The sequence below is a fragment of the Gadus morhua genome, chromosome 5, assembly GCF_902167405.1.
Source record: "Gadus morhua chromosome 5, gadMor3.0, whole genome shotgun sequence".
NCBI lineage: Eukaryota > Metazoa > Chordata > Actinopteri > Gadiformes > Gadidae > Gadus > Gadus morhua.
This window is the reverse complement of record NC_044052.1, coordinates 19581004-19653092: the sequence shown is the minus strand read 5'-3', so window position 1 is coordinate 19653092 and position 72089 is coordinate 19581004. Positions and strand designations below refer to the sequence as shown.

General features: G+C 43.2%; 1 protein-coding gene, 1 long non-coding RNA gene and 6 gene segments (V, D, J or C); all 8 read right to left on the bottom strand.

Moving 5' to 3' along the window:
* Nucleotides 1–592, bottom strand: part of LOC115543869 (immunoglobulin kappa constant-like) — a gene marked incomplete at its 5' end in the record, with an annotated part of 1067 nt that extends 475 nt beyond the window's left edge. The window contains 2 exon segments of the C gene segment in view: nt 1–34; nt 559–592. The exon segment at nt 1–34 is cut by the window's left edge and continues 475 nt beyond it. Coding sequence covers nt 1–34; nt 559–592 — 68 coding nt within the window.
* A 14721-nt stretch (nt 593–15313) lies between these two features.
* Nucleotides 15314–17541, bottom strand: LOC115543477 (immunoglobulin kappa light chain-like). The gene is made up of 4 exons (XM_030355866.1): nt 17414–17541; nt 16920–17220; nt 16532–16566; nt 15314–15843 (listed from the first exon to the last, which is right to left on the bottom strand). The coding sequence occupies exons 1-4, from the start codon at nt 17499–17501 to the stop codon at nt 15518–15520; spliced, it is 750 nt and encodes a 249-aa protein (XP_030211726.1). The 5' UTR covers nt 17502–17541; the 3' UTR covers nt 15314–15517.
* Nucleotides 17542–29266: 11725 nt separating this feature from the next.
* Nucleotides 29267–30987, bottom strand: LOC115543510 (uncharacterized). The gene is made up of 2 exons (XR_003976705.1): nt 30848–30987; nt 29267–29802 (listed from the first exon to the last, which is right to left on the bottom strand). It is a non-coding gene; the product is annotated as an uncharacterized LOC115543510 (long non-coding RNA).
* Nucleotides 30988–37169: 6182 nt separating this feature from the next.
* On the bottom strand, nt 37170–38884 carry LOC115543487 (immunoglobulin kappa constant-like). The segment is given in 2 exon segments: nt 37170–37701; nt 38286–38884. Coding segments are annotated over 2 exon segments (411 nt in total).
* A 2632-nt stretch (nt 38885–41516) lies between these two features.
* On the bottom strand, nt 41517–42618 carry LOC115543507 (immunoglobulin kappa constant-like; the record flags this gene model as incomplete). The annotated part of the segment is given in 2 exon segments: nt 41517–42061; nt 42588–42618. Coding segments are annotated over 2 exon segments (357 nt in total), but the record flags the coding sequence as incomplete, so codon positions are not given.
* Nucleotides 42619–45447: 2829 nt separating this feature from the next.
* LOC115543621 (immunoglobulin kappa constant-like) lies at nt 45448–46529 on the bottom strand (the record flags this gene model as incomplete). The annotated part of the segment is given in 2 exon segments: nt 45448–45979; nt 46499–46529. Coding segments are annotated over 2 exon segments (357 nt in total), but the record flags the coding sequence as incomplete, so codon positions are not given.
* A 3131-nt stretch (nt 46530–49660) lies between these two features.
* Nucleotides 49661–50737, bottom strand: LOC115543506 (immunoglobulin kappa constant-like; the record flags this gene model as incomplete). The annotated part of the segment is given in 2 exon segments: nt 49661–50182; nt 50707–50737. Coding segments are annotated over 2 exon segments (357 nt in total), but the record flags the coding sequence as incomplete, so codon positions are not given.
* Nucleotides 50738–63819: 13082 nt separating this feature from the next.
* LOC115543486 (immunoglobulin kappa constant-like) lies at nt 63820–65631 on the bottom strand. The segment is given in 2 exon segments: nt 63820–64367; nt 64967–65631. Coding segments are annotated over 2 exon segments (411 nt in total).
* Between the last annotated feature and the right edge of the window lie 6458 nt (nt 65632–72089).

Sequence of the window (72089 nt, the reverse complement as noted above, 5' to 3'; positions counted from 1 at the left end):
GGGAGGACGCTCAGCGTGGGCTGCACCACTCCCACTGGAAGAGAGAGAGAGGAGTGGACAACAGGCTCAGTTAACATCAGCCTCATAGGAGCACAGAGGGAAGGGACAGCTTCCTGTTCACCAGCAGTTGGTGACATTAAAGAGGAAGGAAACCATTGTGTTTAAAACCTCTTCATTAAAACGGTAACAACATGTTTATATTTAAAATGATTGAACTTCAAAATTTAGCATTTTATTGGGTTAACATTAATCGACAAGTGTGAATTTCTTCAAACTTAAATGTGACTGATTTGCCAATTCAATAAATGAATAATGCCACAGCAATAATGAGGTCCTTCATGAAATACATCATATTGTAGAACGTATGTTACATATGCAGTGCATTTTAAAAGTCAGAACTCTCTACCACAATATATTTACACTTTGTCCTCAGCTTATCTTTAAAAAAACGACAAGAAATTAAAAATGTAGAAAATTCCAAAAGATAAGATTATCACCCTTAATTATATTTAGAGAAAGTTAAATATGCCAGGCAAAGAAAAGTGTCCTTGTACTTACAGTCAACGATGAGTTTGGTGCCTCCACCAAAAGTGTTCCACAGTGATACAAACTCATTAAGAGGCTGTACAAAAACCTCCCGCACACTAAAGACTCATCTCACTGACACACAAACACTGGCTTTTCACTAAAATGGATGAATTAGTCAATATTTGATTCATTGGAAATATTATAATTAATATTTAGTCATTTTATGAATGTATAGTAATTTAATGAAATACATTCATCATTCATTTATTGTCATAACATTTTTAAAGGCTCTTTTACAAAAGGTTTATTGTTTTAAAACATGTCTATTAATTTGACTTCATAAAAAACCTTCAAGCCAATGTTATAATCATGCATTTATTATAAACAAAACAATTTGTTTTTTATCTATTATTCTGGTTTTAGGTTATAATAATGTACCAAAATTGTTTTCAAACAAATTAGAAAGTTATAGGATTTTATACGAACCAAGGTTGAATAAAAAATTGTATATATCATACATTATAAATTCCAATCGTTTCCAGTAAATCTGAATTAGTAATTCAAAAGTGTGGACGTTAAAGAGATACAGCGGTCCTCCCAGAACGTCTGCAGTCAATCTCACCCCCGTCTGATGAGTGGAAACAGGTCATTTCCATATAGAGGAAGCTTTGCATGCTCAGCTGAAACTGGGGTTCTGAGAGGGTTTAAAGTCCTCTGAGTTCAACACTGCCGGACTCTGAGCTGTCACTCAACACCCCAGAAACCGTGGCAACCATGAATCACCTCACCCTCCTTTTCTGGACAGTGGTCTGTGGATCCTTAACAGGTTGGTTCATTCCACTCAGTCTAAATGTGGACCACCCTTCTCTGTTTGCTTGTGTTTTCTATTGGATAACTCAATGTTTGGTTTGTTTGTTTTCTACAGGAACCAGCAGTCAGGTGACTGTGACTCAGACACCAGTAGTGTCCTTTACTCCAGGATCCACAGTCACTCTGACCTGTAAAATAAACCCAGCGGTTTACAGAGACAGTGATGGAGATAATATGTTCTGGTACCAACAGAAACCTGGAGAAGCCCCCAAGCTCTTCATAAAATATACAACCCAACTTGTATCACCAACACCAGCTCGGTTTAGTGGCAGTGGAAGCAGCACTGACTTCTCTCTGACCATCAACGGCGCCCAGCGTGAAGATGCAGCAGTTTATCACTGTCAGAGCTACCACTACCTAAACAGTGTCGATGTGTTCACACAGTGATTGAGAGCCGTACAAAAACCTCCCTCAGTCACACTGCGTAGACACTGAGCTGTTACAGCAGGAACCTGCTGCAGCTGCTGAGGGGGAAGAGACTCTGACACAGAGCGCTGAGCACAGAGCTGGCTCTAACCAGGGGCCTCAACCAAGAGCCAGCATTAGATTCCTCAGCATTAGTAAAGATACAACTACTACCTCAACTAAAAGATACTACATGAAGTAAAAATGGAACTACCACATATTACATACAACAAAAACTTCAACATATTGAATACAACCACAACCTCAACTTCCACCACCCCTAGTTTGGGCCCCCCAGGCCCCAGAAGGTCGGGGATCTGGTCCTTCCATGGACGGCTGCTCCGTCTGCCCCTTCTCACCAGTCCCCAACCTGGGGGGGTCCCAGACTCATCCCTATCACTGGTTCCCCACATGGAGTCCATCAACAGATAGGCATTGGACCCCCTCAGAAACATGTCCAGACTGGGGCCGTCCCTCACTGCCCCCGTGGTAGAGACCCTCATCCACGCCTTCATCACCTCCCCTCTGGACGGAGGTCATGGAGTCTCACTGGGGGGTTCCCACAGAGCCCCCCCCCCCCCCCCCCTCATCCACCTCTACCCGCTCCCAGTCAGGTCCTGTAGCACCTCCTCCTCCTCCTCCTCCTCCACCTCCACCTCCTCCTCCTCCTCACCCCCCAGTCCCTCTAGCCTCCGCTCCTCTCACAGCTCCTCAGACCCTACTCCCCCTCCCAGAATCTCCGTCCCTCAGACCACGGGCTGCTTTACCCCCCCACCCCCCCACCCCGGGTTAGGGACTTCAGCTATGGAAAGAGCCTTTAGGATGGCTGCCCCCACTCTGTGGAACTCGAGATCCTCAACGCTGGCTTCATCTGCGTTTTTTAGAGCTGCCTGAAGACCCACTTACTTGGCCTGGACTTTGGAACATGATCTTTTCCTATTTATTTGTTTATTTATTGTTTAGATTGTTTCAAAATATAATATTTGACGTTGTTTTGTTCTTTGTCACCCACATTTAAAGCAGCTTGGGTCCTGATGAAAGGAACGACTTTCTTATTAGTAGCATTATGAATGGATTGAAGCCAGCTATTTATTAAATAAAACCGGAAGATAGTGGAGTTCATTGAACCAGTCTTTATCGTAATCGCGTTGTTCGGACACTAGATTGCGCCATTGAGCTGGTATGGAGAAATGCGCACATACTGCTTTCGCTGGAATCTCCAGAGACTCCTTGAAAACCTCAGCCCTACAATTCCACTGACTTTCTGCCACTCAAGAGACACAGGTGCAGATCAGCTAAAAATGCACATCATTTGAATAGCTACAGTTCACTGCTCACAGAATACGTTTAATGATACACATTTCCTTGCGACGTCGGTTTGGTCTGACTCATAGACGGACATTCTGAATATGTTACTGTTTCCCCCACTCATCCTGCTAGGGTTCTTATGTCTGCGTGGGAGAACCTGAATGTCTTTTGAGACTTACTTTTACATGTTTCTAAGTTGGTATCTGCAGAAACGTGGACATCTCTCTGAACTATTATTATATGAAGTGACAGAAGTCAGTCTGGCAGTGAGCAGCAGTGGCTCTATGACTGACACTGGTCCACTGAATACAGTGAACACACTTTACAACGACAACCCGAAACCAACACTTTGCTCATTCAGAGATACACACCGACTTCTTTCAAAATGGTGGGTCAATTTGTTTGATGAAGATGGCAGAGGTTTTTTATTTGCTCATTAGAAGCCACATTAAGTCGAAAATGCAGAAGATAAACGAAGTTAATGATGACAATGAAGAATTTATTCTTTAAATCTTTATTAAATGTTCAACATGTGACCAACACAAGCAAGGGGTAAAATCCAGATAGCATCATGTTAATGAATGAAAGACAAGTTATATTAATGTAAATCATCTAAATCTGCGGTGCCACCTGAGACAGAGAGACATAAAGCAGACGTGTCAGAGGAGATCTGTATCCTCCAGTACCTCCATGCTGGAGCCTCTCTACTCTGAACACTCTCCAGGATTCAGGGTTTGAGTGACAGGCTGCGTCTGGCCATTCTTACTGGCCTCACAGCTCACTGAGCCCGCCTTCCTCCACTGGTCTGCAGGGAGGGACAAGGTGCTGCTCCAGCTGTAGTGGCCATCTTTCCCCAGGACCCCCAGGCTATCTGACACCCCCCCAGACCTGCTGCTGCCCCCCACCTTCCAGCCAAGCTTCCAGTCTGAGGGGAAGCCCCCACTGGCCACACACACTAGTGTAGCACTGCCCTGCTCCAGCTCCACTCTGGAGGGAGGGAGGACGCTCAGCGTGGGCTGCACCACTCCCACTGGAAAAGAGAGAGAGGAGTGGACAACAGGCTCAGTTAACATCAGCCCTCATAGGAGCACAGAGGGAAGGGACAGCTTCCTGTTCACCAGCAGTTGGTGATATTAAAGAGGAAGGGAACCATTTTTCTTAAAAGTTCTTCATTAAACCAGTAATTACATGTTCCTATTTAACTTCAAAATTCAGCAATTTATTGGGTTAACATTTATCGACTTTGCACAAGTTTAAATTTCTTCTAACTTAAATGTGAAAATTAAATAATGCCACAGCAATAATTAAGTCTCTCATGAAATGCATTTTATTGCAGAACACATGCAACATATTCAGTGTAATTTAAAAGACAGAACTCTGTACCACAATATATTCACACTTTGTCCTCAGCTTTTTTTCCGAAAAAACTACAAGAAATTAAAACCATAGCAAAGTGAAAAATATAAAGATTTTCAAGCTTAAATAAATGGAAAGAAAGTTAAATATTCCAAGCAAAGAAAAGTGTCCTGGTACTTACAATCAACGATGAGCTGGGTGCCTCCACCAAAAGTCCACCACAGTGATACAAACGAATTAGTAGAATAAAAAAAATATATAACATTTTAAAACAATCTTTGGAGTCTCACAATCAAACAGAACAAATAAACGAGCCAAACCAGTCCACAAATTGAACTTGTGAGAGCTTTCAAAATGAAAGAATGGATGTAATAAACATGCATTTAATTCCAAAAAATTATATGTTTTTATTTATGATAACATTTTAGGTTCCGCTGTAATGAGTAACTTTTTTGTACACAATTTTGAAAATTAATGAATTTCATACAAACCAAGATCGAATTAACAAGAATTTTTTTTATAGATTCCAATTCCAATTGTTTACTCCAAATCAAATTTTATTCCAATGGTTCGAATGTAGAAGAGATACAGCGGTCCTCCCAGAATGTCTGCAGTCACTCTCACCCCCAGTCTGATGAGTGGAAACAGGTCATTTCCATATAGAGGAAGCTTTGCATGCTCAACTGAAACTGGGGTTCTGAGAGGGTTTAAAGTCCTCTGAGTTCAACACTGCAGGACTCAGAGCTGTCACTCAACACCCCAGAAACCGTGGCAACCATGAATCACCTCACCCTCCTTTTCTGGACAGTGGTCTGTGGATCCTTAACAGGTTGGTTCATTCCACTCAGTCTAAATGTGGACCACCCTTCTCTGTTTGCTTGTGTTTTCTATTGGATAACTCAATGTTTGGTTGGTTTGTTTTCTACAGGAACCAGCAGTCAGGTGACTGTGACTCAGACACCAGTAGTGTCCTTTACTCCAGGATTCAGAGTCACTCTGACCTGTAAAACCAACACAGAGGTGTTCAGCAATAGTAATGGTCAGTATCTACACTGGTACCAACAGAAACCTGGAGGAGCCCCCAAGCTTATCATAAAATTAGTAAACCAACTTGTATCACCAACACCTCGGTTTAGAGGCAGTGGAAGCATCACTGCCTTCTCTCTGACCATCAACGGCGCCCAGCGTGAAGATGCAGCAGTTTATTACTGTCAGAGTCTCCATAGTGGCCCTGTGTTCACACAGTGATTGAGAGCCGTACAAAAACCTCCCTCAGTCACACTGCGTAGACACTGAGCTGTTACAGCAGGAACCTGCTGCAGCTGCTGAGGGGGAAGAGACTCTGACACAGAGCGCTGAGCACAGAGCTGGCTCTAAGGGGCCTCAACCAAGTGCCAGCATTAGATCCCTGAGCATTATTAAACATACAAGTACTACCTCAACTACCACGTATCACATACAACTACCTCAACTACCACGTATTACATACAAGCACAACATCAACTACAATATATTACATACAACTACTACCTCAACTACCACACGTTACATACAACTACTACCTCAACTACAATATATAATATATAACTACTACCTCAACAACAAGATTTTACATACAAGTACAACATGAACTACATTGCTTTGCATCCAACCAGAACTTCAACATATTGAGTAGAACTACAACCTCAACTACAAACCCCCCCTGTGTTTTCACAAGCTGCCTGAAGACCCACTTACTGGGCCTGGACTTTGGAACATGATCTTTTCTTAGTTATTCGTTTATTTATTGTTTTGATTGTTTCAAAATATAATCTTTCACGTTGTTTTGTTCTTTGTCACCTACAGTTAAAGCAGCTTGCGTCCTAATGAAAGGAACGACTTTCTTCTTCTTATTATTGTTATGAATCAAGTCAAGCCAGCTATTTATTTAATAAAAGCTGAAGATAGTGGAGTTCATGGAATCAGTCTTTATTGCAATGCCGTTGGTTGGACACAAGATGACGCCATTGAGCTATAATGGAGAAATGCACACGTACTGCTTTCACTGGAACCTCCAGAGACTCCTTTGAAAACCTCAGCCCTATATTTCCACTGACTTTCTGCCACTCAAGAGACACAGGTGCACCTCAGCTAAAAATGGACATCATTTGAGTCGCTACAGTTCACTGCTCACATACTGCGTCTTTGGTTTAGTTGCTGTGATCATGACTGGACGCCTGGCCACACCACCGAACAGCGACTAGCTCACTCACCAGCACATCAACCTCAACACCCTGGTCACTCATTTTCTATGTTCCATTTACTCAAAATCTAACTGACTGCCCAACTAAGATATTACTACTGTTGGTTTAAGAAAAAAACAAATACTCTTGTTGAGCTGGTCAAAGAAAAGTATTTTATTGTATCTTCTTTTGACATTTTCTCTCCATTGTAATCTCTCCTTACTTGTCCTACCTACCTATCATCCCATTTAAGTTGATCAACAAAGTGTGGGTTCCCATTTTATCACAGTTTAGTACTGCTGTTCTTTAATAACGAGGCATATATCGTAAAAGCACATATTTTTCACATGGCAACCGTTATCATGTAACCATTTGTCATTATTTTAGTGACTTGAGTGAAGCAGTGTAATCGTGACTGTGCCTGCCTTAGGTTGTCCCAATGTTTAAGTTGGGATCTTACCCGTCATTGTCTAACCAGCCTTCCATACTCGCCTATTACAGGTTGCCGAATAGATGCAAAGGCTGCCATGTGCATTGAGGAAATAGAATAATTGTTATTTTCCTAGATTTTTCTACATTTGTACCAATGAGTGGAGTCTTCTGCTTAACCAAGCAACTGTCCTCACAGTATACAGCATCTGCCTTTATCCCTCCAGTAGGATTTAGTGATATGAGAGCCAAGTGTTCTTGATGAAGCCACCTCAGCATACACCTTTAGAAGATCAGTTCATGTGTCCATACAGCTGGTGAAGCAGCTGCAGAAGTGGCTCGTGAGTTACCCCCCTGGATAGACTTGGCTTGGCCAGTAGCTTAGCAGCAGGGAGCTTTGTGCAGGAATGAATCTTTATATTGAAGTGAGGAGTTGGATGTTGTTGGCTCAGAGGACAGATGGGGTTTTGGGATGGTTGGTGGTGTCATATCTGTCAAAGAAAGACACAAGCAATATGTTAGTGTTTTTGTGAGATAATTACCAACTAGCTAAATATAGGCCTAAGGGCACATGTTGCCTGCTTTTCTGTAGACACAATTAAATATGTTCCCCTCAACTGGCAAATGAGAAATACAAAACAAGGCAACTTACTGGTAGCTGGTGGTGGTGGTGGTGGTGGTGAGGTTCACCGGAGTCAGGAGAGACCATGGCAGCAGTGTAGCTTGATGCCCGTCGTCCTGCAGTCAGACGTAGGCTTGGTTTGCGGCCTTGGGCAGCTGTCATACCAAGAGGTGTGGGGGGACCCTCTGTCCGTTCCTCCCTCCCTCCTGACCAGGTGGTACGGCCAGGATGGACAGAGGCTCCCCGACACTGGTTTGCATTAAGATGTTGTAGTATAAGTTTATGTGAATATGAATACAGATGAATACAGAATAAATTAAAATATATGTCCTTTCCTTGCAAATCATGCTTGGTACACAAATATATATGAAATAAATGAATGACACTACATTGTCAAATGCTCAGAATCCAATATGAACTGTATTTTGTATTGTGTCAAGTGGCATGGAGGTGCAAAGCGGGAATTAATGACTATGTGCATGTGTGCAGGTATGTTTGTGTGTGTGTGTGTGCGCGTCTTCTCATGTCATAAGAAGTAGGTGTATCAGAATGGGAAGACATCTTCAATAAAAACAGCTGAAAACGAAGCGGTATGAAACTAAAACTGTGACTCTGAAGAAAGTTTAAATGATATCGAAATTCCGTTTAGATATTATGGAAGATTCAAGTGTGTAGATTTGTTAAATGGTTTGAACGAAGATAAACGGTTGAAAATTGATTTAGTTACCACTGTGGTGTGTAAGGGGGTGTGTGTGTGTGTGTGTGTGTGTGTGTGTGTGTGTGTGTGTGTGTGTGTGTGTGTGTGTGTGTGTGTGTGTGTGTGGGTGGGACGGCTGGTTTACCCTGTGTGCTTTGATTACTGATTCTCCACAGGTGTGAGCCTGTCTCAGCCCCAGAGTCCAATCAGCCTGACTCAGGCCAGGTGAGGCCTACACATTTCTGGGCACAATAATCTCCTCCTCTCTGAAATGGGAAGATAACATCACTGCTATTATTTAAAAAGCCCACCAGAGGCTCTTAGTCTTTTCCCTCCGCCAACTAAAGAAGTTTGTGGTGGCCTGTAAGGGGATGCAGCAGTTCTACCGAGCCACCTTTGAGAGCGTCCTTACGTTCTCAATCACAGTCTGGTACGGCAACTCTACTGTCCAGCAGAGGTACTGTCCAACCTGCTAACTCCCTCTTCAATCCCCTCCCATCAGGTAGGAGGTTGAGGGCCGTCCACACTGAAACCTCCCGCTTCCTCAACAGCACATACTGCAGAACCATTACATCTCTTAACAACTCTACATCCCTACACCAGTATATCAGGAATGCAGACGCACCCAGTGGCCCTGTATAGTATAATACGCACAGATTACTACTCTGTTTTTATATACTGGGAGTTTTCTTAACTATGTACTTATTTATTGGACCTTATGCAGATTTGCACATGACTTGATCCATGCCAATTTGCACATCACTTGCACCTATTAGCACCTGCCACTTTAATCAAACATACAGCACTTACCCTGGCCTGTCAGCCAGGTGTAAGAGAGCTATATGTCTTATGTGAGGGGATGTCCCATTTTCTTTAATCTGCCTATGTGTTGTATCTAAGGGTCTTTTGTGTGGGTCTTTGTTATGTACTGTAATGAGCTCACTAAAAAAAAGCCTAGCAACTTGTACAGAGTTGTAGGGCAATTAAGCATTGAATCTGAATCTGAATCAGTCTTTATTGCAATGGCGTTGGTTGGACACTAGAGGGCGAAATTGGGCAGGTATGGAGACATGCACACACACTGCTTTCAGTGGAATCTCCAGAGACTCTTCTGAAAGTCTCAGCCCTACATTTACTCTGACTTTCAGTCACTCAAGAGACACAGGTGCACATCTGCTAAACTAAACTGGACATCATTTGAATAGCCACAGCTCACTGCTCACAGAATACGTTTAAAGAAATACATATTTTAGCGTTTGTCGGTTTGGTCTTTGACTCAAAGACAGACATTATGAATATGTTACAGTTTTCCCCACTCAGCCTGCTAGGGTTCCTATGTCTTGGTGAGGGATACTGAATTTATTTTGAGGCGTCATTTTCTATCTTTCTGAGATTGTATCTGCAGAAACCTGGACATCTCTCTGAACTACAATTATGAAGTGACAGATAGTCAGACACGTGGGTCATTTCAGCAGCAGTGGCTCTATGACTGACACTGCTCCACTGACTACAGTGAACACACTTTACAAGGAAATGCACACAACCAACACTTTGCTCATTCAGAGATATACATCATAGCCAAATTTCCCCCGTGGGGAAATTTGTTTGATGAAGATGGCAGAGGTTTTATATGTTCATTGGAATCCACATTAATTTGGAAATACGAAAGATTAATGATAGCAAATGATGACAAGTAAGGATTTATTCTTTACATCTTTATTAAATGGTCAACATGTGACCAACACAAGCAAGGGGTAAAATCCAGAGAGCATCATGTTATTGATTAGAAGACATGTTATATTAATGTCAATTATCAAAAGCTTCAGGGCCACCTGAGACAGAGAGTCATTGAGCAGACGTGTCAGAAGAGATCTGTGTCCTCCAGTTCTTCCATGCAGGAGCCTCTCTACTCTGAACACTCTCCAGGATTCAGGGTTTGAGTGACAGGCTGCGTCTGGCCATTCTTACTGGCCTCACAGCTCACTGAGCCCGCCTTCCTCCACTGGTCTGCAGGGAGGGTCAAGGTGCTGCTCCAGCTGTAGTGGCCATCTTTCCCCAGGACCCCCAGGCTATCTGACACCCCCCCAGACCTGCTGCTGCCCCCCACCTTCCAGCCAAGCTTCCAGTCTGAGGGGAAGCCCCCACTGGCCACACACACTAGTGTAGCACTGCCCTGCTCCAGCTCCACTCTGGAGGGAGGGAGGACGCTCAGCGTGGGCTGCACCACTCCCACTGGAAGAGAGAGAGAGGAGTGGACAACAGGCTCAGTTAACATCAGCCTCATAGGAGCACAGAGGGAAGGGACAGCTTCTTGTTCACCAGCAGTTGGTGACATTAAAGAGGAAGGGAACCATTGTGTTTAAAATCTCTTCATTAAAACGGTAACATGTTTATATTTAAAATGATTGAACTTCAAAATGTAGCATTTTATTGGGTTAACATTCATCGACAAGTGTGAATTTCTTCAAACTTAAATGTGACTGATTTGCCAATTCAATAAATGAATAATGTCACAGCAATAATGAGGTCTTTCATGAAATACATTATATTGTAGAACATATGTAACATATGCAGTGTAATTTAAAAGACAGAACTCTGTACCACAATATATTTACACTTTGTCCTCAGCTTATCTTTAAAAAAAACGACAAGAAATTTAAAATATAGAAAGTTCCAAAAGATAAGATTATCACGCTTAATTTTATTTAGAGAAAGTTAAATATGCCAGGCAAAGAAAAGTGTCCTTGTACTTACAGTCAACGATGAGTTTGGTGCCTCCACCAAAAGTGTACCACAGTGATACAAACTCATCGAGAGGCTGTACAAAAACCTCCCGCACATTAAAGACTCATCTCACTGACACACAAACACTGGCTTCTCACTAGAATCTATGAATTAGTCAATATTTGATTCACTGGAAATATAATAAATAAAATATATTAATTGTATGAATGTATAGTAATTTAATGAAATATATTCATCATTCATTTATTTTCATAACATTTTTAAAGGCTCACTTACAAACGGTTTATTGTTTTAAAACCAGTCTATTAATTTGACTTAATAAAAAACCTTCAAGCCAATGTTATAATCGTGCATTTAATACATACAGAACAATATGTTTTTATCTATTATTCTGGGTTCAGGTAATAATGTAACGACAATTTCTTTCAAACAAATAGAAAGTTAAAGGATTTCATACCAACCAAGATTGGCTTCAACCAGATAAAAAGTTATGCATTATAAATTCCAATAGTTTCCATTAAATCTGAATTTGTATTCCAATATTTTGAATCTAGAACAGATACAGCGGTCCTCCCAGAATGTCTGCAGTCACTCTCACCCCCGGTCTGATGAGTGGAAACAGGTCATTTCCATATAGAGGAAGCTTTGCATGCTCGGCTGAAACTGGGGTTTTGAGAGGGTTTAAAGTCCTCTGAGTTCAACACTGCAGGACTCTGAGCTGTCACTCAACACCCCAGAAACCGTGGCAACCATGAATCACCTCACCCTCCTTTTCTGGACAGTGGTCTGTGGATCCTTAACAGGTTGGTTCATTCCACTCAGTCTAAATGTGGACCACCCTTCTCTGTTTGCTTGTGTTTTCTATTGGATAACTCAATGTTTGGTTTGTTTGTTTTCTACAGGAACCAGCAGTCAGGTGACTGTGACTCAGACACCAGTAGTGTCCTTTACTCCAGGATCCACAGTCACTCTGACCTGTAAAACAAACTCAGCGGTTTACAGTGGTAATCAACAGGGACGTGCACAGGGGGGTTGCTCAGGTTGCTTGGGCAACTGCCCATATGCCCTCCTCGACTCAGGTTGCCCTTCCGAGGAAAAAAAAGATATATATATATTTTTTAATCATTTAATGGATGCAGAATTTCATGTAGGCCTAGATAATAAAAATCGCCACTCGAAACATTTCATAAAGTAAGCGTAGCCTCATTCAATTCCGTTCGGGCACTGAGAGTGAAAGTTAGTAGGGGGAGGGCAAACTCTGCCGCGCGGCAACAGCCGCTTTTGCCGCCTCCCCTCTGCCGCCCTTCCCCCATTGAAATTAATGGAGGCGGCGAGTTGCCGCGCGGCGTGTGAAAGCTGCTTTACGTAGCTGCAGCGCTGAACGCGACCGGAACACGGGCACCTGTGAGACGACTGCCTTGATGTTCTCGGAAAAGGTGAATTTGAGATGTTTAACAAACAAATAATCATCATCACGTTTTATGAAATGAATTACAATCTTCATAAATCCAGGCTCAGTTTGCCACGTAACGTTTAGCCTAAATAATCAGACACTTAGCTAGCTTGCAGACAAGCAGCCCGTTATCACATACGTCTACACATTTTTTGGTAGGCAAACTAAGCTACATGTCTGCTGATAGTTAGTTTCTAACATTTCGTTTTAACAAGAAGAATAAATTATGGAAGTAATGCATCACATGAATTCTTTCATTCAAAATGGTTCATGCCTAAATCTTATCACTTTGGGTATTGATGTTATTGTTAAGTGAAGCCGAAATGCCCAGTAAAAAGAGGAGGATTCAGGAGAGAGAGAGACAACTAAAGGAGGCAGCAAAGAGGAGCACATCACTACAGGGTAGTGATGATGTGCTCCGAAATCCGAAATCAGTGTGGTCAAGAGCGGCTGTCTGACCTCCTCCTGCTGTCCATAGAGAAGGACATACCAATCGACAAAGAAGAGGTTCTGAAGGCTTCTCTTTTGAACCTTTGCATTTTTAAAATGTCAATTTGGAGAAACTTATCAGTGACTTGATAGGATGTTGTTTAATTATGTTTGTGTTCATGTTATGTTCTTCTTCTTCAAATCATGTTTTTCTGCATTATCGTTAGTAGTAGTTATTTCAGTGTTTTACTTATTTGTATTAATATATTATAAAGACCCTGTTATTCTCAGTCCTTCATATAGCCTGTGAGTTTTTTTTTTGGGGGGGGGGGGTTGCCTTTTTTTCAGGTCAGAGCAACTGCCCCTCAAAATTCCTGTGCACGTCCCTGGTAATCAACTACACTGGTACCAACAGAAACCCGGAGAAGCCCCAAAGCTCTTCATAAAATATGCAAACCAACGTTTATCACCAACACCAGCTCGGTTTAGTGGCAGTGGAAGCAGCACTGACTTCTCACTGACCATCACCGGCGCCCAGCGTGAAGATGCAGCAGTTTATCACTGTCAGAGTCTCCACTGGCCTGGCAGCGTTCGGATGTTCACACAGTGATTGAGAGCCGTACAAAAACCTCCCTCAGTCACACTGCGTAGACACTGAGCTGTTACAGCAGGAACCTGCTGCAGCTGCTGAGGGGGAAGAGACTCTGACACAGAGCGCTGAGCACAGAGCTGGCTCTAACCAGGGGCCTCAACCAAGAGCCAGCATTAGATTCCTCAGCATTATTAAACATACAAGTACAACTACCACGTTTAATATACCACTACTACCTCAACTACAACATATTACATACAACTACTACCTCAACTACCACCTATAATATACAAGTACTACCTCAACCACCACGTATTATATACAACTACTACCTCAACTACTACGTGTAACATACAACTACTACCGCAACTGCAACTTATTGGATAAAACTACTGCCTCAACAACAACAAATTACAAACAACGCAAGGAGGTGAACACAGACGTGACAGAGCTCTGTCCTGTGTGTGTGTGTGTGTGTGTGTGTGTGTGTGTGTGTGTGTGTGTGTGCGACTGGTTTATCCTGTGCCTTGATTACTGATTCACCACAGGTGTGCAGCCTGTCCCAGTGAGGCTGCTTCAACCAGCCATCGACCACACACACTCCACCCCCCCCAACACCAGGTAGGGAGCGGGGGGGGGGGGATCCCCAGCCGAAGTCCACCCCCCCACCAGACACGAAAAAACATATCCTAAATAATAAACTGGACTCTGACCAGGGTCACCAAACCGTACGTAGAACAATAATAAATACGATCCAAACTCCATTGTCCCCATAGCTCCCCGGTGTCTTTGTGCTGTCCAGTCAGAGGGCACACGTGAAATAATGAGATTTAATATTGGATTGACGTGATTTATCTATGAACTAAGGGTCAATCCTGATGAAACAAAAGCATGCTACTCGGGAATATTTTAATTATTGTTAAAGAGGTGAACAGAGTGGAGGTCATGGAATCAGTCTTTATTGCAATGGTGTTGGTTACACACTAGAGGGCGCAACTGAGCTGGTATGGAGACATGCACGGACACTTCTTTCACTGGAGTCTCAAGAGACTGTTCTGAAAACCTCAGCCCTATATTTACCCTGACTCTCTGTGACTCAAGAGACACAGATGCACATCAGCTAAAACTGGACATCATTTGAATAGCTACAGCTCACTGCTCACAGAATACGTTTAAAGAAACACATTTTTTAGCGTTGTCGGTTTGGTCTTTAACTCATAGACAGACATTATTAATATGTTACTGTTTCTACCACTCAGCATGCTAGGGTTCTTATTTCCTGTTGAGAGATACTGAATGTATTTTCAGACGTAATTTTACAAGTTTCTGAGTTTGTATCTGCAGAAATCTGGAGCATCTCTCAGAACTACTATTATATGAAGTGACATAAAGTCAGTCTGACACACATGGGTCATTTCAGCAGCAGTGGCTCTATGACTGACACTGGTCCACTGGATACAGTGAAAACACCTTCCAATGAAATCCCCACAAACAATACCATGCTCCTTCAGAGATACACACCATAGCCTTAATCCTTCTTTCAAAATGGTAGGGAAATATGTTGGATAAAGATGGCAGAGGTTTTATATGCTCATTAGAATCCACACTCATTTGGAAATACGAAAGATAAATGATAGCAAATGATGACAAGAAAGGATTTAATCTTAACATCTTTATTAAATGTTCAACATGTGACCAACACAAACAAGGGGTAAAATCCAGAGAGCATAATGTCAATGAATCAAACACGAGTTATATTAATGTAAATCATCAAAAGCTGCAGTGCCACCTGAGACAGAGACATAAAGCAGACGTGTCAGAGGAGATCTGTGTCCTCCAGTACCTCCATGCTGGAGCCTCTCTACTCTGAACACTCTCCAGGATTCAGGGTTTGAGTGACAGGCTGCGTCTGGCCATTCTTACTGGCCTCGCAGCTCACTGAGCCCGCCTTCCTCCACTGGTCTGCAGGGAGGGTCAAGGTGCTGCTCCAGCTGTAGTGGCCATCTTTCCCCAGGACCCCCAGGCTATCAGACACCCCCCCAGACCTGCTGCTGCCCCCCACCTTCCAGCCAAGCTTCCAGTCTGAGGGGAAGCCCCCACTGGCCACACACACTAGTGTAGCACTGCCCTGCTCCAGCTCCACTCTGGAGGGAGGGAGGACGCTCAGCGTGGGCTGCACCACTCCCACTGGAAGAGAGAGAGAGGAGTGGACAACAGGCTCAGTTAACATCAGCCCTCATAGGAGCACAGAGGGAAGGGACAGCTTCCTGTTCACCAGCAGTTGGTGATATTAAAGAGGATGGAAACCATTTGGTTTAATGACATTAGGAATCCAGTTTACACAAAAACATATATATGTGTATTTTTGTTGGAATGAATCAATCTTAATTTCTCTTTCTTTAAATCATATCACGCGTGGCTAATTGCACATGCAAAATATGAGAGAAAAGCAGGATTAGTAACTCAAAGCACATAAATACATTTTAATATGTTTCTAATATTTACTGATTTTGTAGAAGTTCCACTGAACTTCAATTAAACTACTTTGTCCATATTACAAAATACTTATTTTAAGAAATAAAATATGTTGCAGCAATAGTCAAAAATAATGAAAATAATATTTTGGAAAACGCATAATGCAATCGGACATGTGTATTTAACAAATTTTGTTAATTTAAGCCAAAATACGAAACTCTTTAAAAACAGTATATTCCAACTGTGTACTCAACTTATTTGTAGAAAAAATAACAATACATGAAAAGAAAAATAAATAAATTAAAACATTTTAAAATCATCATTGCTAATTTATTCTATAACATTGCTCAATATTTCATGTAAAGTTTCAAAATGTCAAGAAAGGTCTCCTTGTACTTACAGTCAATGATGAGTTTGGTGCCTCCACCAAAAGTCCACCACAGTGATACAAACTCATTAAGAGGCTGTACAAAAACCTCCCGCACACTAAAGACTCATCTCACTGACACACAAACACTTGTTTTTCACTAAAACCCATGAATGAGTTGATAATTGATTCACTAGAAATATTATTAAAATCCATTAATTGATTTCAAGGACATTGATCTAATTAAATATGTTTATTACAACCAAGGGTAGAGACCCCTGGTTAGAGCCAACTCTGTGCTCAGCGCTCTGTGTCAGAGTCTCTTCCCCCTCAGCAGCTGCAGCAGGTTCCTGCTGTAACAGCTCAGTGTCTACGCAGTGTGACTGAGGGAGGTTTTTGTACGGCTCTCAATCACTGTGTGAACACATTGCCAGTGTGGAGACCCAGACAGTGATACACTCCTGCATCCTCCCTCTGGACACCAGAGATGGTGAGAGTGTAGCTAGTCCCAGATCTACTGCCGCTGAACCGAGCTGAAGTCCCTGAAAAGAGGGTGACTGCACTGTATATCAGCAGTTTGGGAGCTTCTCCAGGTTTCTGGATGTACCAGCTGAGGTCAGCACCAATATCTGAGCTCCCCGTGGCACTGATGGACACAGTCCCCTCCAGACCGACGGTCTTGGATTTGTCCGGTTGTGTCAGAAATTTACTGCCAGACGACTCTGCAATAAGAAGTGGAGGATGAGCCTTTTGAACCGACTTAAGACAGTATTCAGTGTAACGTTAGCTTAGAGCAACTCAGGAGCAGAGAGGGGAGGAAATACAGCAGGATCAACACCGAATAGAGCCCAAACCAGGAGGGATCAGAGTAAAGTCATAAGAACATGAGCAGAGTGACGGAGCCTTAAGTCTCACCATGAGTAAGAAACGCCAACACTGCTAGCAAGGCTGTGGACGACCTCATCTTGCTCTGGGTGTGTTTGTGATGGCTGGCAGTGAGCATATTTAACGCTTGGCCCTCAGAGATACTCCAAGTAATGCAAAACAGCGAGCTTGTGGGCGGACGAGTATCTACTTTGAGAGACATGAAAGTGAGAGAGATGAGGTTGAGTGAGTTCATCACTTTTGAAAGAAAAATGTAAATCTTGCTAATGAATATATTTAGAAACTTCATGTTCTGCTAAATGGTATACTCATAAAAACATATTCAAATGTGAAATTAATAAATGTATGTCCTACGGTTCTGACCGTATTCATAGATTTTGATGAATGAAAAGATTATATACATTTGTTCCATCTGTCAAACATTAAAATTCATGTAAAGCCACTCATCTCAAGGGATGAGTGGTATATTACTAAAATCCTTGTATTAATCCAGGATCCACAGTCACTCTGACCTGTAAAACAAACCCAGCGGTTCATGGCAATACCTATTTATTCTGGTACCAACAGAAACCTGGAGAAGAACCCAAGCTCATCATAAAATTAGTAAACCAACTTGTATCACCAACACCAGCTCGGTTTAGTGGCAGTGGAAGCAGCACTGACTTCTCTCTGATCATCAACGGCGCCCAGCCTGAAGATGCAGCAGTTTATCACTGTCAGAGTCTCCACATTCCTAACAGTGTCGGTGTGTTCACACAGTGATTGAGAGCCGTACAAAAACCTCCCTCAGTCACACTGCGTAGACACTGAGCTGTTACAGCAGGAACCTGCTGCAGCTGCTGAGGGGGAAGAGACTCTGACACAGAGCGCTGAGCACAGAGCTGGCTCTAACCAGGGGCCTCAACCAAGAGCCAGCATTATATTCCGCAGCATTATTAAATATACAAGTACACAACTACAAAATATTATATACAACTACTACCCTGACTACAACATAGTAGCCTACATACAACTACTTCCTCAACTACAACATACAACTACTGCTTTGCTTGGCTCTTCCGACACAAACACACAGCTAGATGTTGTAAAGCCCTTCATTTCAGAGTTGTCACGACGATAAAAGCTGAGCAGGAGGTGAACGCAGACGTGACAGAGCTCTGCCCAGAGAGAGAGAGAGACAGAGACAGAGACAGAGACAGAGAGAGAGAGAGAGAGAGAGAGAGAGAGAGAGAGAGAGAGAGAGAGAGAGAGAGAGATCGATCTTCTTCTTCCATTAATTTCCGGCAGACTGTATGCCTTTGCGGCACATTGCTGCCATCCACAGGACAAAAATAAAACAAAGACAAAATTCCCAACCGCGATCCGTCCCTTTTTATCTGTCGAGTGGCCGCCATAAATTCCAGCACAGCTTTTACAATCCCACGCTGGTCCTCGATGGGACCCAGAAGGCTCCTCAGAGTAACGGGTGTTGTGCCCACCGCTAGATACAGCCGTTCCCTCTCCAGTGCGAGTCCTGCACACTCCATCAGGACATGTTCCACCGTTTGGTTGTTGCCACACTCCCCACACAGTCCATCCTCATGTTTCCCAATTTTGTGTAAGTCCCACGCTAGTCCACAATGCCCCAACCTCAGTCTGGTCATCATGACTGTATGCCTCCTTTCTTTCCCCAGAAAACACTGGCTCCTTGTGACTGACTTCTGCAAGCTGTAATAATGCCTCCCCTTCTTTTCCCGATCCCACTCCTCCTGCCACACAGCCATGATGTTCCTCTTTATGATTGACCTACACTCAGTTAACCCCAGCCTCACTATTACGTCCACCTTTTCCCTTCTTAAAGCCCTTTTCGCTGCTCCATCAGCTGGCTCATTCCCCTCTATCCCCACATGGGCTGGGACCCACAAGAACCCCACTGACTCTCCCGCCTGCTCACTCCTGTGCATCAGGGTAAGAAGCTCCACCATGAGGTCCGACCTGGCTCCAAGCCCTCCCTCCTTCAAGGTCATCAGCACTGATGCAGAGTCAGAACATATCACCACTGGGCCTGGCCTCACCTCCTCCACCCACTGCATGGCCCAGATTATAGCAAGCAGCTCTGTGGTATAAACTGAAACCCCCTCAGACAGTCGCTTATGCCTGCTCACATCCAAATCTGGGATGCAAAAAGCAAACCCAGACTTCCCAGTTCTTGGGTCTTGGGCCCCATCCGTGTAAATTTGAATGTACTGCCCCCAAGTGTTATTTAACCTTTCCCTTACAATGCCCCCAAATGTTGCAGTTCTCTCATACGCCAAAACACTCAGATCTATCTCTGGCACCGGTAGAATCCATGATGGTATTGCTGGCCAGTGAACTATAGGGGCCACCCCCTCCTCCCCAAACTCCATCCTCCCCATCTCCTCATTAACTTTAAAAATTAAACACTCCCTTTTCACTCTTGCTCCTCCCCAGTCCCATGCACCTTCCGAAGCCAGCTGCCTCACATTCTCCCCTTGATGTCCCCTTCATTTACAGATATACTGCATTTTCAGCTTAGACCTTCTGATACCCAATGGGGTCTCCCCCATCTCTACAAGCAAAGCTGCAATCGGGGTGGAACGGAAGGCCCCACAGACAACTCTCAGTGCCTTTGCCTGCGCTACATCAAGTCTCTCGAGAATTGTTTTTGCTGCCGTCCCATAACACAAACACCCATAATCTATCCTCCATCTGACCATTGCCCTGTAAATCATTATCTGTGTATCCTGGCCGGCACCCCACAAACTTCCTGATGGGGACCGCATGACATTTATAACTTTTTCACACTTGCTCACAATGCTATCTACATGCTTTTTAAAGGTCAATCTTTCATCAAAAACTACCCCCAATAATTTAAACTCTTTTAACCTCTCTACTGCTTGCCCATACATTAATAAACCTTGACACAGTTTTCTTATTGCCAAATACAACATATTTTGTTTTTTCCGTTGATATCTTAAAACCCCACCTGCTTCCCCAGTCCATTCTTTTATTTAATGCCTCCTGTATTTTCTCTGTTATGTGTTTGATGTTCCTGCCTCTTTTCCACACTGCTCCGTCGTCTGCAAACAATGAGAAACCAAACCCTGATCCAATGTCTTTAAAAATGTCGCTCACCATTACATTAAATAAAACCGGACTTATTCCACTTCCTTGTGGGGTCCCATTCTCAACGCATGTGCCATTCGCCATCGCCTCCCCTACCCTTACCTGAGTTACCCCGTTCTTTAAAAAGTCCTGTACCCAGTTCAGCATACGCCCTCGAATCCCTGCGTCGTACGGCTTAATGATGAGCCCCTCCTTCCACAACATGTCATAAGCCTTTTCGATATCCAACAACACTGACACTACTCCCTCTTGATTAACCATGGCTTTCTTTACATCCGAATCCAGGGAGATCACAGAATCCATGGTACTTCTTCCTCTGCCAAACCCACTTTGCATCAGCGTGACCCGCCCCTCCTTCTCCAGTTTGTATGCTAACCTATCCGTCACCATTCTTTCCATTATTGTACACATCACTGCTGTTGGTGCAATGGGTCTATATGACCCTGGATGCTCTGCCTCCTTCCCTGGCTTTAACATTGGGACCACCACTGCCTGCTTCCAGGCTAATGGAAGCCTTCTTTCCTTCCAAACAGTATTCATAAGTGCTAACATTTCTTCCACCACCAGATCACCTATTCTTTTAAATATCTCATAGCTTATGCCGTCCTTCCCTGGTGCTGTTTCCCCCCCTTTATTTATGGCTCTGCGCAGCTCTTCGATTGAAAAGTACAAATGAACACAATCAGCATTATCGTCATTCACCCCGAGTTTAAAAATATGTTGTCTTAGCGTCTCATTCCTCTTTCTAATACCTTCCTCCCCAATGTTTGCTCCCCTATGTACATCCTTAAACTTACTCTCACACATTGCTGCTTTCTCTATATCACTCTTTGCTATAACTCCCTTTTCCTCCAATACTGGCATTCTCCTTTTCCTGACCACTCCTGACATACGATGAACTGCTGCCCATACGTCTCCAACTGATGTATCCACGCCCAATTCTCCACAATAACCTCTCCAACACTCTTTTTTGTAACCTTAATTACTCTTCTCGCCTTAGCCCTCAGCCTTTTGTACTCTATTGCATTATTCTCTGTTGGGCACTTTCTCAATAGTCTATATGCACAGTTTCTATCCCTAAGTGCTTTATCACAAGCCCTATTCCACCATGGCACACTTACTCTAGTTTTAGGGTTTTTCTTTAAAGGGGTGCACTCATATGCACTACTTAATATCATTGCACATAAACTATTGTTCCACTCATCTATCGATCCCTCTCCATTCACACTATCAGTTAACTATATTTACCCACTTATTATTTCCCCACACCTTTACCACCACACACTCTAGAGAAGACTTAATGTGCACCCTCTGGTACTTCACATCAAACCTTACAAACGTTGCACACCCTCCTCCTGCTGTCCCACTTCGGTCCTGTCTAATACTTTCATACCCTGGCACGACAAAGTCCAAACAAGGTTTGAGCCAAGTTTCCTGAATACACAGTAAAGCTGGTTCATACTCTCCATTAAAAACATCCACAAATCTTTTAAACTCTTGGCCATTTGCGATCAGGCTCCTTGCGTTCCATTGCATTAAATAAAACATCAATAGATTAAGTATCCTCATATTCAGTCAAGTCCATTTCCCCTTCTTTGCCGTTTCCCTCACTCCTGCCTTTGCCCCTCCCTTCTCTCTCCCTCCCTTCTCTCTCCCTCCCTTCTCTCTCCCTCCCTCTCTCCTGCACCTCAAGCTTCTGCCTCATGAATGTCTGTAACTCCTCTGGGCCCATTTCTACCTCCTCAAGAAACCTTTCGGCCTCCTCCACCACAATTTTAATAGCGTCAGACCTCTTGGTTATGTTTCTTGCTGCCCGCACCACATCTACCATGAAAGCAAGGAGTGACTGTTTGTCCTCTATCCGCATTGCATCCCATTCTCCTGGCCGCTGGTGAGCACTAGTCCCCACTGCGCTGGTAGCGTCCCCCCGTGCCTTTTACTTTTCTTACTGGCCGCGTCTGCTTTCATCCCTGCAGCTTTATAGCAATCCACGTGATTGCTGAGGGGCTGCAGGTGTGTCTGATCAGTCCGATGGGGAGGGTGGTACCTGGGACAGCACACCAAACAGCAGGGGATCATTTCTTCCTGACTCTGGTGAACAAGTGTCTTGTGTTGGCGTATCTGTATAGCGGCAAGCAGGTGACCCACATGCACCTCGGCACCTCGTAATGCAGAGCTGGTTATAGAGATCCTGTGTCTAAGCAGTGAAGGGGCACCAAACAGTAATGCTAGATTAAATATGTTCCCCTCAACTGGCAAATGAGAAACACAAAACAAGGCAACTATCTGGTAGCTGGTGGTGGTGGTGGTGGTGAGGTTCACCGGAGTCAGGAGAGACCATGGCAGCAGTGTAGCTTGATGCCCGTCGTCCTGCAGTCAGACGTAGGCTTGGTTTGCGGCCTTGGGCGGCTGTCATAACAAGAGGTGTGGGGGGACCCTCTGTCCGTTCCTCCCTCCCTCCTGACCAGGTGGTACGGCCAGGATGGACAGAGGCTCCCCGACACTGGTTTGCATTAAAAAATGTATGTGAATTAGTTTATGTGAATATGAATACAGATGAATACAGAAGAAATTAAAATATATGTCCTTTCCTTGTAAATCATGCTTGGTACACAAATATATATGAAATAAACAAATGACACTACATTGTCAAATGCTCAGAATCCAATATGAACTGTATTTTGTATTGCGTGGCATGGAGGTGCAAAGCGGGAATTAATGACTATATGTGCATGTGTGCAGGTGTGTGTGTGTGTGTGTGTGTGTGTCTTCTCATGTCATAAGAAGTAGGTGTATCAGAATGGGAAGACATCTTCAATAAAAACAGCTGAAAACGAAGCGGTATGAAACTAAAACTGTGACTCTGAAGAAAGTTTAAATGATATCGAAATTCCGTTTAGATATTATGGAAGATTCAAGTGTGTAGATTTGTTAAATGGTTTGAACGAAGATAAACGGTTGAAAATTGATTTAGTTACCACTGTGGTGTGTGTGTGTGTGTGTGTGTGTGTGACGGCTGGTTTACCCTGGGTGCTTTGATTACTGATTCTCCACAGGTGTGAGCCTGTCTCAGCCCCAGAGTCCAATCAGCCTGACTCAGGCCAGGTGAGGCCTACACATTTCTGGGCACAATAATCTCCTCCTCTCTGAAATGGGAAGATAACATAACTTCTATCATTTAAAAAGCCCACCAGAGGCTCTTTTTCCTCCGCCAACTAAAGAAGTTTGGGGTGGCCTGTAAGGGGATGCGACAGTTCTACCGAGCCACCTTTGAGAGCGTCCTTACGTTCTCAATCACAGTCTGGTTTGGCAACTCTACTGTCCAGCAGAGGTACTGTCCAACCTGCTAACTCCCTCTTCAATCCCCTCCCATCAGGTAGGAGGTTGAGGGCCGTCCACACTGAAACCTCCCGCTTCCTCAACAGCACATACTGCAGAACCATTACATCTCTTAACAACTCTACATCCCTACACCAGTACATCAGGAATGCAGACTCACCCAGTGGCCCTGTATAGTATAATACGCACAGATTACTACTCTGTTTTTATATACTGGGAGTTTTCTTAACTATGTACTTATTTATTGGACCTTATGCAGATTTGCACATGACTTGATCCATGCCAATTTGCACATCACTTGCACCTATAAGCCCCTGCCACTTTAATCAAACATACAGCACTTACCCTGGCCTGTCAGCCAGGTGTAAGAGAGCTATATGTCTTATGTGAGGGGATGTCCCATTTTCTTTAATCTGCCTATATGTTGTATCTAAGGGTATTTTGTGTGGGTCTTTGTTATGTACTGTCATGATCTCACTAAAAGAAATCCCTAGCAATTTGTACAGAGTTGTAGGGCAATTAAGCATTGAATCTGAATCTGAATCAGTCTTTATTGCAATGGCGTTGGTTGGACACTAGAGGGCGAAATTGGGCAGGTATGGAGACATGCACACACACTGCTTTCAGTGGAATCTCCAGAGACTCTTCTGAAAGTCTCAGCCCTACATTTACTCTGACTTTCTGTCTCTAAAGAGACACAAGTGCACATCTGCTAAACTAAACTGGACATCATTTGAATGGCCACAGCTCACTGCTCACAGAATACGTTTAAAGAAATACATATTTTAGCGTTTGTCGGTTTGGTCTTTGACTCATAGACAGACATTATGAATATGTTACTGCTCCCCCCACTCAGCATGCTAGCGTTTCTATGTCTTGGTGAAGGATACTGAATGTCTTTTGAGATGTAATTTTACATGTTTCTGAGATTGTGTCTGCAGAAACCTGGACATCTCTCTGAACTACTATTATATGAAGTGACAGAAAGTCAGTCTGACACACATGGGTCATTGCAGCAGCAGTGGCTCTATGACTGACACTGGTCCACTGAATACACTGAACACACTTCACAACGACATCCACACAACCAACACTTTGCTCATTCAGAGATTTACATCATAGCCTCCCCCCGTGGGGAAATTTGTTTGATGAAGATGGCAGAGGTTTTATATGCTCATTAGGAGCCACATTAATTCGAAAATACAGAAGATAAACGGTAGTGAATGATGACAAGAAAGAGTTTATTCTTTACATCTTTGTTAAATGTTCAACATGTGACCAACACAAGCAAGGGGTAAAAATCAGAAAGCACAATGTTAATGAATCAAACACGTACATGTTAATGTAAATCAACAAAAGCTGCGGTGCCACCTGAGACAGAGAGACATAAAGCAGACGTGTCAGAGGAGATCTGTATTCTCCAGTACCTCCATGCTGGAGCCTCTCTACTCTGAACACTCTCCAGGATTCAGGGTTTGAGTGACAGGCTGCGTCCGGCCGTTCTTACTGGCCTCACAGCTCACTGAGCCCGCCTTCCTCCACTGGTCTGCAGGGAGGGTCAAGGTGCTGCTCCAGCTGTAGTGGCCATCTTTCCCCAGGACCACCAGGCTATCGGACACCCCCACAGACCTGCTGCTGCACCCCACCTTCCAGCCAAGCTTCCAGTCTGAGGGGAAGCCCCCACTGGCCACACACACTAGTGTAGCACTGCCCTGCTCCAGCTCCACTCTGGAGGGAGGGAGGACGCTCAGCGTGGGCTGCACCACTCCCACTGGAAGAGAGAGAGAGGAGTGGACAACAGGCTCAGTTAACATCAGCCTCATAGGAGCACAGAGGGAAGGGACAGCTTGCTGTTCACCAGCAGTTAGTGACATCAAAGAGGAATTAAACCATTTTTCTTAAAAGTTCTTCAATAAACCAGTAATTACATGTTTATATTAAAAATTTAGCATTTTACTGGGTAAACATTAATCGACTTTACACAAGTTTAAATTTCTTCTAACTTAAATGTGACAATTAAATAATGCCACAGCAATAATTAAGTCTTTCATGAAATGCATTATATTGTAGAACATATGCAACATATTCAGTGTAATTTAAAAGACAAAACTCTGTACCACAATATATTCACACTTTGTTGTCAGTTTATTTTCTGGAAAAAATACAAGAAATTAAAACTATAGCAAAGTAAAAAATATTAAGATTGTCAAGCTGAAATAAATGGAAAGAAAGTTAAATACTCCAAGCAAAGAAATGTGTCCTTGTACTTACAATCAACGATGAGTTTGGTGCCTCCACCAAAAGTGTACCACAGTGATACAAACGCATTAAGAGGCTGTACAAAAACCTCCCGCACATTAAAGACTCATCTTACTGACACACTAACACTGGCTTGTCACAAAAAAAATTGAATTAATCAATTTTTAATTCCCTGGAAACATTATTATTAATTGTTATTAATTGTTTGAATTGATTTAATGAAATACATTCATCATATATTTATTTTCATAAAATGTTTAAAGGAACGCTTACAAACGGTTTAACACAATTCTAATAATTTGACTTAATAAAAACCCTTTAAGCCAATTTTATAATCATGCATTTATTGTAAAAATAATATTTTTTTATATTTTTACATATTATTCTGGTTTTAGGTAATAATAATGTAATAATTTTTTTTCCAACATATTAGAAAGTTAAAGGATTTCATACAAACCAAGATCGTATAAACCAAAGAAATATCTCTATATTATGAATTCCAATAGTTTCCAGTAAATCTGAATTTGTATTCCAAAAGTGTGAATGTAGAAGAGATACAGCGGTCCTCCCAGAATGTCTGCAGTCACTTTCACCCACAGTCTGATGAGTGGAAACAGGTCATTTCCATATAGAGGAAGCTTTGCATGCTCAGCTGAAACTGGGGTTCTGAGAGGGTTTAAAGTCCTCTGAGTTCAACACTGCAGGACTCTGAGCTGTCACTCAACACCCCAGAAACCGTGGCAACCATGAATCACCTCACCCTCCTTTTCTGGACAGTGGTCTGTGGATCCTTAACAGGTTGGTTCATTCCACTCAGTCTAAATGTGGACCACCCTTCTCTGTTTGCTTGTGTTTTCTATTGGATAACTCAATGTTTAGTTTGTTTGTTTCCTACAGGAACCAGCAGTCAGGTGACTGTGACTCAGACACCAGTGGTGTCCTTTACTCCAGGATCCACAGTCACTCTGACCTGTAAAACAAACAAAGCCGTTGCTGGCAATAACTATTTATTCTGGTACCAACAGAATCCTGGAGAAGAACCCAAGCTCATTATAAGACATACAAGTACACGTGTATCACCAACACCAGCTCGGTTTAGTGGCAGTGGAAGCAGCACTGACTTCTCTCTGACCATCACCGGCGCCCAGCGTGAAGATGCAGCAGTTTATCACTGTCAGAGTTACCATAGTGACTATGTGTTCACACAGTGATTGAGAGCCGTACAAAAACCTCCCTCAGTCACACTGCGTAGACACTGAGCTGTTACAGCAGGAACCTGCTGCAGCTGCTGAGGGGGAAGAGACTCTGACACAGAGCGCTGAGCACAGAGCTGGCTCTAACCAGGGGCCTCAACCAAGAGCCAGCATTAGATTCCTCAGCATTATTAAACATACAAGTACTACCTCAACTACCACGTATTACATACAACTAATACCTCAACTACAATATTATACATACAACTACTACCTCAACTACAAGATATTACATACAACTACTTCTTAAACTACAATACTTTGCATACAACTCAAACATCAACATATTGAATGCAACTACAACCTCAACTTCCACACATTACATCCCCCCCCCCCCCCCCCCCCCCTGTCACTCTTCATGTCTGCCAACCTCCTCCACCTCAGCAGTAAGAAGACAGAGTCCTGGTTGGGCCCCCCAGGCCCCAGAAGGTCGGGGATCTGGTCCTTCCATGGACGGCTGCTCCGTCTGGCCCTTCTCTCCAGTCCCCAACCAGGGGGGGGGCCAGACTCATCCCTATCACTGGTTCCCCACATGGAGTCCATCAACAGATAGGCATTGGACCCCCTCAGAAACATGTCCAGACTCGGGCCGTCCCTCACTGCCCCCGTGGTAGAGACCCTCATCCACGCCTTCATCACCTCCCCTCTGGACGGAGCTCATGGAGTCCCACTGGGGGGTCCCCACAGTGCCCCCCCATCCACCTCCACCGGCTCCCATTAAGGTCCTGTAGCACCTCCTCCTCCTCCTCCTCCTCCTCCTCCTCCTCCTCACCCCCAGTCCCTCTAGCCCCCGCTCCTCTCACAGCTCCTCAGACCCTACTCCCCCTCCCAGAATCTCCGTCCCTCAGACCACGGACTGCTTTACCCCCCCACCCCCCCACCCCGGGTTAGGGACTTCAGCTAAGGACAGAGCCTTTAGGGTGGCTGCCCCCACTCTGTGGAACTCGCTCCCCGGGAGATCCTCAACGCTGGATCCAGCTGCGTTTTCACAAGCTGCCTGAAGACCCACTTACTGGGCCTGGACTTTGGAACATGAACTTTTCTTATTTATTTGTTTATTTATTGTTTTGATTGTTTTAAAATATAATACTTCATACTTTTTTGTTCTGTGTCCCCAAAATTTAAAGCAGCTTGGAACTTGATGAAAGGAACGACTTTATTTATATTATTATGAACAGAATAAAGCCTGCTATTTATTTCATAAAACTTGAAGATAATTTACTTCATGTGTAATCAGTCTTTATTCTATAGCATTGGTTTGACACTAGAGGGCGCCATTGAGCTGGTATGGAGACATGCACACTTGCTGCTTTCCCTGGAGTCTCCAGAGACTCTTCTGAAAACCTCAGCCCTACATTTCCACTGACTTTTTGTCACTCGAGAGACACAGGTGCACATCTGCTAAAACTGGACATCATTTGAATAGCTACGGTTCATTGCTTACAGAATACGTTTAAAGAAACACATATTTTAGCCATGTCGGTTTGGTCTTTGACGCATGGACAGACATTATGAATATGATACTGTTTCCCCCACTCAGCATGCTAGGGTTCCTATGTCTTGGTGAGAGATACGGAATGTCTTTTGAGGCATGTTTCTCCGCAGAAACCTGGACATCTCTCTGAACTACTATTATATGAAGTGACAGAAAGTCAGTCTGACACACATGCGTCATTTCAGCAGCAGTGGCTCTATGACTGACACTGGTCCACTGGATACACTGAACACACTCTACAACAGCATCTCCACAACCAACACTTTGCTCATTCAGAGATACACACCATAGCTTTAACCCTTCTATCATAATGGTGGTGAAGTTTGTTTAATAAAGATTACATATGTCTGATATGCACATTGGTAGAAAGAGAAAGAAACAAGTTACACGATTGAAAAATATGACAATTTGTTTTATATTTTTTGCATTTTTATTAAATGTGCAACACGTGACGAACACAAGCAAGGGGTAAAAAAACCGAAAGTATATTTTTAATGAATCAAACACGTGTTAAATTAATGTAAATCATCAAAAGCTGCAGTGCCACCTCAGACAGAGAGACATAAAGCAGACGTGTCAGAGGAGATCTGTATCCTCCAGTACCTCCATGCTGGAGCCTCTCTACTCTGAACACTCTCCAGGATTCAGGGTTTGAGTGACAGGTTGCGTCTGGCCGTTCTTACTGGCCTCACAGCTCACTGAGCCCGCCTTCCTCCACTGGTCTGCAGGGAGGGTCAAGGTGCTGCTCCAGCTGTAGTGGCCGTCTTTCCCCAGGACCACCAGGCTATCGGACACCCCCACAGACCTGCTGCTGCCCCCCACCTTCCAGCCAAGCTTCCAGTCTGAGGGGAAGCCCCCACTGGCCACACACACTAGTGTAGCACTGCCCTGCTCCAGCTCCACTCTGGAGGGAGGGAGGACGCTCAGCGTGGGCTGCACCACTCCCACTGGAAGAGAGAGAGAGGAGTGGACAACAGGCTCAGTTAACATCAGCCCCCATAGGAGCACAGAGGGAAGGGAACAACAGCAATCATCAAGAAATATTGTTTCTTGTAACATGGAAATGTATACAACCTTATTCATGACACATTTCAACTGTCAGGTTGCTTTTCTTAATAAGTCTTTCTTTCACTTCCTTTTTATTATATTTCAATTCGGATTTAGCAAGAAAATTCTATTAACTGGATATTTTAAGCACATCAATACAATACAGATTACATATTATATTAAATAAATGATGACTGCATTTTTAGATTTCGAAACAGAAACTGAACGAAACTGTTTAGTCAAATTAATGAAGTTCAAAGTAACTCAATTATATTCTTAATGAATTATGAATTCTCACAATAAAGAAAGCATTTGAAAAACACTATCAACAATAACATTTAATGACTGAACTCCAGAGAAAATGTTTACACTGTCATTAACCTTTCTTAAGAAAAAAGTTAAAATTAAAGTTAAAGTTAAAAATTAAATCGATACATATCTTTACAGGAAAGATAGACAATAGTTAGTACAATGCCAGATACACAAAAAGTGTCCTTGTACTTACAGTCAACGATGAGTTTGGTGCCTCCACCAAAAGTGTACCACAGTGATACAAACGCATTAAGAGGCTGTACAAAAACCTCCCGCACATTAAAGACTCATCTCACTGACACAAACACTTGCTTTTCAAAGAAATATTTTAATTATTCAATGTTTTACTCTCTACAGCTATTGATTTTTCTACTTTAGATCGAATTAGTAGAATTAAAAAAAATATATAACATTTTAAAACAATCTTTTGTGTCTCACAATCAAACTGAACAAATAAACAAGCCAAACCAGTCCACAAATTGAACTTGTGAGAGCTTTCAAAATGAAAGAATGATGTAATAAACATGCATTTGATTCCAAAGAATAATATGTTTTTATTTATTATAACATTTTAGGTTCCGCTGAGTAACTTTTTTATACACAATTTTGAAAATTAATGAAATTCATACAAACCAAGATCGAATTAACAAGAAAAAATGTTTTAGATTCCAATTCCAATTGTTTACACCAAATCAAATTTAATTCCAATGGTGTGAATGTAGAAGAGATACAGCGGTCCTCCCAGAACGTCTGCAGTCACTCTCACCCCCAGTCTGATGAGTGGAAACAGGTCATTTCCATATAGAGGAAGCTTTGCATGCTCAGCTGAAACTGGGGTTCTGAGAGGGTTTAAAGTCCTCTGAGTTCAACACTGCAGGACTCGGAGCTGTCACTCAACACCCCAGAAACCGTGGCAACCATGAATCCTCTCAACCTCCTTTTCTGGACAGTGGTCTGTGGATCCTTAACAGGTTGGTTCATTCCACTCAGTCTAAATGTGGACCACCCTTCTCTGTTTGCTTGTGTTTTCTATTGGATAACTCAATGTTTGGTTTGTTTGTTTTCTACAGGAACCAGCAGTCAGGTGACTGTGACTCAGACACCAGTAGTGTCCTTTACTCCAGGATCCACAGTCACTCTGACCTGTAAAACAAACTCAGCGGTTCATGCCAATACCTATTTATTCTGGTACCAACAGAAACCTGGAGAAGAACACAAGCTCATCATGAAATTAGTAAACCAACTTGTATCACCAACACCAGCTCGGTTTAGTGGCAGTGGAAGCAGCACTGACTTCTCTCTGACCATCACCGGCGCCCAGCGTGAAGATGCAGCAGTTTATCACTGTCAGAGTTACATTAGTTCCTATGTGTTCACACAGTGATTGAGAGCCGTACAAAAACCTCCCTCAGTCACACTGCGTAGACACTGAGCTGTTACAGCAGGAACCTGCTGCAGCTGCTGAGGGGGAAGAGACTCTGACACAGAGCGCTGAGCACAGAGCTGGCTCTAACCAGGGGCCTCAACCAAGAGCCAGCATTATAATCGTCAGCATTATTAAACACACAACTACTACCTCAACCACGTATTACACACAGATATTATCTCAACTGCCACATATTACATACAACTTCTACATCAACTACCATTTACAACTAGTAACTCAACTACATGTATTACTTACAACTTCTACCTCAACTACAAGATATTACATAAAGTAAAAATGGAACTACCACATATTACATGCAACAAAAACTTCAACATATTGAATACAACTACAACCTCAACTTCCACACATTACATCCCCCCCCCCTCCCCCTAGTCACACCTCAGCAGTAAGAAGACAGAGTCCTGGTTGGGGCCCCCAAGGCCCCAGAAGGTCGGGGATCTGGTCCTTCCATGGACGGCTGCTCCGTCTGCCCCTTCTCTCCAGTCCCCAACCTGGGGGGGTCCCAGACTCATCCCTATCACTGGTTCCCCACATGGAGTCCATCAACAGATAGGCATTGGACCCCCTCAGAAACATGTCCAGACTGGGGCCGTCCCTCACTGCCCCCGTGGTAGAGACCCTCATCCACGCCTTCATCACCTCCCCTCTGGACGGGGGTCATGGAGTCCCACTGGGGGGTCCCCACAGAGCCCTGGATTGGCTCCAGTGTACCAATCCCCATCCACCTCCACCGGCTACCATTAAGGCCCTGTAGCTCCTCCTCCTCCTCCCCCTCCCCCTCCTCCTCCTCACCCCCCAGTCCCTCTAGCCCCCGCTCCTCTCACAGCTCCTCAGACCCTACTCCCCCTCCCAGAATCTCTGTCCCTCAGACCACGGACTGCTTTACCCCCCCCACCCCAAAACCTGAAGATAGTGGAGTTCATGGAACCAGTCTTTATCGTAATCGCGTTGTTCGGACACTAGAGGGCGCCATTGAGCTGGAATGGAGAAATGCGCACATACTGCTTTCACTGGAATCTCCAGAGACTCCTTGAAAACCTCAGCCCTATATTTCCACTGACTTTCTGCCACTCAAGAGACACAGGTGCAGATCAGCTAAAAATTGACATAATTTGAATGGCTACAGTTCACTGCTCACAGAATACGTTTAATGATACACATTTTCTTGCGACTTCGGTTTGGTCTGACTCATAGACGGACATTATGAATGTGTTACTATTTCCCCCACTCATCCTGCTAGGGTTCTTATGTCTGCGTGGGAGAACCTGAATGTCTTTTGAGACTTACTTTTACATGTTTCTAAGTTGGTATCTGCAGAAACGTGGACCTCTCTCTGAACTATCATTATATGAAGTGACAGAAGTCAGTCTGACAGTGAGCAGCAGTGGCTCTATGACTGACACTGGTCCACTGAATACAGTGAAAACACTTTACCACATCCCCACAACCAACACTTTTATCATTCAGAGATACACACCGACTTCTTTCAAAATGGTGGGTCAATTTGTTTGATGATGATTGCAGAGGTTTTATTTGCTCATTAGAAACAACATTAATTCGAAAATGCAGAAGGTAAACAATAGTTAATAATGACAAGAAAGAATTTATTCTTTATATCTTTATTAAATGTTCAACAAGTGACCAACGCAAGCAACGGGTAAAATCCAGAGAGCATCATGTTAATGAATCAAACACGAGTTATATTAATGTAAATCATCAAAAGATGCAGTGCCACCTGAGACAGAGAGACATAATGCAGACGTGTCAGAGGAGATCTGTGTCCTCCAGTACTTCCATGCTGGAGCCTCTCTACTCTGAACACTCTCCAGGATTCAGGGTTTGAGTGACAGGCTGCGTCTGGCCATTCTTACTGGCCTCACAGCTCACTGAGCCCGCCTTCTTCCACTGGTCTGCAGGGAGGGTCAAGGTGCTGGTCCAGCTGTAGTGGCCATCTTTCCCCAGGACCCCCAGGCTATCAGACACCCCCCCAGACCTGCTGCTGCACCCCACCTTCCAGCCAAGCTTCCAGTCTGAGGGGAAGCCCCCACTGGCCACACACACTAGTGTAGCACTGCCCTGCTCCAGCTCCACTCTGGAGGGAGGGAGGACGCTCAGCGTGGGCTGCACCACTCCCACTGGAAGAGAGAGAGAGGAGTGGACAACAGGCTCAGTTAACATCAGCCTCATAGGAGCACAGAGGGAAGGGACAGCTTCCTGTTCACCAGCAGTTGGTGACATTAAAGAGGATGGAAACCATTGTGTTTAAAATCTCTTCCTTAAAACGGTAACAACATGTTTATATTTAAAATGATTGAACTTCAAAATTTAGCATTTTATTGGGTTAACATTAATCGACTTTACCCAAGTTTGAATTTCTACAAACTTAAAGGTGACTCATTTGACAATTAAATAAATGAACAATGACATAGCATAATGAGGTTTTTCATAAAATACATTATATTGTAGAACATATGCAACAAATTAAGTGTAATTTAAAAGACAGCACCCTGTACGACGATATATTTACACTTTTTACTCATCTTATCATCCGAAAAAGAATTGAAAACAATAGAAAAGTATAAAGTATTAAGATTATCACGCTTATTATATTTAGAGAAAGTTAAATATACCAGGCACAGAAAAGTGTCCTTGTACTTACAGTCAACGATGAGTTTGGTGCCTCCACCAAAAGTGTACCACAGTGATACAAACTCATTAAGAGGCTGTACAAAAACCTCCCGCACACTAAAGACTCATCTCACTGACACACAAACACTGGCTTCTCACTAGAATGGATGAATTAGTCGATATTTGTTTCACTGGAAGCATTATAATCAATATAAATTAATTGTTTGAATAGATTTAATGAAATAAATTTAGTTACATTTATTTTCATAACCTTTATAAACGTAAAATAACAAAAGGTTTATTGTTTTAACACAAGTCTAATTTTTTGACCGAATAAAAAACCTTCAAGCCAATGTTATAATAATGCAATATTTATAAACAGAACAATATGTTTTTATCTATTATTCTGGTTTTAGGTAATAATATCTCTCAAATAGAAAGTTAAAGGATTTCATACAAACCAAGATCGACCTCAACCAGATAAAATGTTATGCATTATAAATCCCAACAGTTTCCAGTAAATCTGAATTTGTATTCCAAAAGTGTGAATGTAGAAGAGATACAGCGGTCCTCCCAGAACGTCTGCAGTCACTCTCACCCCCAGTCTGATGAGTGGAAACAGGTCATTTCCATATAGAGGAAGCTTTGCATGCTCAGCTGAAACTGGGGTTCTGAGAGGGTTTAAAGTCCTCTGAGTTCAACACTGCAGGACTCAGAGCTGTCACTCAACGCCCCAGAAACCGTGGCAACCATGAATCACCTCACCCTCCTTTTCTGGACAGTGGTCTGGGGATCCTTAACAGGTTGGTTCATTCCACTCAGTCTAAATGTGGACCACCCTTCTATGTTTGCTTGTGTTTTCTATTTGATAACTCAATGTTTGGTTTGTTTGTTTTCTGCAGGAACCAGCAGTCAGGTGACTGTGACTCAGACACCAGTAGTGTCCGTTACTCCAGGAACCACAGTCACTCTGACCTGTAAGACAAACCCAGCGGTTCAAAATGGTTTTCAACTAAACTGGTACCAACAGAAACCTGGAGAAGCCCCCAAGCTCATCATAAAATTAGCAGACGAACTTGTATCACCAACACCAGCTCGGTTTAGTGGCAGTGGACGCAGAACTGACTTCTCTCTGACCATCAACGGCGCCCAGCATGAAGATGCAGCAGTTTATCACTGTCAGAGTCTCCACATTCTTAACAGTGTCTTTGTGTTCACACAGTGATTGAGAGCCGTACAAAAACCTCCCTCGGTCACACTGCGTAGACACTGAGCTGTTACAGCAGGAACCTGCTGCAGCTGCTGAGGGGGAAGAGACTCTGACACAGAGCGCTGAGCACAGAGCTGGCTCTAACCAGGGGCCTCCACCAAGAGCCAGCATTAGATTCCTCAGCATTATTAAACATACAAGTACAACTACCATGTTTAATATACCACTACTACCTCAACTACAACATATTACATACAACTACTACCTCAACTACCACCTATAATATACAAGTACTACCTCAACCACCACGTATTATATACAACTACTACCTCAACCTCCTCATATTACTTACAACTACTACCTCAACTACTACGTATAACATACAACTACTACCGCAACTGCAACATATTGGATAAAACTACTGCCTCAACAACAACAAATTACAAACAACGCAAGAAGGTGAACACAGACGTGACAGAGCTCTGTCGTGTGTGTGTGTGTGTGTACGACTGGTTTATCCTGTGCCTTGATTACTGATTCACCACAGGTGTGCAGCCTGTCCCAGCCCAAGACGCCAATCAGCCTGACTCAGGCCAGGTGAGGCTGCTTCAACCAGCCATCGACCACACACACTCCACCCCCCCAACACCAGGTAGGGGGGTGGAGTCCACCCCCCCACCAGACACGAAAAAATATATACTAAATAATAAACTGGACTCTGACCAGGGTCACCAAACCGTACGTAGAACAATAATAAATACGATCCAAACACCATTGTCCCCATAGCTCCCCAGTGTCTTTGTGCTGTCCAGTCAGAGGGCACACATGAAATAAGGAGATTTAATATTGGATTGACGTGAATTATCAATGAACTAAGGGTCAATCCTGATGAAACAAAATTATGCTATTCAGGAATATTTTAATTATTGTTAAAGAGGTGAACAGAGTGGAGGTCATGGAATCAGTCTTGATGGCAATGGTGTTGGTTACACACTAGAGGGCGCAACTGAGCTGGTATGGAGACATGCACTGACACTTCTTTCACTGGAGTCTCAAGAGACTGTTCTGAAAACCTCAGCCCTATATTTACCCTGACTTTCTGTGACTCAAGAGACACAGATGCACATAAGCTAAAACTGGACATCATTTGAATAGCTACAGCTCACTGCTCACAGAATACGTTTAAAGAAACGCATATTTTAGCGTTTGCCGGTTTGGTCTTTAACTCATAGACAGACATTATTAATATGTAACTGTTTCCACCACTCAGCATGCTAGGGTTCTTATTTCCTGTTGAGAGATACTGAATGTCTTTTGAGACGTAATTTTACAAGTTTCTGAGTTTGCATCTGCAGAAACCTGGACATCTCTCTGAACTACTATTATATGAAGTGACATAAAGTCAGTCTGACACACATGGGTCATTTCTGCAGCAGTGGCTCTATGACTGACACTGGTCCACTGGATAAAGTGAAAACACCTTCCAAGGAAATCCCCACAAACAATACTTTGCTCCTTCAGAGATACACACCATAGCCTTAACCCTTCTTTCAAAATGGTAGGGAAATATGTTGGATAAAGATGGCAGAGGTTTTATATGCTCATTAGAATCCACATTAATTTGGAAATACGAAAGATAAATGATAGCAAATGATGACAAGAAAGGATTTAATCTTAACATCTTTATTAAATGTTCAACATGTGACCAACACAAGCAAGGGGTCAAATCCAGAGAGCATCATGTTATTGATTAGAAGACATGTTATATTAATGTAATTTATCAAAATCTGCAGTGTCACCTCAGAAAAAGAGACATAAAGCAGACGTGTCAGAGGAGATCTGTGTCCTCCAGTTCTTCCATGCTGGAGCCTCTCTACTCTGAACACTCTCCAGGATTCAGGGTTTGAGTGACAGGCTGCGTCTGGCCATTCTTACTGGCCTCACAGCTCACTGAGCCCGCCTTCCTCCACTGGTCTGCAGGGAGGGTCAAGGTGCTGCTCCAGCTGTAGTGGCCATCTTTCCCCAGGACCCCCAGGCTACCTGACACCCCCCCAGACCTGCTGCTGCCCCCCACCTTCCAGCCAAGCTTCCAGTCTGAGGGGAAGCCCCCACTGGCCGCACACACTAGTGTAGCACTGCCCTGCTCCAGCTCCACTCTGGAGGGAGGGAGGACGCTCAGCGTGGGCTGCACCACTCCCACTGGAAGAGAGAGAGAGGAGTGGACAACAGGCTCAGTTAACATCAGCCTCATAGGAGCACAGAGAAGGGAACATCAGTCATCAAGAGATGTTGTTTATTGTAACATGGGTGGAAATGTATACAACCTTATTCATGACACATTTAGACTGTCAGGTTGCTTTTCTTAATAAGTCTTTCTTTCACGTTTTCTCATATTTAATTTCGGATTTAGCAAAGAAAACTCTATAAATGGGATATTTTAAGAACATAAATACAATACAGATAAAATATTATATTAAATAAATGACGACTGCATTTTTAGTTTCCGAAACAGAATCTGAATCTGAACTGTTTAATCAAATTAATGAAGATCAAAGTACCTCAATTATATTCTTAATAAATTATGAATAATCACATAAAGAAATACAATGTCAACAATAACATGTAATGACTGTAATCAATCAGAGAAGTTGTTAACACTATCATTTACCTTTCCTAAGAATTTTGTTTAATTAGTTAAAAAAAAGTAAATCGATATATCTTTACAGGTACGCTAGTCAAAGGTTAGTACTATGTCAGATACAAAAAAGTGTCCTTGTACTTACAGTCAACGATGAGTTTGGTGCCTCCACCAAAAGTGTACCACAGTGATACAAACTCGTTAAGAGGCTGTACAAAAACCTCCCGCATATTAAAGACTCATCTTACTGTCACACAAACACTCGCTTTTAGACAAAAATCTCTGAATTATTCAATATTTGATTCGCTGAAATAATTATTCTTAATTTCGATCAATTGTGTGAATGTACATGTATTAAACAAATGTATTTATTCAACATATATTTTCATAAAATTGTTGAAGGATCACTAACAAACAGTGCATTGCTTTAACATTAGTCCAATAATTTGACTCATTAAAAAACTTCAACCCAATGTTATAATCATGTATTTATTAAAAAATGAACAATAAATTATTATCTATTATTCTGGTTTTAGTAAATAATGTTATGAGAATAAATTTCAACAAAATAATAAAATTAAAGGATTTCATACAAACACAATTAAACCAGAGAAAATATAACACATTATAAATCCCAATAGTTTCCAGAAAAAAATGAATTTGTGTTCCAAAAGTGTGGACGTTAAAGAGATACAGCGGTCCTCCCAAAATGTCTGCAGTCACTCTCACCCCCAGTCTGATGAGTGGAAACAGGTCATTTCCATATAGAGGAAGCTTTGCATGCTCAGCTGAAACTGGGGTTCTGAGAGGGTTTAAAGTCCTCTGAGTTCAACACTGCAGGACTCGGAGCTGTCACTCAACACCCCAGAAACCGTGGCAACCATGAATCACCTCACCCTCCTTTTCTGGACAGTGGTCTGTGGATCCTTAACAGGTTGGTTCATTCCACTCAGTCTAAATGTGGACCACCCTTCTCTGTTTGCTTGTGTTTTCTATTTGATAACTCAATGTTTGGTTTGTTTGTTTTCTACAGGAACCAGCAGTCAGGTGACTGTGACTCAGACACCAGTAGTGTCCTTTACTCCAGGAACCACGGTCACTCTGACCTGTAAAACAAACCCAGCGGTGTACAGATGGAGTGATGTACAACAGGGTATATATTGGTACCAACAGAAACCTGGAGAAGCCCCCAAGCTCATCATAAGCTATATAAGTACCCTTGTATCACCAACACCAGCTCGGTTTAGTGGCAGTGGAAGCAGCACTGACTTCTCTCTGACCATCAACGGCGCCCAGCGTGAAGATGCAGCAGTTTATCACTGTCAGAGTGGACACTATCCTAACAGTGTTTGGGTGTTCACACAGTGATTGAGAGCCGTACAAAAACCTCCCTCAGTCACACTGCGTAGACACTGAGCTGTTACAGCAGGAACCTGCTGCAGCTGCTGAGGGGCAAGAGACTCTGACACAGAGCGCTGAGCACAGAGCTGGCTCTAACCAGGGGCCTCAACCAAGAGCCAGCATTAGATTCCTCAGCATTATTAAACATACAAATACTACCTCAACTACCACGTATTACAAACAAGTACTACCTCAACTACCACGTATCACACACAAATACTACCTCAACTACCACATATCACACACAAATACTACCTCAACTACAATACTTTGCATGCAACTCAAACGTCAACATATTGAATGCAACTACAACCTCAACTTCAACATATTACATCAGCCCCCCCCCCCCCCCCCCCCCCCTCCCCCTAGTCACACCTCAGCAGTAAGAAGACAGAGTCCTGGTTGGGCCCCCCAGGCCCCAGAAGGTCGGGGATCTGGTCCTTCCATGGACGGCTGCTCCGTCTGCCCCTTCTCTCCAGTCCCCAACCTGGGGGGGTCCCAGACTCATCCCTATCACTGGTTCCCCACATGGAGTCCATCAACAGATAGGCATTGGACCCCCTCAGAAACATGTCCAGACTGGGGCCGTCCCTCGCTGGGGGGTCCCCACAGACCCCACAGACCTCACCCCCCCCCCCCCCCCATCCACCTCCACCAGCTCCCATTAAGGTCCTCCTCCTCCTCCTCCTCCTCCTCATCACCCCCCAGTCCCTCTAGCCCCCGCTCCTCTCACAGCTCCTCAGACCCTACTCCCCCTCCCAGAATCTCTGTCCCTCAGACCAAGGACTGCTTTACCCCCCCACCCCAAAACCTGAAGATAGTGGAGTTCATGGAACCAGTCTTTATCGTAATCGCGTTGTTCGGACACTGGAGGGCGCCATTGAGCTGGAATGGAGAAATGCGCACATACTGCTTTCACTGGAATCTCCAGAGACTCCTTGAAAACCTCAGCCCTACATTTCCACTGACTTTCTTCCACTCAAGAGACACAGGTGCAGATCAGCTAAAAATGGACATCATTTGAATAGCTACAGTTCACTGCTCACAGAATACGTTTAATGAAACACATTTTCTTGCGACGTTGGTTTGGTCTGACTCATAGACGGACATTATGAATGTGTTACTGTTTCCCCCACTCATCCTGCTAGGGTTCTTATGTCTGCGTGGGAGAACCTGAATGTCTTTTGAGACTTACATTTACATGTTTCTAAGTTGGTATCTGCAGAAACCTGGACATCTCTCTGAACATTATTATATGAAGTGACAGAAGTCACTTCATATAATAAAGTGACTTTATTCGGGGAGTAAAGGATTACTCAATCCCTGTACCCGGATTGAGTACAAGGTTTCCGTCCTCACTCACCAATGCATCCATGGACATGCCCCCCCATACCTCAAAGAACTTCTCAACATACATAGCACAACACACTCCCTCCGCTCCACTCACTCTAACCTCCTCCACATACCCAGAACCAAACTGAGGACCATGGGAGATAGGGCCTTCAGTGTTGCCGCCCCACGCCTGTGGAACGCCCTCCCTGACACCTTGAGGGCACCACAATCCACTGATTGTTTTAAAAAAGGTCTTAAAACATTTCTTTTTAAAAAAACCTTTGGCTCCCACTCTTAGATGTTTTTAAAACCCCCTTTTTATTTTTATTTTTGCTTTTAACCTGTAGCCCTTTGAGATCTTCGGATGAAAAGGGCACTATAAATTAAATGTATTATTATTATTATTATTAAGTCAGTCTGACAGTGAGCAGCAGTGGCTCTATGACTGACACTGGTCCACTGAATACACTGAACACACTTTACAACGACATCCCGAAACCAACACTTTGCTTATTCAGAGATACACACCGACTGCTTTCAAAATGGTGGGTCAATTAGTTTGATGAAGATGGCAGAGGTTTTTTATTTGCTCATTAGAAGCCACATTAAGTCGAAAATGCAGAAGATAAACTATAGTTAATGATGACAATGAAGAATTTATTCTTTAAATCTTTATTAAATGTTCAACATGTGACCAACACAAGCAAGGGGTAAAATCAAGAGAGCATCATGTTAATCAATGAAAGACGAGTTATATTAATGTAAATCATCTAAATCTGCGGTGCCACCTGGGACAGAGAGACATAAAGCAGACGTGTCAGAGGAGATCTGTATCCTCCAGTACCTCCATGCTGGAGCCTCTCTACTCTGAACACTCTCCAGGATTCAGGGTTTGAGTGACAGGCTGCGTCTGGCCGTTCTTACTGGCCTCACAGCTCACTGAGCCCGCCTTCCTCCACTGGTCTGCAGGGAGGGTCAAGGTGCTGCTCCAGCTGTAGTGGCCGTCTTTCCCCAGGACCCCCAGGCTATCAGACACCCCCCCAGACCTGCTGCTGCCCCCCACCTTCCAGCCAAGCTTCCAGTCTGAGGGGAAGCCCCCACTGGCCACACACACTAGTGTAGCACTGCCCTGCTCCAGCTCCACTCTGGAGGGAGGGAGGACGCTCAGCGTGGGCTGCACCACTCCCACTGGAAGAGAGAGAGAGGAGTGGACAACAGGCTCAGTTAACATCAGCCTCATAGGAGCACAGAGGGAAGGGACAGCTTCCTGTTCACCAGCAGTTGGTGACATTAAAGAGGAAGAAAACCATTGTGTTTAAAATCTCTTCATTAAAACGGTAACAACATGTTCATATTTAAAATGATTGAACTTCAAAATATAGCATTTTATTGGGTTAGCATTAATCGACAAGTGTGAATTTCTTCTAAATTAAATGTGACTGATTTGCCAATTCAATCAATTAATTATGCCACAGCAATAATGAGGTCTTTCATGAAATACATTATATTGTAGAACAACATATGTAACATATGCAGTGTATTTTAAAAGTCAGAACTCTGTACCACAATATATTTACACTTTGTCCTCAGCTTATCTTTAAAAAATAACAAGAAATTAAAAATATAGAAAGTTCCAAAAGATAAGATTATCACGCTTAATAATATTTAGAGAACGTTAAATATGCCAGGCAAAGAAAAGTCTCCTTGTACTTACAGTCAACGATGAGTTTGGTGCCTCCACCAAAAGTCCACCACAGTGATACAAACTCATTAAGAGGCTGTACAAAAACCTCCCGCACATTAAAGACTCATTTCACTGACACACAAACACTGGCTTCTCACTAGAATGGATGAATAATTCGATATTTGCTTCACTCGAAATATTATAATCAATATTTATTAATTGTTTGAATAGATTTAATGAAATACATTTAGTAATTTATTTTCATTGACAAAAGGTTTATTGTTTTAACACAAGTCTAATTATTTGACCGAATAAAAAACCTTCAAGCCAATGTTATAATCATGCATTTATTACAAACAGAACAATATGTTTTTATCTATTATTCTGGTTTTAGGTAATAATATCCCTCAATTAGAAAGTCAAAGGATTTCATACAAACCAAGATCGACCTCAACCAGATAAAATGTTATACATTATAAATTCCAATAGTTTCTTGTAAATCTGAAGTTGTATTCCAAAAGTGTGAATGTAGAAGAGATACAGCGGTCCCCCCAGAACGTATGCAGTCACTCTCACCCCCCGTCTGATGAGTGGAAACAGGTCATTTCCATATAGAGGAAGCTTTGCATGCTCAGCTGAAACTGGGGTTCTGAGAGGGTTTAAAGTCCTCTGAGTTCAACACTGCAGGACTCTGAGCTGTCACTCAACACTCCAGAAACCGTGGCAACCATGAATCACCTCACCCTCCTTTTCTGGACAGTGGTCTGTGGATCCTTAACAGGTTGGTTCATTCCACTCAGTCTAAATGTGGACCACCCTTCTCTGTTTGCTTGTGTTTTCTATTGGATAACTTAATGTTTGGTTTGTTTGTTTCCTACAGGAACCAGCAGTCAGGTGACTGTGACTCAGACACCAGTAGTGTCCGTTGCTCCAGGTTTAACAGTCACTCTGACCTGTAAAACAAACTCAGCGGTTCATGGCAATACCTATTTATTCTGGTACCAACAGAAACCTGGAGAAGAACCCAAGCTCATCATGGAATATGTAAACCAACTTGTATCACCAACACCAGCTCGGTTTAGTGGCAGTGGACGCAGCACTGACTTCTCTCTGACCATCACCGGCGTCCAGCGTGAAGATGCAGCAGTTTATCACTGTCAGAGTCTCCACATTCCTAACAGTGTCTATGTGTTCACACAGTGATTGAGAGCCGTACAAAAACCTCCCTCAGTCACACTGCGTAGACACTGAGCTGTTACAGCAGGAACCTGCTGCAGCTGCTGAGGGGGAAGAGACTCTGACACAGAGCGCTGAGCACAGAGCTGGCTCTAACCAGGGGCCTCAACCAAGAGCCAGCATTAGATTCCTCAGCATTATTAAACATACACAAGTACTACCTCAACTACCACGTTTAATATACCACTACTACCTCAACTACAACATATTACATACAACTATTACCTCAAGTACCACCTATAATATACAAGTACTACCTCAACCACCACGTATTATATACAACTACTACCTCAACTTCCTCATATTACTTACAACTACTACCTCAACTACTACGTATAACATACAACTACTACCGCAACTGCAACATATTGGATAAAACTACTGCCTCAACAACAACAAATTACAAACAACGCAAGGAGGTGAACACAGACGTGACAGAGCTCTGTCCTGTGTGTGTGTGTGTGTGTGTGTGTGTGTGTGTGTGTGTGTGTGTGTGTGTGTGTGTGTGTGTGCGCGACTGGTTTATCCTGTGCCTTGATTACTGATTCACCACAGGTGTGCAGCCTGTCCCAGTGAGGCTGCTTCAACCAGCCATCGACCACACACACTCCACCCCCCCAACACCAGGTAGGGAGCGGGGGGGGATCCCCAGCCGAAGTCCACCCCCCCACCAGACACGAAAAAACATCCAAAATAATAAACTGGACTCTGACCAGGGTCACCAAACCGTACGTAGAACAATAATAGATACGATCCAAACACCGTGTCCCCATAGCTCCCCGGTGTCTTTGTGCTGTCCAGTCAGAGGGCACACGTGAAATAAGGAGATTTAATATTGGATTGACGTGATTTATCTATGAACTAAGGGTCAATCCTGATGAAACAAAAGCATGCTACTCGGGAATATTTTAATTATTGTTAAAGAGGTGAACAGAGTGGAGGTCATGGAATCAGTCTTTATTGCAATGGTGTTGGTTATACACTAGAGTGCGCAACTGAGCTGGTATGGAGACATGCACAGATACTGCTTTCACTGGAGTCTCAAGAGACTGTTCTGAAAACCTCAGCCCTATATTTACTCTGACTTTCTGTGACTCAAGAGACACAGATGCACATCAGCTAAAACTGGACATCATTTGAATAGTCACAGCTCACTGCTCACAGAATACGTTTAAAGAAACAAATTTTTTAGCGTTGTCGGTTTGGTCTTTAACTCATAGACAGACATTATTAACATGTTACTGTTTCCACCACTCAGCATGCTAGGGTTCTTATGTCCTGTTGAGAGATACTGAATGTCTTGTGAGACGTAATTTTACAAGTTTCTGAGTTTGTATCTGCAGAAATCTGGAGCATCCCTCTGAACTACTATTATATGAAGTGACAAAGTAATTCTGACACACGTGGGTCATTTCAGCAGCAGTGGCTCTATGACTGACACTGGTCCACTGGATAAAGTGAAAACACCTTCCAAGGAAATCCCCACAAACAATACCATGCTCCTTCAGAGATACACACCATAGCCTTAACCATTCTTTCAAAATGGTACGGAAATATGTTGGATAAAGATGGCAGAGGTTTTATATGCTCATTAGAATCCACATTCATTTGGAAATACGAAAGATAAATGATAGCAAATGATGACAAGAAAGGATTTATTCTTAACATCTTTATTAAATGTTCAACATGTGACCAACACAAGCAAGGGGTAAAATCCAGAGAGCATCATGTTAATGAATCAAACACGAGTTATATTTATGTAAATCATCTAAAGCTGCGGTGCCACCTGAGACAGAGAGACATAAAGCAGACGTGCCAGAGGAGATCTGTATCCTCCAGTACCTCCATGCTGGAGCCTCTCTACTCTGAACACTCTCCAGGATTCAGGGTTTGAGTGACAGGCTGCGTCTGGCCATTCTTACTGGCCTCACAGCTCACTGAGCCCGCCTTCCTCCACTGGTCTGCAGGGAGGGTCAAGCTGCTGCTCCAGCTGTAGTGGCCATCTTTCCCCAGGACCCCCAGGCTATCTGACACCCCCCCAGACCTGCTGCTGCCCCCCACCTTCCAGCCAAGCTTCCAGTCTGAGGGGAAGCCCCCACTGGCCACACACACTAGTGTAGCACTGCCCTGCTCCAGCTCCACTCTGGAGGGAGGGAGGACGCTCAGCGTGGGCTGCACCACTCCCACTGGAAGAGAGAGAGAGGAGTGGACAACAGGCTCAGTTAACATCAGCCTCATAGGAGCACAGAGGGAAGGGACAGCTTCCTGTTCACCAGCAGTTGGTGACATTAAAGAGGAAGGGAACCATTGTGTTTAAAATCTCTTCATTAAAACAACATGTTTATATTTAAAATGATTGAACTTCAAAATTTAGCATTTTATTGGGTTAACATTAATCGACAAGTGTGCATTTCTTCAAACTTAAATGTGACTGATTTACGAAATTCAATAAATGAATAATGCCACAGCAATAATGAGGTCTTTCATGAAATGCATTATATTGTAGAACATATGCAACATATGCATTGTAATTTAAAAGACAGAAGTCTGTATCAAAACATATTTACACTTTGTGCTTAGCTTATCTTTAAAAAAAAGACAAGAAATTAAAAATATAGAAAGTTCCGAAAGATACGTTTATCACGCTTATTTATATTAAGAGAAAGTAAAATATTCCAAGCAAAGAAAAGTGTCCTTGTACTTACAATCAACGATGAGTTGGGTGCCTCCACCAAAAGTCAACCACAGTGATACAAACGCATTAAGAGGCTGTACAAAAACCTCCAGCCCATTAAAGTCTCATCTCACTGACACACTAACACAAACATTTATGAATTAATCAATTTTTCAATCCCTGGAAATGTTATTATTAATATATATTAATTGTTTGAATTGATTTGATGAAGCAGTACATTCATCATATGTTTATTTTCATAATTTTTTTAAAGGAACACTTACAAACAGTTTATTTTTTAAAACAATTCTAATAATTTGACTTAATAAAAAACCTTCAAGCCAATTTTATAATCATGCATTTATTATAAAAATAATAGTGTGTTTTTATCTATTATTCAGGTTTTAGGTAAAAATAATCTATTAATTTTTTTTTTCAAACAAATTAGAAAGTTAAAGGATTTCATACAAACCAAGATCGAATAAACCAAAGAAATATGTATACATTATAAATTCCAATAGTTTCCAGTAAATCTGAATTTGTATTCCATAAGTGTGAATGTAGAAGAGATACAGCGGTCCTCCCAGAACGTCTGCAGTCACTCTCACCCCCAGTCTGATGAGTGGAAACAGGTCATTTCCATATAGAGGAAGCTTTGCATGCTCAGCTGAAACTGGGGTTCTGAGAGGGTTTAAAGTCCTCTGAGTTCAACACTGCAGGACTCTGAGCTGGCACTCAACGCCCCAGAAACCGTGGCAACCATGAATCACCTCACCCTCCTTTTCTGGACAGTGGTCTGTGGATCCTTAACAGGTTGGTTCATTCCACTCAGTCAAAATGTGGACCACCCTTCTCTGTTTGCTTGTGTTTTCTATTGGATAACTCAATGTTTGGTTTGTTTGTTTTCTACAGGAACCAGCAGTCAGGTGACTGTGACTCAGACACCAATAGTGTCCTTCACTCCAGGAACCACAGTCACTCTGACCTGTAAAACAAACCCAGCGGTGTACAGATGGAGTGATGTACAACAGGGTATATTTTGGTACCAACAGAAACCTGGAGAAGCCCCCAAGCTCATCATAAGCTATATAAGTACCCTTGTATCACCAACACCAGCTCGGTTTAGTGGCAGTGGAAGCAACACTGACTTCTCTCTGACCATCACCGGCGCCCAGCGTGAAGATGCAGCAGTTTATCACTGTCAGAGTTTCCACATCCTAAACAGTGTCTATGTGTTCACACAGTGATTGAGAGCCGTACAAAAACCTCCCTCAGTCACACTGCGTAGACACTGAGCTGTTACAGCAGGAACCTGCTGCAGCTGCTGAGGGGGAAGAGACTCTGACACAGAGCGCTGAGCACAGAGCTGGCTCTAACCAGGGGCCTCAACCAAGAGCCAGCATTAGATTCCTCAGCATTATTAAACATACAAGTACTACCTCAACTACCATATATTAGATACAACGACTACCCCAACTACCAAGTATTAAACACAACTACTACCTCAACTACCACGTATCACACACAAGTACTACCTCAACTACAATATCATACATACAACTACTACCTCAACTACAATACTTTGTATACAACTCAAACGTCAACATATTGAATGCAACTACAACCTCAACTTCCACACATTACATCGCCCCCCCCCCCCCCCACTCTGCATGTCTGCCAACCTCCACCAACTCAGCAGTAATAAGACAGAGTCCTGGTTGAGGCCCCCCAGGCCCCAGAAGGTCGGGGATCTGGTCCTTCCATGGACGGCTGCTCCGTCTGCCCCTTCTCTCCAGTCCCCAACCTGGGGGGGTCCCAGACTCATCCCTATCACTGGTTCCCCACATGGAGTCCATCAACAGATAGGCATTGGACCCCCTCAGAAACATGTCCAGACTGGGGCCGTCCCTCACTGGGGGGTCCCCTCAGAGCCCTGGATCGGCTCCAGTGTACCAACCCCCCCCCCCCCCCCCCCCCCCCCCCTCATCCACCTCCACCGGCTCCCATTAAGGTCCTGTAGCTCCTCCTCCTCCTCCTCCTCCTCCTCCTCCTCACCTCCCAGTCCCTCTTGCCCCCGCTCCTCTCACAGCTCCTCAGACCCTACTCCCCCTCCCAGAATCTCCGTTCCTCAGACCACGGACTGCTTTACCCCCCCACCCCCCCACCCCGGGTTAGGGACTTCAGCTATGGACAGAGCCTTTAGGGTGGCTGCCCCCACTGTGTGGAACTCGAGATCCTCAACGCTGGATCCATCTGCGTTTTTTAGAGCTGCCTGAAGACTCACTTACTTGGCCTGGAATTTGGAACATGATCTTTTCTTATTTATTTGTTTATTTATTGTTTAGATTGTTTTTCAGAATATAATATTTGACGTTGTTTTGTTCTTCGTCACCCACATTTAAAGCAGCTTGTGTCCTTATGAAAGGAACGACTTTCTTATTAGTAGTATTATGAATGGATTGAAGCCAGCTATTTATTAAATAAAACCTGAAGATAGTGGAGTTCATGGAACCAGTCTTTATCTTAATCGCGTTGTTCGGACACTAGTGGGCGCCATTGAGCTAGTATGGAGAAATGCGCACATGCTGCTTTCGCTGGAATCTCCAGAGACTCCTTGAAAACCTCAGCCCTATATTTCCACTGACTTTCTGCCGCTCAAGAGACACAGGTGCACATCAGCTAAAAATGGACATAATTTGAATAGCTACAGTTCACTGCTCACAGAATACGTAATGATACACTTTTTTGCGACGTCGGTTTGGCCTGACTCATAGACGGACATTATGAATGTGATACTGTTTCCCCCACTCATCCTGCTAGGGTTCTTATGTCTTGGTGAGGGATACTGAATTTATTTTGGGACGTAATTTTCTATGTTTCTGAGATTGTATCTGCAGAAACCTGGACATTTCTCTGAACTACTATTATATGAAGTGACAGAAAGTCAGTCTGACACACATGGGTCATTTCAGCAGCCATGGCTCTATGACTGACACTTGTCCACTGAATACACTGAACACACTTTACAACATCCACACAACCAACACTTTGCTCATTCAGAGATATACATCATAGCCTCCCCTCGTGGGGACATTTGTTTGATGAAGATGGCAGAGGTTCTATATGCTCATTAGAAGCCACATTAATTCGAAACTACAGAAGATGAACGATAGTAAATGATGACAAGAAAGAATTTATTCTTTATATCTTTATTAAATGTTCAACATGTGACCAACACAAGCAACGGGTAAAAATCTGAAATGTTGATGAATCAAAGACATGTTATGTTAATGTAAATCATCTAAAGCTGCGGCCACCTGAGACAGAGTCTTAGAGCAGACGTGTCAGAGGAGATCTGTATCCTCCAGTACCTCCATGCTGGAGCCTCTCTACTCTGAACACTGGTCAGGATTCAGGGTTTGAGTGACAGGCTGCGTCTGGCCATTCTTACTGGCCTCACAGCTCACTGAGCCCGCCTTCCTCCACTGGTCTGCAGGGAGGGTCAAGGTGCTGCTCCAGCTGTAGTGGCCATCTTTCCCCTGGACCCCCAGGCTATCTGACACCCCCCCAGACCTGCTGCTGCCCCCCACCTTCCAGCCAAGCTTCCAGTCTGAGGGGAAGCCCCCACTGGCCACACACACTAGTGTAGCACTGCCCTGCTCCAGCTCCACTCTGGAGGGAGGGAGGACGCTCAGCGTGGGCTGCACCACTCCCACTGGAAGAGAGAGAGAGGAGTGGACAACAGGCTCAGTTAACATCAGCCTCATAGGAGCACAGAGGGAAGGGACAGCTTCCTGTTCACCAGCAGTTGGTGACATTAAAGAGGAAGGAAACCATTGTGTTTAAAATCTCTTCATTAAAACGGTAACAATATGTTTATATTTAAAATGATTGAACTTAAAAATTTAGAATTTTATTGGGTTAGCATTAATCGACAAGTGTGAATTTCTTCAAACTTAAATATGACTGATTTGCCAATTCAATAAATGAATAATGCCACAGCAATAATGAGGTCTTTCATGAAATACATTATATTGTAGAACGTATGTAAGGTATGCAGTGTAATTTAAAAGACAGGACTCTGTACCACAATATATTTACACTTTGTCCTCAGCTTATCTTTAAAAAAACGACAAGAAATCAAAAATATAGAAAGTTCCAAAAGATAAGATTATCACGCTTAATTATATTTCGAGAAAGTTAAATCTGCCAGGCAAAGAAAAGTGTACTTGTACTTACAGTCAACGATGAGTTTGGTGCCTCCACCAAAAGTGTACCACAGTGATACAAACTCATTGAGAGGCTGTACAAAAACCTCCCGCACATTAAAGACTCATCTCACTGACACACAAACACTGGCTTCTCACTAGAATGGATGAATTAGTCGATATTTGATTCATTGGAAATATTATAATTAATATATATTAATTGTATGAATGTATATTAATTTAATGAAATATATTTATCATTCATTTATTTTCATAACATTTTTAAAGGCTCACTTACAAACGGTTTATTGTTTTAAAACAAGTCTATTAATTTGACTCAATGAAAAACCTTCATGCCAATGTTATATTCATGCATTTATTATAAACAGAACAATATGTTTTTATCTATTATTCTGGGTTCAGGTAATAATGTAACAACCATTTCCTTCAAACAAATGGAAAGTTAAAGGATTTCATACAAACCAAGATCGGCTTCAACCAGATAAAATGTTATGCATTATAAATTCCAATAGTTTAGAGTAAATCTGAATACGTATTCCAATAGTGTGAATGTAGAAGAGATACAGCGGTCCCCCCAGAACGTCTGCAGTCACTCTCACCCCCAGTCTGATGAGTGGAAACAGGTCATTTCCATATAGAGGAAGCTTTGCATGCTCAGCTGAAACTGGGGTTCTGAGAGGGTTTAAAGTCCTCTGAGTTCAACACTGCAGGACTCAGAGCTGTCACTCAACACCCCAGAAACCGTGGCAACCATGAATCCTCTCAACCTCCTTTTCTGGACAGTGGTCTGTGGATCCTTAACAGGTTGGTTCATTCCACTCGGTCTAAATGTGGACCACCCTTCTCTGTTTGATGTGTTTTCTATTGGATAACTCAATGTTTGGTTTGTTTGTTTTCTACAGGAACCAGCAGTCAGGTGACTGTGACTCAGACACCAGTAGTGTCCTTTACTCCAGGGTCCACAGTCACTCTGACCTGTAAAACAAACAAAGCCGTTGCTGGCAATACCTATTTATTCTGGTACCAACAGAAACCTGGAGAAGCCCCCAAGCTCATCATAAAATTAGTAAATGAACTTGTATCACCAGCACCGGCTCGGTTTAGTGGCAGTGGAAGCAGCACTGACTTCTCTCTGACCATCACCGGCGCCCAGCGTGAAGATGCAGCAGTTTATCACTGTCAGAGTGCCCATAGTGGCCCTGTGTTCACACAGTGATTGAGAGCCGTACAAAAACCTCCCTCAGTCACACTGCGTAGACACTGAGCTGTTACAGCAGGAACCTGCTGCAGCTGCTGAGGGGGAAGAGACTCTGACACAGAGCGCTGAGCACAGAGCTGGCTCTAACCAGGGGCCTCAACCAAGAGCCAGCATTAGATTCCTCAGCATTATTAAATATACAACTACTACCTTAACTACTACGTATTACAAACAAATACTTCCTCATCTACCACATATTACATACAACTACTACCTCAACTACAACAAATTACATACAAGTACTACCTCAACTACCACATACATACACTACCTAAACTACCACATTTTACATGCAACTACTACCTCAACTACCACACATTAAATATGACAATTTAATCTTTTTCAACGTATAACTACTTACACACAAAATACCACCACTACATCCACTACAGCATATTATATACAACTTCAACTCAAATTGATTACATGCTCCAATCTCAACTACAACATAATAGATACAACAACCCCCCCCCCCCCCCTCTCAAAGTGTGTGTGTGTGTGTGTGTGTGTGTGTGTGTGTGTGTGTGTGTGTGTGTGTGTGTGACTGTGTTGTGGTAACCCGGTCCTCGATATCGCCGGGTTCCACGTATAAACCACACGTTTTAGCGAGGGTTAAGCCATTAAAGGCACTCTTTTCATACAAGGTTAACAATCAGACAGGTCGGCTACCCCTAGGATCTCCGTGGACCTCTAGGGTAGGGCTGGCTCGGCCCTTTCCGTCTTGTCACTCGTCGGCCTCGCTCTTCTTCTTCTTCTTCTTCTTCTTCTTCTTCTTCTTCTTCTTCTTCTTCTTCTTCTTCTTCTTCTTCTTCTTCTTCTTCTTCTTCTTCTTCTTCTTCTTCTTCTTCTTCTTCTTCTTCTTCTTCTTCTTCTTCTTCTTCTTCTTCAGTTTCCGGCAGTTTGGACGCTGTCCAGCGTATTACTGCCCTCCACAGGTCCGATGACTAACTACATTTTTACACATAGTCCTGCTCTATGCAGGAACTTCAGAACTGCCCAAGAGATCAGTTTATGATTATCACAGTGCCCAAACAGGGAACAAACTGAAAAAGCCTGACCTCCAAGTCCCAAGACCAACAGTCGACCAAATAGTGCATGTCTTTCTGTCCTATATTTTCTACACTCCAGAAAAACGTGTTTTACTGTCTCAGAACTACCACATTCACATAAACCAGAAACATGTTTTCCTACAATAAATAAAAAATGATTTAGCCCACAGTGACCCAGCCTCAATCTACACAGTTTAACTGAGGCGCTACGGGACTGAAAAGTGCAGGTACATCTTTTTTTAACTTGAGATTGTAGAGAGAAATAGTGTCTACCTCTGCTTTCTTTTTCCCACCCTCTCTGCCATTCCTTCGTTAAGCCTTCTTTAATTATTTCTCTCAGTTCCACTCTCCCCCAGGATATATGAACATCTACCTCTCTACTCAAAACTTTGTTTTGCAATCTGATCCACCTGCTCATTCCCCCCAACCCCAGCGTGTCCCGGAACCCAGCAAAAGGATATGTTAGACCTAAACCCAATTCTAAAAAACAGAATGTCAGTAACAATATCAGGTCGAGCCTTAGATTTCCCCCCATTTAAGGCTTCCAGAGCAGCTGCAGAGTCAGAACAGATGATAACCTCTCTAGGTCTGGTTTCTTCAATCCACCTTAAAGCCCATAGGACTGCCATTAACTCAGATGTGAAAACAGAGCTCCCATTAGAGATGCGCCGGCCAATCTTCACCCCAAGCTGCTCCACATACATCCCAAACCCAGCTCTCCCACTAACTGGGTCTCTAGATCCATCTGTAAAAATAATCAAAGTACCGTCTCTAATTGAGTTTAGATGTTCTGCTATTTTTGGAGTTACCAGCTTCTTATCTTTTTCCTGTAGAAAGACCATTTCAATATTCAGCTCGGGCAGCACCCAATATGGCATAGGTAGCCAGCTTGTATGTTCCGCTACACTAACCTGTTCCAAACCCAGCCGCACAGCCCACTGATTTATATTTACAAAAAATGTTTTATACTTATTGGCTCCGTCAGACTCTTGTAACAGGCACCTTGCTGGAAAAGTTTGATGTGTCCCACTTAGTTTTACCCAGTACTGCAACCCTAACTTAATGCTCCTTAACCATAAGGGCATTTCTCCCATTTCAATAAGCAGAGCAGGGACTGGGGACGTTCTGAAGGCCCCACAGCAAAGCCTCAATGCCCTGGCCTGCAGCACATCTAGCCTTGCCAGAACAGACTTATGCCGCTTTTCCACTGCATGGGACCAGCTCGACACGACTCGACTCGACTCAGCTCGCCTTTTTTGCGTTTCCACCGCGAAAACATGGTATCTGGTACCTGAAGTGGCTGCTTTTTCTATTACCGCCTCGCTCTAGGTTCCAAGCGGCTGAGCCGATGCTAAAAGGTGACGTCGGCAGACGGCCGGCCACTGATTGGCCAGAGAGTGTGACGAAGTCACGAGAGCGACATGGCAACCATGCTGGTAACAGCCATAGCAGCGCCGCAGCCAACATATTCCACTTCTTCAACATTCCAGCTAATAATACGAACACGAATACCATCGCATCGATGTTCTCCATTGTTGTTATGTGGGTTCTGTCCATGTTTGGATTACGTAGGTGTTGTTTGCGTCGCGTACAAAAATACGTCACGGCCCTTTCGCGCAGCCGACCCCGCCCACGTCCCGGAGGTACTATTTGCGGTGGAAAATGACCCGCGCTGCTGCTGTGTCGAGTCGTGTCGAGTCGTGTCGTGTCGAGTCGAGCTACATGTGCGGTGGAAAAGCGGCATTAGATGATGACCCATACACAAAGCACCCATAGTCAAGAGAAGATCTGATCATGGCGGCCTCGCTGGTCTGCTCCCGAGTGCCTTTTAAAGTATTTCCCTGGCTGTCCAGCCAGGTGTCTCGCATCCCGTTGATTGGGGTTCGGTAGGTGATCCCGTCGCCGGCTGGTGGGTGACGGTGGTATCGGCCATCCAGGACCCACCCTCGGGCTGGTCCGGGCCGAGGTTTAAGTGGCGGGATGCCACAGTGCGTGTGCGTGTGCGTATACCCAAACCATTTATTCACATGCCTTAAAAGCTAGAACTACAAAATCTCCCAGACATGTCTTTGCTACGGTTCACTGGTGGAAACACAAGAGTGTGTTTCCTTTGTGACGGTAACCAACGCTGTTGTTCTGCAGCCTCCTTTCCTGGAGATGGCCAAGCCTGGGTCCACCCTCACAGCCCTCATCCTCCAGCTAAGGAAGCCATGAGGAACAATCGCTAAACACCAGCCTCTGTCTGCTACCAGGCTAACCCAACGACATGCTAACTACTACTGAGGCTCTAAGCTACTATTAAAGATGGAGGTGAACAGAGATGAGTTCATAGAATCACTCTTTGTTGAAACGGCGTTGGTAAGACACAAGAGGGCGCCATTGAGCTGGTATAGAGACAGGCACACATGCTGCTTTCACTGGAATCTCCAGAGACTCTTCTGAAAACCTCAGCCCTACATTTCCACTGACTTTCCGTCACTCGAGAGACACAGGTGCTAATCAGCTAAAAATGGACATCATTTGAATAGCTACAGTTCACTGCTCAGTGCTCACAGAAAACGTTGAATGAAACACATCTTTTAGCGATGTCGGTTTGGTCTTTGACTCATAGACAGACATTATGAATATGTTACTGTTTCCACCACTCACTGCTAGGGTAACAATACCTTGGTGGGAGATACGGAATTTCTTTTGAGATGTACTTTTACATGTTTCTAAGCTAGTATATGCAGAACCCTGGACATCCCCCTGAACTTCTATTGTATGAAGTGACATAAAGTCAGTCTGACACACATGGGTCATTTCAGCAGCAGTGGCTCTATGACTGACACTGGTCCACTGAATACACTGAACACACTTTACAACAAGATCCACACAACCAACACTTTGCTCATTCAGAGATACACACCATAGCTTTAAGCCTTCATTCACAATGGTGATGAAACTTGTCTAATAAAGATTACATATGTTTGATACACTCATTGGTAGAAAGAGAAACAGATGACATGATTGGAAAATATAACAAGAAATATCGTATTTTATGCATTTTTATTTGATTCAACATGTGACAAAGCAAGGGGTAAAAACCATAGAGAATAATGTTAATGAATCAAACACGTGTTATTTTAATGTAATTCAACAAAAGCTACAGTGCCACCTGAGACAGAGAGACATAAAGCAGACGTGTCAGAGGAGATCTGTATCCTCCAGTACTTCCATGCTGGAGCCTCTCTACTCTGAACACTGGTCAGGATTCAGGGTTTGAGTGACAGGCTGCGTCTGGCCATTCTTACTGGCCTCACAGCTCACTGAGCCCGCCTTCCTCCACTGGTCTGCAGGGAGGGTCAAGGTGCTGCTCCAGCTGTAGTGGCCATCTTTCCCCAGGACCACCAGGCTATCGGACACCCCCACAGACCTGCTGCTGCACCCCACCTTCCAGCCAAGCTTCCAGTCTGAGGGGAAGCCCCCACTGGCCACACACACTAGTGTAGCACTGCCCTGCTCCAGCTCCACTCTGGAGGGAGGGAGGACGCTCAGCGTGGGCTGCACCACTCCCACTGGAAGAGAGAGAGAGGAGTGGACAACAGGCTCAGTTAACATCAGCCTCATAGGAGCACAGAGGGAAGGGACAGCTTCCTGTTTACCAGCAGTTGGTGACATTAAAGAGGAAGGAAACCACTGTGTTTAAAATCTCTTCATTAAAACCAGTATCAACATGTTTATATTTAAAAAGATTTAACTTCAAAATGTAGCATTTTATTGGGTTAACATTAGTCGACAAGGGTGAATTTCTTCAAACTTAAATATGACTGATTTGCCAATTCAATAAATGAATAATGCCACAGCAATAATGAGGTCTTTCATGAAGTACATTATATTGTAGAACGTATGTAAGGTATGCAGTGTAATTTAAAAGACAGGACTCTGTACCACAATATATTTACACTTTGTCCTCAGCTTACCTTTAAAAAAACTACAAGAAATTAAAAATATAGAAAATTCCAAAAGATAAGATCATCACCCTTAATTATATTTAGAGAAAGTTAAATATGCCAGTCAAAGAAAAGTGTCCTTGTACTTACAGTCAACGATGAGTTTGGTGCCTCCACCAAAAGTCCACCACAGTGATACAAACTCATTAAGAGGCTGTACAAAAACCTCCCGCACATTAAAGACTCATCTCACTGACACACAAACACTGGCTTCTCACTAGAATGGATAAATTAGTCGATATTTGATTCATTAGAAATATTATAATTAATTTACATTAATTGTATGAATGTATATAAATTTAATGAAATATATTTATCATTCATTTATTTTCATAACATTTTTGAAGGCTCACTTACAAACGGTTCATTGTTTTAAAACAAGTCTATTAATTTGACTTAATAAAAACCCTTCATGCCAATGTTATATCCATGCATTTAATATACACAGAACAATATGTTTTTATCTATTATTCTGGTTTTAGGTAATAATATCCCTCTATTAGATAGTCAAAGGATTTCATACAAACCAAGATCGACCTCAACCAGATAAAATGTTATACATTATAAATTCCAATAGTTTCTTGTAAATCTGAATTTGTATTCCAAAAGTGTGAATGTAGAAGAGATACAGCGGTCCCCCCAGAACGTCTGCAGTCACTCTCACCCCCAGTCTGATGAGTGGAAACAGGTCATTTCCATATAGAGGAAGCTTTGCATGCTCAGCTGAAACTGGGGTTCTGAGAGGGTTTAAAGTCCTCTGAGTTCAACACTGCAGGACTCTGAGCTGTCACTCAACACCCCAGAAACCGTGGCAACCATGAATCACCTCACCCTCCTTTTCTGGACAGTGGTCTGTGGATCCTTAACAGGTTGGTTCATTCCACTCAGTCAAGATGTGGACCACCCTTCTCTGTTTGCTTGTGTTTTCTATTGGATAACTCAATGTTTGGTTGGTTTGTTTTCTACAGGAACCAGCAGTCAGGTGACTGTGACTCAGACACCAGTAGTGTCCTTTACTCCAGGATCCACAGTCACTCTGACCTGTAAAACAAACCCAGCGGTTAATGGCAACACCTATTTATTCTGGTACCAACAGAAACCTGGAGAAGAACCCAAGCTCATCATAAAATTAGTAAACCAACTTGTTTCTCCAACACCAGCTCGGTTTAGTGGCAGTGGAAGCAGCACTGCCTTCTCTCTGACCATCAACGGCGCCCAGCGTGAAGATGCAGCATTTTATCACTGTCAGAGTTACCACTGGCTAAACAGTGTCAATGTGTTCACACAGTGATTGAGAGCCGTACAAAAACCTCCCTCAGTCACACTGCGTAGACACTGAGCTGTTACAGCAGGAACCTGCTGCAGCTGCTGAGGGGGAAGAGACTCTGACACAGAGCGCTGAGCACAGAGCTGGCTCTAACCAGGGGCCTCCACCAAGAGCCAGCATTAGATTCCTCAGCATTATTAAACATACAAGTACTACCTCAACTACCACGTTTTACATACAAGTACCACATCAACTACAATATATTACATACTACTACTACCTCAACTACCACGCGTTACATACAACTACAACCTCAACTACAATATATAACATACAAATGCCCTCAACTACTAGGACTACTCAACTACTGCATTTAATATATAACTTCTACCTCAACAACAAGATTTTACATACAAGTACTACATGAACTACATTGTTTTGCATCCAACTAAAACTTCAACATATTGAATATAACTACAACCTCAACTACAACCCCCCCCCCCCTCCCAGTCAGGTCCTGTAGCACTCCTCCTCTCCCCCCTCCTCCTCCTCCTCCTCCTCCTCCTCCTCCTCCTCCCCCCCCCTCCTCCTCCTACTCCTCCTCCTCCTCTTCCTCCTCTTCCTCCTCCTCCTACTCCTCCTCCTCCTCCTCTTCCTCCTCCTCCTCCTCCTCCTCCTCACCCCCCAGTCCCTCTAGCCCCCGCTCCTCTCACAGCTCCTCAGACCCTACTCCCCCTCCCAGAATCTCCGTCCCTCAGACCACGGACTGCTTTACCCCCCACCCCCCCACCCCGGGTTAGGGACTTCAGCTATGGACAGAGCCTTTAGGGTGGCTGCCCCCACTCTGTGGAACTCGCTCCCCGGGAGATCCTCAACGCTGGATCCATCTGCGTTTTCACAAGCTGCCTGAAGACCCACTTACTGGGCCTGGACTTTGGAACATGATCTATTCTTATTTATTTGTTTATTTATTGTTTTGATTGTTTCAAAATATAATCTTTCACGTTGTTTTGTTCTTTGTCACCCACATTTAAAGCAGCTTGCGTCCTGATGAAAGGAAAGACTTGCTTATTATTAGTATTATGAGTGGATTGAAGCCAGCTATTTATTAAATAAAACCTGAAGATAGTGGAGTTCATGGAATCAGTCTTTATCGTAATGGCGTTGTTCGGACACTGGATGGCGCCATTGAGCTGGTATGGAGACATCCATACATACTGCTTTCACTGGAATCTCCAGAGACTCTTGTAAAACCTCAGCCCTACATTTCCACTGACTTTCTGCCACTCAAGAGACACAGGTGCACATCAGCTAAAAATGGACATCATTTGAATAGCTACAGTTCACTGCTCACAGAATACGTTGAATGATACACTTTTTTTGCGACGTCGGTTTGGTCTGACTCATAGACGGACATTATGAATGTGTTACTGTTTCCCCCACTCATCCTGCTAGGGTTCTTATGTCTTGGTGAGGGATACTGAATTTATTTTGGGACGTAATTTTCTATGTTTCTGAGATTGTATGTGCAGAAACCTGGACATCTCTCTGAACTACTATTATATGAAGTGACAGAAAGTCAGTCTGACACACATGGGTCATTTCAGCAGCAGTGGCTCTATGACTGACACTGGTCCACTGGATACACCGAACACACTTTACAACATCCACACAACCAACACTTTGCTCATTCAGAGATATACATCATAGCCTCCCCTCGTGGGGAAATTTGTTTGTTGAAGATGGCAGAGGTTCTATATGCTCATTAGAAGCCACATTAATTCGAAACTACAGAAGATAAACGATAGTAAATGATGACAAGAAAGAATTTATTCTTTATATCTTTATTAAATGTTCAACATGTGACCAACACAAGCAACGGATAAAAATCTGAAATGTTAATGAATCAAAGACACGTTATATTAATGTAAATCATCTAAAGCTGCGGTGCCACCTGAGACAGAGAGACATAAAGCAGACGTGTCAGAGGAGATCTGTATCCTCCAGTACCTCCATGCTGGAGCCTCTCTACTCTGAACACTCTCCAGGATTCAGGGTTTGAGTGACAGGCTGCGTCTGGCCATTCTTACTGGCCTCACAGCTCACTGAGCCCGCCTTCCTCCATTGGTCTGCAGGGAGGGTCAAGGTGCTGCTCCAGCTGTAGTGGCCGTCTTTCCCCAGGACCACCAGGCTATCTGACACCCCCCCAGACCTGCTGCTGCACCCCACCTTCCAGCCAAGCTTCCAGTCTGAGGGGAAGCCCCCACTGGCCACACACAGCAGTGTAGCACTGCCCTGCTCCAGCTCCACTCTGGAGGGAGGGAGGACGCTCAGCGTGGGCTGCACCACTCCCACTGGAAGAGAGAGAGAGGAGTGGACAACAGGCTCAGTTAACATCAGCCTCATAGGAGCACAGAGGGAAGGGACAGCTTCCTGTTCACCAGCAGTTGGTGACATTAAAGAGGAAGGAAACCATTGTGTTTAAATCTCTTCATTAAAACGGTAACATGTTTATATTTAAAATGATTGAACTTCAAAATTTAGCAATTTATTGGGTTAACATTAATCGACAAATGTGAATTTCTTCAAACTTAAATGTGACTGATTTGCCAATTCAATAAATGAATAATGCCACAGCAATAAGGAGGTCTTTCTTGAAATACATTATATTGTAGAACGTATGTAAGGTATGCAGTGTAATTTAAAAGACAGGACTCTGTACCACAATATATTTACACTTTGTCCTCAGCTTATCTTTAAAAAAACGACAAGAAATCAAAAATATAGAAAGTTCCAAAAGATAAGATTATCACTCTTAATTATGTTTAGAGAAAGTTAAATATGCCAGGCAAAGAAAAGTGTCCTTGTACTTACAGTCAACGATGAGTTTGGTGCCTCCACCAAAAGTGTACCACAGTGATACAAAGTCATTGAGAGGCTGTACAAAAACCTCCCGCACATTAAAGACTCATCTCACTGACACACAAACACTGGCTTTTCACTAAAATGGATGAATTAGTCAATATTTGATTCATTGGAAATATTATGATAAATATATAGTAATTTTATGAATGTATAGTAATTTAATGAAATACATTCATCATTCATTTATTGTCATAACATTTTTAAAGTCTCTTTTACAAAAGGTGTATTGTTTTAAAACATGTCTATTAATTTGACTTCATAAAAAACCTTCAAACCAATGTTATATTCATGCATTTATTATGTACAGAACAATATGTTTTTATCTATTATTCTGGGTTCAGGTAATAATGTAACGACAATTTATTTCAAACAAATAGAAAGTTAAAGGATTTCATACAAACCAGGATTGGCTTCAACCAGATAAAATGTTATGCATTTTAAATTCCAATAGTTTCCATTAAATCTGAATTTGTATTCCAATGGTGTGAATGTAGAAGAGATACAGCGGTCCTCCCAGAACGTCTGCAGTCACTCTCACCCCCCGTCTGATGAGTGGAAACAGGTCATTTCCATATAGAGGAAGCTTTGCATGCTCAGCTGAAACTGGGGTTCTGAGAGGGTTTAAAGTCCTCTGAGTTCAACACTGCAGGACTCTGAGCTGTCACTCAACACCCCAGAAACCGTGGCAACCATGAATCACCTCACCCTCCTTTTCTGGACAGTGGTCTGTGGATCCTTAACAGGTTGGTTCATTCCACTCAGTCAAAATGTGGACCACCCTTCTTTGATTGCTTGTCTTTTCTATTGAATAACTCAATGTTTGGTTTGTTTGTTTTCTACAGGAACCAGCAGTCAGGTGACTGTGACTCAGACACCAGTAGTGTCCTTTACTCCAGGATCCACAGTCACTCTGACCTGTAAAACCAACACAGCGGTTCATGGCAATACCTATTTATTCTGGTACCAACAGAAACCTGGAGAAGAACACAAGCTCATCATGAAATATGTAAACCAACTTGTATCACCAACACCAGCTCGGTTTAGTGGCAGTGGAAGCAGCACTGACTTCTCTCTGACCATCAACGGCGCCCAGCGTGAAGATGCAGCAGTTTATCACTGTCAGAGCTACATTGATCCCTATGTGTTCACACAGTGATTGAGAGCCGTACAAAAACCTCCCTCAGTCACACTGCGTAGACACTGAGCTGTTACAGCAGGAACCTGCTGCAGCTGCTGAGGGGGAAGAGACTCTGACACAGAGCGCTGAGCACAGAGCTGGCTCTAACCAGGGGCCTCAACCAAGAGCCAGCATTAGATTCCTCAGCATTATTAAACAAACAAGTACTACCTCAACTACCAAATATTACATACAACTACTTCCTCAACTACAACATATTAGATCAGTGGATGTCAAACTTTTTATACCGCGTACCACTAGAGAAAATATTTGTCTCCCCAAGTACCAGCATTATGACAGATGTTATAAAATATAACAACATACAGTAGCGTAGGCCTGCGGCCATATTCAGCTACGCACATCTCATGCAGGAGGTACATTTATTCTTAAAAATTATATTGTTTATTGTTAGCTGTTGTCAGCTGTACAAATTGGTAGCACTAGAACAGAGACACGGAAACAGATACACAAACACACACAGCAAGTGAGAACATGATCTCATGGTAAATGTATTTCCATTCGCTCAGTGGCGGCTGCTGGTTTATAAAGTGAGGGAGGAAGGACTGCGTGCTTGGTCGCCATTGGCCTGCTTGCACTGTTGCGTATGGTGGCATAAGCATGTGAGACTCAAGTTGTTTCAGGGTGTTTAGGGGAACTACAAAATTGCGAATTGATACAAATTATGTGAATTGATACATATCCACCAGTTGCAGCATTGTACTTTGAAAGCTTGAGTGCAGCATGTCTTGGACTACAAGGGCAGAAGGAAAGGATGCAAAGACAATGAGTCAATTGAGCTGGGCGCCATCGAGCTGGTTCTGAGACGTGAACCCATACTGCTTTCACTGGAGTCTCCAGAGACTCTTCTGAAAACCTCAGCCCTACATTTACTCTGACTTTCTGTCACTCAAAGGACACAGGGGCACATCTGCTAAACTAAACTGGACATCATTTGAATATGTACAGTTCATTGCTCACAGAATACGTTTAAAGAAACACATCTTTTAACGTTGTCGGTTTGGTCTTTGACTCATAGACAGACATTATGAATATGTCACTGTTTCCACCGCTCATCATACTAGGGTTCCTGTGTCTTGGTGATGGATACTGAATGTCTCTTGAGACATACTTTAACATGCTTCTAAGTTGTATCTGCAAAAACTTTTGGGAATTTTTTCTGAACTACTATTTTATGAAGTGACTGTCAGCCTGACACATATCAGTCATTTCAGCAGCAGTGGTTCTATTACTGACACACTGGTCCACTGAATACATTGAACACACTATCCAAGGACATTCACACAACCAACACTTTGCTCATTCAGAGATACACACCATAGCTTTAACCCTTCATTCAAAATGGTGGTGAAATTTGTTTAATAAAGATAACAGCTGTTATATATACTCAATAGAAGCCACAATCATTCGAAAACACAGAAGATAGACAATAGTAAATAAATACAAGAAAGAATTTATTCATTACATCTTTATTAAATGTTCTACATGTGACCAACACAAGCAAGGGGTAAAAACCATAAAGCCTAATGTTAATGAACAAAAGACATGTTGTATTAATGTAAATCAACAAAAGATGCAGTGCCACCTGAGACAGAGAGTCATTGAGCAGACGTGTCAGAGGAGATCTGTATCCTCCAGTACCTCCATGCTGGAGCCCCTCTACTCGGAACACTCTCCAGGATTCAGGGTTTGAGTGACAGGCTGCGTCTGGCCATTCTTACTGGCCTCACAGCTCACTGAGCCCGCCTTCCTCCACTGGTCTGCAGGGAGGGTCAAGGTGCTGCTCCAGCTGTAGTGGCCGTCTTTCCCCAGGACCCCCAGGCTATCTGACACCCCCCCAGACCTGCTGCTGCCCCCCACCTTCCAGCCAAGCTTCCAGTCTGAGGGGAAGCCCCCACTGGCCACACACAGCAGTGTAGCACTGCCCTGCTCCAGCTCCACTCTGGAGGGAGGGAGGACGCTCAGCGTGGGCTGCACCACTCCCACTGGAAGAGAGAGAGAGGAGTGGACAACAGGCTCAGTTAACATCAGCCTCATAGGAGCACAGAGAAGGGAACATCAGCAGTCATCAAGAGATGTTGTTTATTGTAACATGGGTGGAAATGTATGCAACCTTATTCATGACACATTTAGACCGTCAGGTTGCTTTTCTTAATAAGTCTTTCTTTCACGTTTTCTCATATTTAATTTCGGATTTAGCAAAGAAAACTCTATAAATGGGATTTTTTAAGAACATAAATACAATACAGATAAAATATTATATTAAATAAATGACGACTGCATTTTTAGTTTCCGAAGCAGAATCTGAATCTGAACTGTTTAATCAAATGAATGAAGATCAAAGTACCTCAATTATATTCTTAATAAATTATGAATGATCACAATAAAGAAATAATTTGAAATACAATGTCAACAATAACATGCAATGACTGTACTCAATTAGAGAAGTTGTTAACACTATCATTTACCTTTCCTAAGAATTTTGGTTTAATTAGTTAAAAAAAAGTAAATCGATATATCTTTACAGGTACGCTAGTCAAAGGTTAGTACTATGTCAGATACAAAAAAGTGTCCTTGTACTTACAGTCAACGATGAGTTTGGTGCCTCCACCAAAAGTGTACCACAGTGATACAAACTCGTTAAGAGGCTGTACAAAAACCTCCCGCATATTAAAGACTCATCTTAATGTCACACAAACACTCGCTTTTAGACAAAAATCTCTGAATTATTCAATATTTGATTCGCTGAAATAATAATTATTAATTTCTATCAATTGTGTGAATGTACATGGATTAAACAAATGTATTTATTCAACATATATTTTCATAAAATTGTTGAAGGATCACTAACAAACAGTGCATTGCTTTAACATTAGTCCAATCATTTGACTCATTAAAAAACCTCAACACAATGTTATAATCATGTATTTATTAAAAAATGAACAATAAATTATTATCTATTATTCTGGTTTTAGTAAATAATGTTAAGAGAATAAATTTCAGCAAAATAATAAAGTTGAAGGATTTCATACAAACCCAGACCAATTCAACCAGAGAAAATATAAGACATTTTAAATCCCAATAGTTTCCAGAAAAAAATGAATTTGTATTCCAAAAGTGTGGACGTTAAAGAGATACACCGTTCCTCCCAGAATGTCTGCAGTCACTCTCACCCCCAGTCTGATGAGTGGAAACAGGTCATTTCCATATAGAGGAAGCTTTGCATGCTCAGCTGAAACTGGGGTTCTGAGAGGGTTTAAAGTCCTCTGAGTTCAACACTGCAGGACTCGGAGCTGTCACTCAACACCCCAGAAACCGTGGCAACCATGAATCACCTCACCCTCCTTTTCTGGACAGTGGTCTGTGGATCCTTAACAGGTTGGTTCATTCCACTCAGTCTAAATGTGGACCACCCTTCTCTGTTTGCTTGTGTTTTCTATTGGATAACTCAATGTTTGGTTTGTTTGTTTTCTACAGGAACCAGCAGTCAGGTGACTGTGACTCAGACACCAGTAGTGTCCTTTACTCCAGGATCCACAGTCACTCTGACCTGTAAAACAAATCCAGCGGTGTACAACAATAATTATCTAAACTGGTACCAACAGAAACCTGGAGAAGCCCCCAAGCTCTTCATAAAATTAGTAAACCAACGTGTATCACCAACACCAGCTCGGTTTAGTGGCAGTGGAAGCAGCACTGACTTCTCTCTGACCATCAACGGCGCCCAGCGTGAAGATGCAGCAGTTTATCACTGTCAGAGTGCCCACCATCTTAACAGTGTCTGGGTGTTCACACAGTGATTGAGAGCCGTACAAAAACCTCCCTCAGTCACACTGCGTAGACACTGAGCTGTTACAGCAGGAACCTGCTGCAGCTGCTGAGGGGGAAGAGACTCTGACACAGAGCGCTGAGCACAGAGCTGGCTCTAACCAGGGGCCTCAACCAAGAGCCAGCATTATATCCCTCAGCATTATTAAACAGACAAGTACAACTACCACGTTTAATATACCACTACTACCTCAACTACAACATATTACATACAACTACTACCTCAACTACCACCTATAATATACAAGTACTACCTCAACCACCACGTATTATATACAACTACTACCTCAACTTCCTCATATTACTTACAACAACTACCTCAACTACTACGTATAACATACAACTACTACCGCAACTGCAACATATTGGATGAAACTACTGCCTCAACAACAACAAATTACAAACAACGCAAGGAGGTGACCACAGACGTGACAGAGCTCTGTCCTGTGTGTGTGTGTGTGTGTGTGTGTGTGTGTGTGTGTGTGTGTGTGTGTGTGTGTGTGTGTGTGTGTGTGTGTGTGTGTGTGTACGACTGGTTTATCCTGTGCCTTGATTACTGATTCACCACAGGTGTGCAGCCTGTCCCAGTGAGGCTGCTTCAACCAGCCATCGACCACACACACTCCACCCCCCCAACACCAGGTAGGGAGCGGGGGGGGGGGATCCCCAGCCGAAGTTCACCCCCCCACCAGACACTAAAAAACATATACTAAATAATAAACTGGACTCTGACCAGGGTCACCAAACCGTACGTAGAACAATAATAAATACGATCCAAACACCATTGTCCCTATAGCTCCCCAGTGTCTTTGTGCTGTCCAGTCAGAGGGCACACGTGAAATAAGGAGATTTAATATTGGATTGACGTTATTTATCTATGAACTAAGGGTCAATCCTGATGAAACAAAAGCATGCTACTCAGGAATATTTTAATTATTGTTAAAGAGGTGAACAGAGTGGAGGTCATGGAATCAGTCTTGACGGCAATGGTGTTGGTTACACACTAGAGGGCGCAACTGAGCTTGTATGGAGACATGCACAGACACTTCTTTCACTGGAGTCTCAAGAGACTGTTCTGAAAACCTCAGCCCTATATTTACCCTGACTTTCTGTGACTCAAGAGACACAGGTGCACATCTGCTAAACTAAACTTTACATCATTTGAATAGCTACAGCTCACTGCTGACAGAATACGTTTAAAGAAACAGATCTTTTATCGTGTTGGTTTGGTCTTCGACTCATAGACAGACAATATTAATATGTTTCTGTTTCAAACACTCAGCATGCTAGGGTTCTTATGTCTTGGTGAGGGATACTGAATGTCTTTTGAGGCGTAATTTACATGTTTCTGAGTTTGTATCTGCAGAAACCTGGACATCTCTCTGAACTACTATTATATGAAGTGACATAAAGTCAGTCTGACACACATGGGTCATTTCGGTAGCAGTGGCTCTATGACTGACACTGGTCAACTGAATACAGTGAACACACTTTCCAAGGAAATCCACACAGCCAACACTTTGCTCCATCAGAGATACACACCATAGCCTTAACCCTTCTTTCAAAATGGTTGGGAATTGTGTTTGATAAAGATGGCAGCGGTTTCATATGCTCAATAGAAGCCACATTAATTGGAAAACACAGAAGATAAACTATAGTAAATGATGACAAGAAAGAATGTATTCTTTTCATCTTTATTAAATGTTCAACCTGTGACAAACACAAGCAAGAGGTAAAACCAGAGAGCATAATTTCAATGAATCAAACACGAGTTATATTAATGTAAATCATCAAATGCTGCGGTGCCACCTGAGACAGAGAGACATAAAGCAGACGTGTCAGAGGAGATCTGTATCCTCCAGTACCTCCATGCTGGAGCCTCTACTCTGAACACTCTCCAGGATTCAGGGTTTGAGTGACAGGCTGCGTCTGGCCATTCTTACTGGCCTCACAGCTCACTGAGCCCGCCTTCCTCCACTGGTCTGCAGGGAGGGTCAAGGTGCTGCTCCAGCTGTAGTGGCCACCTTTCCCCAGGACCCCCAGGCTATCAGACACCCCCCCAGACCTGCTGCTGCCCCCCACCTTCCAGCCAAGCTTCCAGTCTGAGGGGAAGCCCCCACTGGCCACACACACTAGTGTAGCACTGCCCTGCTCCAGCTCCACTCTGGAGGGAGGGAGGACGCTCAGCGTGGGCTGCACCACTCCCACTGGAAGAGAGAGAGAGGAGTGGACAACAGGCTCAGTTAACATCAGCCCTCATAGGAGCACAGAGGGAAGGGACGGCTTCCTGTTCACCAGCAGTTGGTGATATTAAAGAGGAAGGAAACCATTGTGTTTAAAATCTATTCATTAAAACGGTAACAACATGTTTATATTTAAAATGATTGAACTTCAACATTTTGCAATTAATTGGGTTAACATTAATCGACAAATGTGAATTTCTTCAAACTTAAATGTGACAGATTTGCCAATTCAATAAATGAATAATGCCATATCAATAATGAGGTCTTTCATGAAATACATTATATTGTAGAACAACATATGTAACATATGCAGTGTAATTTAAAAGTCAAAACTCTGTACCACAATATATTTACACGTTGTCCTCAGTTTATCTTTAAAAAAAACGACAAGAAATCAAAAATATAGAAAGTTCCAAAACATAAGATTATCACGCTTAATTATGTTTAGAGAAAGTTAAATATGCCAGGCAAAGAAAAGTGTCCTTGTACTTACAGTCAACGATGAGTTTGGTGCCTCCACCAAAAGTCCACCACAGTGATACAAACTCATTAAGAGGCTGTACAAAAACCTCCCGCACACTAAAGACTCATCTCACTGACACACATAACTGGCTTCTCACTAGAATGTATGAACTAGTCGATATTTGTTTCACTGGAAGCATTATAATCCATATAAATTAATCATTTGAATAGATTTAATGAAATACTTATAGTTACATTTATTTTCATAACATTTTTAAACGCAAAATTACAAAAGGTTTATTGTTTTAACACAAGTCTAATTATTTGACCGAATAAAAAACCTACAAGCCAATGTTATAATCATGCATTTATTATGAACAGAACAATATGTTTTTATCCATTATTCTGGTTTTAGGTAATAGTATCTCTCAATTAGAAAGTCAAAGGATTTCATACAAACCAAGATCGACCTCAACCAGATAAAATGTTATGCATTATAAATTCCAATAGTTTCCAGTAAATCTGAATTTGAATTCCAAAAGTGTGATGTAGAAGAGATACAGCGGTCCTCCCAGAATGTCTGCAGTCACTCTCACCCCCAGTCTGATGAGTGGAAACAGGTCATTTCCATATAGAGGAAGCTTTGCATGCTCAGCTGAAACTGGGGTTCTGAGAGGGTTTAAAGTCCTCCGAGTTCAACACTGCAGGACTCTGAGCTGTCACTCAACACCCCAAAAACCGTGGCAACCATGAATCACCTCACCCTCCTTTTCTGGACAGTGGTCTGTGGGTCCTTAACAGGTTGGTTCATTCCACTCAGTCAAAATGTGGACCACCCGTCTTTGTTTGCTAGTGTTTTCTATTGGATAACTCAATGTTTGGTTTGTTTGTTTTCTACAGGAACCAGCAGTCAGGTGACTGTGACTCAGACACCAGTAGTGTCCTTTACTCCAGGATCCACAGTCACTCTGACCTGTAAAACAAACCCAGCGGTTTACAGCGATGGTAATGGTCAGTATCTAAACTGGTACCAACAGAAACCTGGAGAATCCCCCAAGCTCTTCATAAGATTTGCAAACACACTTGTATCACCAACACCAGCTCGGTTTAGTGGCAGTGGAAGCAGCACTGACTTCTCTCTGACCATCAACGGCGCCCAGCGTGAAGATGCAGCAGTTTATCACTGTCAGAGTTACCATTATCCCAATGTGTTCACACAGTGATTGAGAGCCGTACAAAAACCTCCCTCAGTCACACTGCGTAGACACTGAGCTGTTACAGCAGGAACCTGCTGCAGCTGCTGAGGGGGAAGAGACTCTGACAGAGAGCGCTGAGCACAGAGCTGGCTCTAACCAGGGGCCTCAACCAAGAGCCAGCATTAGATTCCTCAGCATTATTAAACATACAACTACTACCTTAACTACCACGTGTTACATACAAGTACCACATCAACTACTACGTATTACATACAACTAATATCTCAACTACCACGTATAATATACCACTATACCTAAACTACCACACATGACATACAACTACCAACTCAACTACCACGTATCACACACAACTACTACCTCAACTACAAGATATTACATACAAGAACTTCCTAAACTACAATACTGTGCATACAACTCAAATCCCACTGCCCCCGTGGTAGAGACCCTCATCCACGCCTTCATCACCTCCCCTCTGGACGGGGGTCATGGAGTCCCACTGGGGGGTCCCCACAGAGCCCTGGATCGGCTCCAGTGTACCAATCCCCCCCCCCTCATACCATTCGACTCCTTTGAAAACCTCAGCCCTATGTTTCCACTGACTTTCTGCCACTCAAGAGACACAGGTGCACCTCAGCTAAAAATGGACATCATTTGAGTCGCTACAGTTCACTGCTCACATACTGCGTCTTTGGTTTAGTTGCTGTGATCATGACTGGACGCCTGGCCACACCACCTGACAGCAACTAGCTCACTCACCAGCACATCAACCTCAACACCCTGGTCACTCATTTTCTATGTTACATTTTTCTCAAAATCTAACAATGACTGCCCAACTAAGATATTACTACTGTTGGTTTAAGAAACAAACAAATACTCTTGTTGAGCTGGTCAAAGAAAAGTATTTTATTGTATCTTCTTTTGACATTTTCTCTCCATTGTAATCTCTCCTTACTTGTCCTACCTACATATCATCCCATTTAAGTTGATCAACAAAGTGTGGGTTCCCATTTTATCACAGTTTAGTACTGCTGTTCTTTAATAACGAGGCATATATCGTAAAAGCACATCTTTTTCACATGGCAACCGTTATCATGTAACCATTTGTCATTATTTTAGTGACTTGAGTGAAGCAGTGTAATCGTGACTGTGCCTGCCTTAGGTTGTCCCAATGTTTAAGGTGGGATCTTACCCGTCATTGACTAACCAGCCTTCCAAACTCGCCTATTACAGGTTGCCAAATAGATGCAAAGGCTGCCATGTGCATTGAGGAAATAGAATCATTTTTATTTTCCTAGATTTGTCTACATGTGTACCAATGAGTGGAGTCTTCTGCATAACCAAGCAACTGTCCTCACAGTATACAGCATCTGCCTTTATCCCTCCAGTAGGATTTAGTGATATGAGAGCCAAGTGTTCTTGATGAAGCCACCTCAGCATACTCCTTTAGAAGATCAGTTCATGTGTCCATACAGCTGGTGAAGCAGCTGCAGAAGTGGCTCATGAGTTAGGCCTAAGAGGGCACATGTTGCCTGCTTTTCCGTAGACACTGGAATGCTAAATTAAATATGTTCCCCTCAACTGGCAAATGAGAAACACAAAACAAGGCAACTTACTGGTAGCTGGTGGTGGTGGTGGTGGTGAGGTTCACCGGAGTCAGGAGAGACCATGGCAGCAGTGTAGCTTGATGCCCGTCGTCCTGCAGTCAGACGTAGGCTTGGTTTGCGGCCTTGGGCAGCTGTCATACCAAGAGGTGTGGGGGGACCCTCTGTCCGTTACACCCTCCCTCCCTGCCCCTCTTCACAGGGGGGCAACCTGACCAGGTGGTACGGCCAGGATGGACAGAGGCTCCCCGACACTGGTTTGCATTAAGATGTTGTAGCATAAGTTTATGTGAATATGAATACAGATGAATACAGAAGAAATTAAAATATGTCCTTTCCCTGTAAATCATGCTTGG

Bases quoted from the DNA above. Each gene is read 5' to 3' on its own strand.
- LOC115543477 (XM_030355866.1), bottom strand. From the start codon at position 17,501: ATGCTCACTGCCAGCCATCACAAACACACCCAGAGCAAGATGAGGTCG. The intron at 16,567-16,919 runs CACACAGTGATT...ATCACTGTGGTG, and splicing joins CTCCACACTGGCAATGTGTT to GACTTTTGGTGGAGGCACCA. The intron at 15,844-16,531 runs GTAAGTACAAGG...TCTCTCTTCCAG, and splicing joins CACCAAACTCATCATTGACT to TGGGAGTGGTGCAGCCCACG.